The following is a 55,061-nucleotide window of genomic DNA, read 5'->3' as shown; positions in this document are numbered from 1 at the left end:
TTTACTGCTCTTCTTCCTCCTCCCATCCTTAATCCTTAGGTCAGTCTCAGTGTCTGTTGTTCCCCTGTTTGTGTCCATGTGCTCTCATCATTTAGCTCCCACTTACAGGCGAGAACATGCCGTATTTGCTTTTCCATTTCTGTGTTAGTTTGCTAAGGATAATGGCCTCTAGCTCCATTCATGTTCCTGCAAAGGACATAATCTCATTTTTCTTTATGGCTGCATAGTATTCCATGGTGTATATGTACCACATTTTCTTTATCCAGTCTGTCATTGATGGGCATTTAGGCTGATTTCATGTCTTTGCTATAGTAAATAGAGCTACAATGAAAATACGTGTGCATGGGTCTTTATGATGAACATGTTATATTTACTTTATGTTCCTTTTGGTATATACCCAGTAATGGGATTGCTGGGTTGAATGGTAATGATGATTTTAGCTTTGTAGTGAATCACCACACTGCTTTCCATAATGGTTGAACTAATTTATAGTCCCACCAACAGTGCATAAACATTCCCTTTTCTCTGCAACCTCATGAGAATCTGTTATTTTTTGACTTTTTAATAGTCATTCTGACTGGTGTGAGATGGTATCTCATTATGGTTTTGATTTGCATCTCTCTAATGATCAGTGGTATTGAGCTTTTTTTCAAATGCTTGTTGGCTGCATGTATGCCTTCTCTCTGTTCAGGTCCTCTGCCCACTTTTTAATGAGGTTGTTTGTTTTTTGCTTGTTGATTGAAATACCTTATAGATGCTGGATATTAGACCTTTGTCGAATGCATAGTTTGAAAATATTTTCTTCCATTCTGTGGGTCATCTGTTTACTCTGTTGATAGTTTCTTTTGCTGTGCAGAAGCTCTTAAGTTTAAATAGATCCCATCTGTCAATTTTTGGTTTTGTTGCAATTGCTGTTGGTGTGTTTGTCATGAAATCATTGCCAGTTCCTATGTCCAGAATGGTATTACCTAGGTTGTCTTCCAAGGTTTTTTATGGTTTCGGTTTTTACATTTAAGTCTTTATTCCATCTTGAGTTGATTTTTGTATATGGTGTAAGGAAGAGGTCCACTTTCAATCTTTTGCTTATGGCTAGTCAGTTATCTCAGCACCATTTATTGAGTAGAGTCCTTTCCCCATTGCTTGTTTTTGGCAGCTTTGTCAAAGATCAGATGGTTATAGATGAGCGGTCTTATTTCTGGGTTCTCTATTTTGTTCCATTGGTCTATGTGTCTGTTTTTATACCAGTACCATGCTGCTTTCATTACTGTAGTCTTGTGGTATAGTTTGAAGTCAGGTAGCATGATGTCTACTGTATTGTTCTTTTTTCTTAGGATTGCCTTGTGTATTTGGGTTCTGTTTTGGTTCCATATGAATTTCAAAATAGTTTTTTCTAGTTCAGTGAAGAATGTTATTGGTAATTTTATAGAAAGATCATTTAATCTATAAATTGCTTTGGGCAGTATAGTCATTATAATAATACTGATTATTATCCATGCTCTTATCCATGAGCATGGAATGTTTTTCCATTTGTTTGTGTCATCTCCATTTTCTTTGACTGGTATTTTGGAACTCTCATTGCAGAGATCTTTCACCTCCCTGGGTAGCTGCATTCCTAGGTATTTTATTCTTTTGTGGCAATTGTGAATGGGATCACATTTCTGATATGGCTCTTGGATTGGCTGTTGTTACTATATAGAAATACTAGTAATTTTCATATCCTGAAACTTTGCTGTTTATCAGTTGTTTGTCAGCTTAAGGGTCTTTTGGGCTGAGACTGGGGGGTTTTCTAAATATAGAATAATGTCATCTACAAATAGGGATAGATTAACTTCCTCTCTTCCTATTTAGATGTCTTTTTTTTTTTTTGAGATGGAGTCTCGCTCTGTTGCCCAGCCTGGAGTGCAGTGGCATGATCTCGGCTCACTGCAAGCTCTGCCTCCCGGGTTCACGCCATTCTCCTGCCTCAGCCTCCCAAGTAGCTGGGACTGCAGGCGCCTGCCACCGTGCCCAGCTAATTTTTTTTTTTGTATTTTTAGTAGAGACGGGGTTTCACCATGTTAGCCAGGATGGTCTCGATCTCCTGACCTCGTGATCTGCCCGCCTCGGCCTCCCAAAGTGCCGGGATTACAGGTGTGAGCCACTGCGCCCAGCCTATTTCTTTCTCTTGCCTGATTGCTTTGGCCAGGACTTCCAGTGTTATGTTGAATAGGAGTGGTAAGAGAGGGCATCCTTATTTTGTGCCGGTTTTCAAGGGAAATGCTACCAGCTTTTGCCCAGTTGGTATGATGTTGGCTGCGGGTTAGTCATAGATGACTCTTATTATTTTGAGTATGTTCCTTCAATACCTAATTTCTTCAGAGTTTTTAACATAAAGCAATGTTAAATTTTATCAAAAGCCTTTTCTGTATCTATTGAGATGATCATGTGGCTTTTGTAATTAGTTCTGCTTATGTAATGAATCGTGTTTATTGTTTACTGTATGTTGAACACACCTTGCATCCCAGGGATAAAGCCTACTTGATCATGGTGGATTAGCTTTTTATTGTGCTGCTGTATTTGGTATGCTAGTATTTTGTTGGAGATTTTTGCATTTATGTTCATCAAGGATATTGGCCTGAAGTTTTCTTTTTCTGTTTTTCCATTCTGTCTGCCAGATTTTGGCATCAGGATGATGCTGGCCTCATAGAATAAGCTAGAGAGGAGTCCCTCCTCCTCAATGTTTTAGAATAATTTCAGTAGGAATGGTACCAGCTCTGTTTTGTTACATGGGGTAGAATTTGGCTTTGAATTCATCCAGTCCAGGGCTTTTCCTGTTTTGTAGGCTACTTATTACTGATTTAATTTCAAAGCTTGTCATTGGTCCGTTTGGGAATTCCTTTTCTTCCTGGTTCAGTCTTGGGTGGGTGTATGTGTCCAGGAATTTATCCATTTCTTCTAGATTTTCTAGTTTGTGTGCGTAGAGGTGTGCATAGTCATCTCTGATGGTTATTTGTATTTCTATGGGGTCAGTGGTAATATTCCTTTTGTCCTTTTTGATTGCAATTTTTTGTGTCTCCAAGGCTATTTTCAGTTCAGCTCTGGTTTTGGTTATTTCTTGTCTTATGCTAGCTTTGGGGTTGGTTTGCTCCTGCTTCTCTAGTTCTTTTAGTTGTAATGCTCATTTTTAAAATTGAGATCTTTCTAACTTTGTGATGTGGGCATTTAGTGCTATAAATTTCCCTCTTAACTCTGCCTTAGCTGTGTCCCAGAGATTCTAGTATGTTGTAGTTTTGTTCTCATTAGTTTCAAAGAACATCCTGATTTCCACTGTAATTTCATTATTTACCCTAATGTCATTCAGGTGCAAGTTGTTTAATTTCCATGTAATTGTATGGTGGTGATTGATTTTCTTTGTCTTGAATTATATTTTTGTTGTGCTGTGGTCTGAGAGTGGTTGGTATGATTTTGGTTCTTTTGCATTTGCTGAGGAATGTCTTATATCCAATTGTGTGGTTGATTTTAGAGTATGTGCCAACTGGTGATGGGCAGAATATATATTCTGTTGTTTTTTGGGGAAGCATTCTGTAGATGTCTGTCAGGATCATTTGGTTCAATATTGAGTTCAGGTCCTGAATATCTTTGTTAATTTTCTGCCTTGAGGATCTGTCGATTACTGTCAGGGGGTATTGAAGTCTCCCACTACTATTATTTGGGAGTCTAAGTCTCTTTGAAGGTCTTTAAGAACTTGCTTTATGAATCTGGGTTCTCCTGTGTTAAGTGCATGTATATTTAATATAGTTAGGTTAGTTAAGTCTTCTTGTTGAATTGAACCCTTTACCATTATGTAATGCCCTTCTTTGCCTTTTTAAATCTTTGGTGGTTTAAAGTCTGTTTTGTCTGAAATTAAGATCACAACCCCTGCTTCTTTTCTGTTTTCTGTTTGCTTGGTAGATTTTCCTCCACTCCTTTATTTTGGGCCTATGGATGTCATTGCATGTGAGATGGATCTCTTGAAGACAGCACACCATTGGGTCTTACTTCTTTATCCAGGTTTCCACTCCATACCTTTTAATTAAGACATTTAACCCATTTACATTCAAGGTTAGTATTGCTATATGTGGCTTTAATGCTGTCATTGTGTTATTAGGTTGTTATTATGCTGGTTTGTTTGTGTGGTTGCTTTATAGTGTCACTGGTCTGTGTACTTAAGTGTGTTTTTGTAGTGGCTGATAACCAGTCTTTTCTTTCCATACGTAGTGTTTCTTTTAGGGGCTCTTGTAAGCCAGGTCTTGTGGTACCAGATTCTCTCTGTATTTACTTGTCTAAAAAGGATCTTATTTCTCCTTTGCTTATGAAGTTTAGTTTGGCTGGATATGAAATCATTGGTTGGAATTTCTAAGAATGTTGAATATAGACCCCCAATATTTTCTGGCTTGTAGGTTTTCTGCTGAGAGGCCTGCTGTTATTCTCATGGGCTTCCCTTTGTAGGTGACCAGTCCTTTCTCTCTAGCTGCCTTTAACATTTTTCTCTTTCATTTTGACCTTGGAGATTCTGATGATTTTGTGTCTTGAGGATGATCTTTATGTGAAGTGTTTTGTGGGGGTTCTCTGTATTCCTGAATTTGAATGTTGGTCTCTCTAGCTAGATTTGGTAAATTTTAATAGATGATATCCTGAAAAATGTTTTCCAAGTTGCTTCTATTCTCCCCATCTCTTTCAGGGATGTCAATGAGTTGTAGATTTGGCCTCTCTACATAATCCCATGTTTCTTGGAGGTTTGTTTGTTCCTTTTCATTTTCTCTATTTTTATTCTTGTCTGTCTTACTTTAAAAAGCCAGTCTTCAAGCTCTGAGTTTCTTTCCTCAGCTTTTTGTATTCTGCTCTTCATACTTATGAATGCATTATTAAATTATTTTAGTGTGGTTTCAGATCTATTAAGTTGGTTACATTCTTTTCTATACTGGCTATTTTGTCTGTCAGCTCCCGTACCATTTTATTGCGATCCTTAGTTTCCTTAGTTTGAGTTTCAACATTCTCCTGAATCTCAACAATCTTTGTTGTTATCCATATTCTGAATTCTTTTTCTGTCATTTGAGCCATCTCAGCTGAGTTAAGAACTCTTCTTGAAGAACTAGTGTGATCATATGGAGGAAAGAAGATGCTCTGGCTTTTGTAGTTGTCAGAGTTCTTGTGCTGCTTTTTTCTCATCTTTGTGGACCAATGTTCCTTCGATCTTTGAAGCTGCTGTCCTTTGGATGGGCTTTCTTTTTCTTTTACCCTATTTGATGATATTAGGGGTTTGTTTGTGGTATAAGGTGGCTTCATTTCTGGAATGTTTTAGAGGTCCAAGGCTCAGCTCAGGACCCCTGGACTTCATGCTCTAACTCTGGGGTTCTATTATTGGGTCCTGGTTTTGTTCTTTGGCTTCTTGAGGTTAGGAAGGAACCTGCTGCACTGGAGGGGCCATGGTGCTCCAAGCTGGTCACAACACTCTAATGGTTACAACACTCTAATGGGTGGTGCCAGGCAAACCACTCCATAGGGCAGTAGCAGTGGGATCCATCCTGGTTCACATGTACCAGCAACAGTGACAGTGGCAGCATGTCAGGGTGCACACTCATGGACTTTACCAGGGTGCTAGTTGGTGCCAGGCTGCCAGCCTCCATGTGGTTGTTTGCAGCAGTATGGTGGGATCATAGCTCAGGGGTGCAGGGCCCCTGCCAGTGTCTGTGCACTCATTTGTGCCATTCATGGTGTTAGCATGGGGACAGGTTACTGGCAGATGCAGAACTGTGTGTGCCCTCTGCAAGAGTTCACACTGGCAGCCTTGGCTGCTCAGGACAGGGGTGGTTCTGCTTTTCTCCCTCCATAGTTTCTCTCTGGTGGCAGTGTCAGAACAGGGTAGTTGCAGGTGGGGGCAGGTCTAGTGTGCTCCGTGCCTGCCAATGCTCCAATGACAATGGCTGTTCAGCAAAGGGTAGGAGCGGGGTGCACTCACATTTGCAGCAGTGACAGGGCAGGGTGCATGTGCACACACATGGTAGTGTGTAAGGGAAGGGAAGGTCCCCTGGTGCACACGTGCACCAGCAAAGTAATGTTGGTGGGGGAGGGCTGGCAGCAAAGTGACACAAGTGAGCCTATGGATGGGGGAGGGTGCAGGCGAGCTGGTGTGTGTCTGCAGGGTCTGCTCTGCTGGAGCACTCTGCCAGTCAGGCATGGTCCACCAGTGCAGAAGTTATGATCTGAGCCGCCAAGAGGTACCTGGTACTTGGAGCCCTGGGAGAGGCCAGTAGACTGAGGGGTGCTCAGGTCAAACCAGCCCCATCTCATGGGCAAGACCACCCTGCAGAGTTAAGGTCCAACAGTTACCCTAGGGACAAAGTCTCCTGTGGCAGCAAGTTGAGCCTAAGGGTATGGGTAACCCTGGCTGTGCTTCACTACAGATGCTCTAGAACCAAACTCTCTGGGCTTCACACCAGCAGGAGCTCTGCTTCTATCACTTCTCTAAGCAGGTCTTTCTATCAGTTCAAGTGTCCGTGGTGGTCCAGGGGTCTTCTCCTGCTGGGATTCCAGAGGCCCATGGTGAAACTGGGTTGCTCCTTGCCTGTTTAACCCATCATCACCTTGCAGGAGTCACTGGGGGCCAGGAATGAGTTCTAGTGTTCCATAGCTCCATGCAGCATTTCCATCTTCCTCCCCCTTCAGCCCAGCATCTGCTTCTTCCCTCCATCTGCTCTCAGTGCCTTCCCTCTGAAGAAGGGCTAGAAGTGTGCCAGCCTTTCCAATGCCCGGGTGTCTCAGTGGAAGATATTCCTCCTGGCTGTTTCTAGTTGGCCATCTTGGAAGAGAAATCCCTGATTGAAGATCTGTTTGCAGCACAACCTATTTCATAACTGAAAACCTTGGGCTGTTGGGAATTTTAAATTCAGCCACACTTAATTGAGGCTTTAATTATGCCATTCAGTTCTAGTGCTTTGATACATAACAGCAGTATCATGGATACTGACCTCACCTTTGCTAACTGTGCACCTCAAAGCTCCTTGACTTAAATGATATTTGCATATCAAGCCCCTAGGCCTAACATTGCCTTCATATTCCACATGTGGTTCAGCCTCGTTATAGTACCACAGAGCCACAAAAATAAGACCCACATCAACTCAAGTTTGTGATCATTTGAAAAGGATGTCCCACATCACAGTTCCAGTTTCAGTTTCACATTATAGATGATATTACTTCGGCCCAAGACTTTGACCTTGAAGATGAATTTGCCCTTTTCCCCAGAAACGACTTCACCCTGGACACTGAGACCACCACCCCAGCAACATCCATAGGCTGGCTTTCCTAAGGAGCTAAAAAATTGGACACAGGACATTTATCATTTTACTTCCTTTGATATAAGAAATTCTGTTTCGTTTCCTGAGTTCACCATTTGCTTAAACTCTTGTTCTTTGCCAAAGTGTACCCCTTTATACTTCCATGCCTAAAGGAAAATCTGGTAGAGTGTATTACTCTTTGAGCCATTCTAATAATTAATGAGATTATTGCTTTCCCCAGGAAGCAACTGCCTCATATGGGTTCACCACTTAACCCCCTGGAGAGAGGACCTCCCATTGCCCATTACCTCCTCTGACACTTTCCATTCCAGTTTGCCACCACAACATCCTGCCCTGCACCCATGACCCACAGCTGCTACCTCTTCCTCTAGGTTACAAACGTCATTAATCTTTACATATACCTTACTTAACTAACTTCATACTCTCCAAAAATATAATTGTTGGACCTGCCACCTTGAACCCTGGAATGTACCAAGAGATTACCGTCACGCACACAAAAATATAGCTCATGTTTTAACATACTTTAAGTCAATCAGGATATTGTTAGAGATCTTGGAAATCCCGGATCTGTTTTCTTGGCTAAGGCCATACAATGTGAAACTTGGTTATGAACCAGCCTACAAGGACTCTTTATACTCCTACTTGTTTTCCTCCTTTTTAAGGAGAAAATAATAAAATTTTTGTGTGTGTGTGCTATTTAGGGCAATGTATGCACTACTTACTAAAACTCTGCTCTACAACTTAGGCCACCCAAATAATTCAAGTAATCAAGCTTAACACTAATGTGGAGATCAAGAAGTCAATTTTAATATAGTTTTCATGTAAAAAAAAAATGCCTTCTAGTCCCAGTTTTGAGCCCCTAACAGTTAGCTCCCCTTCTTGAATATCTGATTTAAGTCCCCCCAGCCTCTTCCCTTATCTGGTTCTCACACTGTATGTCACTATATACCTGCCCTAATTGCCCAGGGCTAAGTACCAGACAACTACAAACAGCCCCATGGACAGCTATGTCCTAGAGCTTGTGAAGTTATTCAAATTAGCTAAGGCACAGGGTTCTCAGGAAACCTAATTCTACTCCAATTACCATATATAAGGTACTCTCTACAGCTCCAGTGTGTTGTTACCCTGTCCCTGTGTGCAACCACTGTGTGGCCCTACATGGAATTCTTCTCTTGTTTGGAGCTATAAGTAACAAAGAGGTTTGCCTTTCACCTATCCAAGAGTCTTCATGTTGTGTCCTGTCATCAAAAGAATCTTTAATCTTATAAAACAGAAGGGTAGAATCTTTGCTTCGGTCTTAGTTTCCAGTGGTTTCCTGGCAACCTTTGGTTTTCCTTGGCTTGTAGAAGAAACATCACTCAGATCTCTGCCTTTTATCTTCACATGGTGTTCCTGTGTATGCGCCCAGTTTTCCTCTTTTTATAAGGACACCATAAAAAGCTAAGAAGTGCAAAAGAAGAAAAAAAGAATAAACCAAAGACGCCAGTCATATTGGATTAGGGACCAATCTATTTCAGCATGGCCACATCTTAACTAATTATATCTCCAATGACCCTATTTCCAAATAAGGTCATCTTCTGAGGTACTGGGGATTAGAATTTCAACAAATAAATGTTGGGCGGGGGTTGCACTATTCAACCATGACTGAAAGTAGTTATTAAAGACACACATATGACTATCTTATAACCCAACAATTTAATTCCTAGGTGTATATCCAAGAAAATGAATGTACACATAGACCAAAAATTATGTACAAAACAAGAATGTTCTTAGAAGCTTTATGTTAGCCCCAAACTGGGATAATGTAAATCTACAGAGAAATTGATGAATAAATTGTGATATAGTTATTGAAAATTTACTATACAGCATTAAAAATTGAAATTTGCAAAGAATTTCATGCATGTGAAGTTCAAAAACTGTCAGAATGAATTAAAGCTATTAGAAGTCTGAGTAGTGTTTACTCAACTTCTCTGGAGGAGATGATATCAGCAGAGAAGGAACAAAGGACACTTTGGAACAAAGGACACTTTGAATAATAATTATCAACATCTTGGTTTTGGAAGTAATTAGATAAGCGCATATATAGGTAGAAATTCATCAAACCATACACTCAAGATTTGTTCATTTTACCATATGTAATTTATACTCTCAAAATGCTACTTTTTAAATGAGTTGTTATATAGTTTATCTTGCTACTTCAATGTTGTGGGAGAAGCAATGAGTAGTAAGCATTGGCTTTTTTGCTTTATTACACAGCAAAACTCACTGACATTTCCCATCAGTGGTTAATCAGTCAAAAACATATAGAATGACAGCAAAAATTAAAGATAAGCAAGATAATGAAGAAATATGTTTTGCAATCCTGTTGAAGACAGAATAAGCAAAAGTGACCAAGAGAAACAGATTCACCAAGTCTGTTGATTGATTTAAAGTGGATTTATGTTTAAGTAGAAAACCACTCCAAAAGCATACTTTAGGGAAGATGTCAGCTCCAAGATTACTGATTTCCATCATTATCATGGTGTCTGGTAAGTCTGATACTGTGACATTTTCAGCTGAAAATAAAGCTTTCTTTCAATGATTATGAGGATACTCTTGATCTACTTACTTATAAGGTGTTTCTTGACTTGTCCTAGCAGCAGTGATAAATGTGTACATTATCCAGCAAAACTCCTTCTGAGTTGCCTTATCCCAGTGGTGTACTGACTAGGTGACTGGCTGAATTCAGAGTAATTGGGGGCTGGGATTGAAGTGAAACTAAAATTTTGTGACCTAAAAGTGGTCCTGGGCTGCTTTTGTTGGTAGATTTTTAAAATTACTGATTCAATTTGAGAACTTGTTATTAGTTTGCTTAGGGTTTCAATTTCTCCTGATTCAATCTTGGGAGGTTGTGTATTTTCAGGAATTCATCAATCTCTTCTAGATTTTTCTAGTGTGTGTGCATAGAGGTGTTTATAATAGTCTCCGAGGACATTTTGTATTTCTGTGAGATCAATTGTAATGTCACCTGTGTAATATCTGATTGTAGTTATTTGAACCTCCTCTTTTTTTTTCTTTGTTAATCCAGCTAGTACTCTATTGACCTTGTTTGTCTTTTCAAGGAGTCACCTTTTGGTTTTGTTGATGCTTTGTATAGATTTTTGGATCTCAATTTCATTCAGTTCTGCTCTGATTTTAGTGATTTATTTTCTTCTGCTGGCTTTGGGGTTAGTTTATTCTTGTTTTTCTAGTTCTTCTTCAACTTCCTCTTCTTTTTATTTATTTATTTACTTATTTATTTTTGAGACGGATTTTAGCTCTTATTGCCCAGGCTGGAGTGCAGTGGTGCCATCTTGGCTCACTGCAACCTCTGCCTCCTGGGTTCAAGAGAGTCTCTTGCCTCAGCCTCCTGAGTAGCTGGGATTACAGGCACCCGCCACCACACCTGGCTAATTTTTGTATTATTAGTAGAGTCAGGGTTTTACCATACTGGCCAGGCTGGTCTTGAACTCCTGACCTTGTGATCCACCCCCCTCAGCTCCCAAAGTGCTGGGATTACAGGCGTGAGCCACCACGCGCGGCCTTTTCTAGTTCTTCTAAGTGTAATGTTAGATTGTTAATTTGAGATCTTTCTAACTTCTTGATGTAGGTGTTTAGCACTATAAACTTTTCTCTTAATACTGTTTTTGCTGGATCTCAGGGATTTTTATATGTCATGCCTCTGTTTTAATTAATTTTAAACAGTTTTTGATTTCTTCCTTAATTTTATTGTCTACCCAAAACTTATTGAGGATCAAGTTGTTTAATTTCCATGTAATTGTATAGTTTTCAGAGACATGCTTGATATTGATTTCTATTTTTATTCCACTGTGGTGTGAGAGTATGGTTGGTATGATTTTGACATTTTTTAATTTATTGATACTTGTTTTGTGGTTGAGCATGTGGCTGACCTCAGAGCACGTTCCATATGTAGATGAGAAAAATGGATATTCTGTGGTTGTTGAGTGGAGTTGTCTGTAGATGTCTGTTAGGCCCAATTGATCAAATATTACATTTAAGACCAGAATTCCTTTCTTAGTTTTCTGCCTTGATGATCTAACACTGTCTGTGGGATGTTGAAGTCTCCAACTATTATTAAGTGGCTAAGTCTTTCCACAGGATTAGAAATACTTTTTATTTTTATTCTGAGTGCTCCAATGTCAGGCATGTATATATTTAGGATAGTTAATTCTTTTTTTGATTTGAACCCTTTATCATTATGTAATGCTTTTCTTTGTCCCATTTTTATTGTTGTTCGTTTAAATTCTGTTTTGCCTGATATAAGAATAGTGACCCCTGCTCTTTTTTGTTTTCCGTTTGTGTGATAGATCTTTTTCCACCCCTTTACTTTCAGCCTGTGTGTGTTGTTAGGTCTGTGTGAGATAGGTCTCTGGAAGACAGCAGATGGTTAGGTCTTGTTCTTTTATCCAACTTGCCACTCTGTGCCTTTTAAGTGGCACATTTAGGTTAATTCCATATTAATATTGATATGTGAAGTCTTGACTCTGTTGTGATGTCATTAGCTGGTTGCTTTATAGTCTTGATTGTGTAGTTTCTTTATAGGGCTATGTCTTAAGTGTGTCTTTGTAGTAACAGACATTGTTCTTAAATTTCCGCATTTAGAACTCCCTTAAGGATCTCTGGTAAGATTGGCCTAGTGGCAATGAATTCTCTTAGTGTTTGCTTGCTTAGGAAAGATTGTATTTCTCTTTGCTTATGAAGCTTAGTTTGGAGAGTATGAAATCCTTGGTTGGAATTTCTTTTCTCTAAAGATACTGAAAATAGACCCCAATCTCTTCTGGCTTATAAGCATCCTGCTGAGATGTCTGCTCTTAATCTGATGGGGTTTCTTTGTAAGTGAGCTGGCCCTTTTCTCCAGCTGTTTTTAAGATTTTTTTATTTCACATCGACCTTGGAAAGTCTAATGACTATGTGTCTTGGAGATGGTCATCTTGTGTAGTATCTTGCAGTTGTCTGAATTTCTCAAATTTGCACGTTGACCTCTTTAGTGAGATTGGGTAAATTTTTGTTGACTATATCCTCAAATATGTTTTCTAAGTTGCTTACTCTCTCTTCCTGTCTAGGGCAAAGTTTAGGTTACCAGGAGGCCCACAACTCCTTGGAGACCCGCTGGTCCTCTGAGCTTGGCAGACTCAGAGCAGGTTTAACAAAGATCACATGCTTCTGAGGGAACAGGACAAAAGGCAAAAGCAGAACTACTGATAAGGGTCCAACAAAGATCACAAGGCAAAGGGCAAAAGCAGAACTATGGATAAGGGTCTATGTTCAGCGGTGCATGTATTGTCTTGATAAACATCTTAAACAACAGAAAACAGAGTTCGAGAGCAGAGAACCGGTCTGACCACAAATTTACCAGGGCGGAGTTTTTCCCCACCCTAGTAAGCCTGAGGGTACTGCAGAAGACCAGGCGCATCTCCCGCATAAGACAGACATTCCCGGAGCAGCCGTTTATAGACCTTCCCCCAGGAATGTATTCCTTTCCCAGGGTATTAATATTAATATTTCTTGCTAGGAAAAGAATTTAGTGATATCTCTCCTACTTTCACACCCATTTATAGGCTCTCTGCAGGAAGAAAAATATGGCTCTTTTTGCCCGACCCCGCAGGCAGTCAGACTTTACTTACGGTTGTCTTCCCTTGTTCCCTAAAAATTACTGTTATTCTGTTCTTTTTCAAGGTGCACTGATTTCATATTGTTCAAACACACATGTTTTACAGTCAATTTGTACAGTTAACACAATTATCACAGTGGTTCTGAGGTGATGTAAATCCTCAGCTTATGAAGATAATAGGATTAAGAAATTAAAGACAGGCATAAGAAATTATAAAAGTATTATTTGGGAACTGATAAATGTCCATGAAATCTTCACAGTTTATGTTCCTCTGCCACGGCTCCAGCTGGTCCCTCCATTCAGGGTCCCTGACTTCCCGCAACACTGCTGTGGTGCCTGTAGCCTGAGATTCTTTTCCCAGAACATGGTGGTGAAGACCACCCAGCTTGTGTGCTCTCCTGACCAGTTTTCCCTCTGATGTTGGTCCCAGGAGCAGGCCCAACCAGCTAGTTTTGTCCCAAGCCTTCTGTGTCTAGATCACTGAGGTGTTCCAGATGTTGTGGGCCGTGGAGATCCCTTGGGCAGAAGCTGAAGCTGGCCAACAGGCTAAACCCTTACTTGATCAGTCTCACAGATAAAGGGATGCCCAACTACTATGCCAAAACACAAACCTACTCCTTACTCTTCTCAGTGTTCTGAGAGTGGGGGCTCCTCTCTGGCTTGAACTTAGGCCACAGATCTCATCTTGATACCTCTGGGTGGTGTGCTTGAACCCTGGACTTTGGGATCGAGTGCATGGTTTTATCCTCTGACACCTCAGGATTGAGCACCAGGTGTTCCGGGGGGGCCAAACTGCTCCTGGACCACTGCAAAACACCCAGGTGGAGAAATGGAGGCTGTGCTGTGTGCACCCTATTTCAGGAGTGGCAAGGCATGGGCCTTGGGTGGGGCTGGTGGACAAGGGTAGATTAGATACACCCTAGTCCTGTGGGAAAGGCAGCCTTTCCTTCTGCCAGCCTGGCAGTCAGCAAGGGCTAGAATCACTCAGAAAAAGATGGCAAACCTTGGCGATGACTGCATATGGCTGTGTTTTGCTGCACCTGCCCCACATGAGAAATCTTCTAGGCTCCATACAGGTTTGAGCTGTGCCTCTGCCTATTCTTTGGGCATTAAGTAACCATGTATTAGTTCATTCTCACATTGCTATAAAGAACTACCCAAGAATGGGTAATTTATAAAGAAAAGAGGTTTAATTGGCTCACTGTTCCACAGGCTGTACAGGAAGCATGGCTGAGGAGGCCTCAAAAAACTTACAATCATGGTGGAAATGTGAAGGGGAAGCAAGCATGTCTTCAAATGGCCAGCAGAAGGTGAGGAGGTGCTACACACTTTTAAACAAGCAGATCTTGTGAGAACTCTATCATGAGACAGCACTAGGGGGAGGGTGCTAAACCATTAGAAACCACCCCATGATCCAGTCACCCCCGACCAGGCCCCACTCAGGATCACAATTTACAATGAGATTGGGTGGGGAGCCAAACCATATCAAACCATCAATATATTTTTCCTCTTTTCTCTTGCTATCACTAACATACATTCCGGATCCCTGATTGGGATTAAGGAGCAGATCTGTGGTTATGAAATAGCTCTGGACTGTGTGATGCTAATAGCTCCTAAGAATCAAAACAACCACAATTACTTTTAAATAATAATGACAATAATAAATATAAAATATGTATATAATTTATTTAATAATCACAGTCACAATCAGCATATTTTTTCCAGGAAGAAATGACATTGTTCATGTATTAACACCCAGCAAACAATTTCAGTTTTTCTAGCTAGAATTCTAGCAAGAAGTGGGGAGAGTTTATATGCAGATTCTGGTACTTTTTTCCTCTGGCACTCTCATTTTTCCATATACTGAAGCAGTTCTGATATTTTATTTTTATTTAGTGTAGACCACAATTTGGTCCATGTTTAAGGTCACTAAACAAATGAATAGTGATACAGTTTGGGTCTGTGTCCTCACTAAATCTCACGTCTAATTGTAATCCCCAGTATGGGAGGTGGGGTCTCGTGGGAGGTGATTGGATCATGGAGGTGACATTCTTATGAATGTGTTAGCACCATTACCTCAGTGCTGTTTGCATGATAGTGAGTGAGTAAGTTATGAGATCTGGTTGTTTAAAAGTGTGTAGCATCTCCCACCCACAACCCCTTCCTCCTGCTCTGGCCATGTGAACATGCCTGTTCTGGCTTTGCCTTCTGCCATGAGTAAAAGCTCCCTGAGGCCCTCCCAGAAGCAGATGCCACCATGCATCCCATACAGCCTGAAGAACCATGAGCCAACTAAACCTCTTTTCTTTATAAATTACCCAGTCTCAGGTATTTCTTGATAGCAGTGCAAGAACTGACCAACACACACAGAGCCCTTTCTAATGCCTGGAGCTACAGCACTGAATCTAGAATCTCTGCCTAAGTGGATTCATATCAATAATTTGGCCTCATTCAGCTTTGTCTTTTTCATTATTCCACATCCTTAATATTCATTCCTATACATATTGTCCAGATTTATAACTGTATATATTGGAAAAATCATATAGATATTTTGGTGTGTGGTGTAACTTCTTGTGGGTCACACTCTACCTCACTTTTTGGGCCCTGCAGGGACTCAAGTCTAGTTATAAGTCTGGAAGCAAAGAGGAGTGAGGGGGAAGATCCTGAGGAGAATAGAAAGTGTCTTTTAAGGCAACTAGTTGAAGAAAAATCATTACAGTTTCTTCAGGCAAAGCAGGGGATTAACCACTTCAAACAGGGGTGGGAGGGCTGCTTCTATGGGCAAAGACTTAGGAGACTTTAGAAATTTTATGTGCTCAGTTTCCTCAGCTTTTGCCTATATGTTCACATTCCAATTTTCAGGACCCCTTTCCTTTTCAATCAAGAACCTCACTCCAGCAGAGGATACTCTGACAGGTTAGGAATTCAATTTGTGTTGTCATTCAGCCTCTTACGGGATAAGTTTTGGTATCTGGAAACTTCAGCCTTGCTGAGAAGATAGGGGGTTCTTTCACGGCAGACATAGAAACTTCCAGTTCATTCACATAGTTTAAGTTGAGAATTTGAAGCCCTGAACTCATCTTTTTCTTTATCCATTTGGGCAGCAAATTAGGAGAAACGAGCCAATCTTGTTATATGTAAATGTTCTAAAGTATCAAATACATGATCACTCAGACCTTGCCTTTTATAAGTATTTGACTAGGATTATCCAGTTGTGACATTTTCGCATATCTCTATTGTTACTTCATGCCATGGACTATCAGTGTGCCCTCTAGCACTAGAAATATAGTCATTAGTGCTTTTAAATCTAACTAGATTAGATGACCAATTCCAGAAAACCCCGAAACAATTCTGAAAATTTATCCTTAAGCTTCTGTTTCTTGAGGACCACTTATGGTACCAAATCTGTATCAGTCAGGGTTCCACCAGAGAAACGTAATGAGTAGAAAGTATGGAAAGTATGTATATTTATGTGTGTATGTACGTGTGTGTGTGTATGTGTGTGTGTGTTATTTCAAGGAATTGATTATTGCAATTGTGGAAGCTGTTAAGTTTGAAATTTTTAGGGTGGACTTGTAGTCTGCAAACTCTTGGGCAGAAACTAATGCAACTAATGCTGCAGCCTTAAAGAGAATTTTTTTTCTTACTCCGGAAATCCTCACTTTTTCTCTTAAGGCCTTTCAGCCGATTGAGTGAGGCCCATCTTCTTTATTGAGAATAATCTCCTTTACTTAAAATCAACTGATTGTAGTTATTAATCACATACAAAATACCTTCACAGCAATGTTTAAATTAGTGTTTGATTGAATGATTGAATACTATACTCTAGCCAACTTGACACATAAAACTAGCTGTCACAGGAGGATACACATTTTTTTCAGGTGAACACAGAATATTTACCAAGGTAGACCATTAAATGAGCCGTAAAATAAATCACAATAAATTTAAATTTATCTAAGTAATTATTTTTAAAAGGCTTTCTGTTATTGAGACCAGCAAATGATCTCATGGTTTCCTGTTTCTTTGTCATTTTTTACCTTGAGAGGTTTCCCTTACCGTTTTTTTTTGTTTGTTTGTTTGTTTTTTTTGCAAATTCAGCCATGCATTTGAAACAGGCATTGTTCTAGTTCATCCAGTACTTCTAAGTTTTTTATTTGAAGTGGGGGAGGTTGTCTATCATTTCTATAATAGTTCTGGAGATGGAACTTTACTCCTGGGCCCTGCATTGAACTCTTCCACTGATTAGAAGTGGATGTGGCTGGCAAAAGACTGGTACAGACTGATCTGTTATAATAACATTGAATGAATCATTTATTCATAACTACAAAAGAAATGTCAAAATCCTGACATACGTGCATTTATCTAGTTATGGTCTCACTGCTGATTTCTTTTATGTAGAGGTTTTTTTGGTGTGATTATTAATTAATTTAAGGAATTGAAATGTTGTTTTCTGTGATTATCTTATATGAAATCAGTGGATTCTAGTCCATTTCAGTAAAGAAAAGTTCTTAATTTTCTCCATATTTCTTCTTTAAATATTTTCTAGCCTCAGATAATAATTCCTGTCTGATGACACAACTGGAAATACAAAGTTAGAGAATACGTCTTAATGAAGGTAAAATGCTCACTTACTTAATAACCAGTTTGATGGGAGGGTTGGATCATCAGCAGAAACATTTACATGATCATTTGTCCTGTGTGCAATTTTAACAGATACCTCTCTGCACACTATTGCTTGAAGACCAAGCAAGGACCGACTTATTCAATTTAATTCAACAACAAAAAGCAAACATGTAGATTTCTTAGTAGCACACAAAAATAGAAGCTAAAAAGAAGAAAACTTACAGCACCTTCAAGTAGTCTACATATTCTGGTCTTGGAATTAGACAAGGATACAGAATTATATTACAAGGTAGAATGAGAGGAGCACTACAATACAAAACCAGTGTATTACAGAGAGTGGCTTTTGCACAGGCTCTAGAAGGATTTCAGAAGGCATAAATTATTGGAAAAAAGAGGCCAGGGGATCATTGTGGACTAAAGTACAGGGTAGAAAGGCACATAAAATGTTCAGCCAATAGAAGCAGTCTGGGGTGGGAGGAGTTTAGTGTGCATGCTGGATTGCAGTGAGAGCAGAGCCTGGAAAGTCAAGTTGTACTCAAATGGCGGAAGGAAGTAGGAAAGGTAGTAATAAAGTCAAAAGAAGAACAGCATGAATTAAGAAGTGGAAAGCTAGAATTTATAAATGATTCCAAGAACTGATTTTTTTAATGGGATAAAGACTATTCTAAATGGGAAGTAAATTTAAAAAAATACACAAAATGTGGGGAGAAAATCAACAATTAACAACAAATATCAAGAAACCAAAGAAATATAAAAGAATATTTTGTACAATTTCTCCTATTAAATTAGAAAACTTCCATGAAATAAATGTTCTAGTGGAAAAGTAAATTAGCAACTGGCTCAAGATGAGATAGAAAACATGAATAGATAGAGAACCATAGAAGAAATTGAGAATTACTGCCAAAAAATGTGTGGCCTTAGATTGCTATGTAAGAGAAATAGTTTACATCACTTTAAGCCTTTAAGGAACAGATAATTTTTATGTCATTTAGTTTTCCCATAGAATAGAGAAAGGAGAAATGTTTTCTAAATTTTACAAGTATAACTCAGATATCAAATCCTGACAAAGTTAGTATACAAAAAACTTTCTAAGCTAATTTCACTTGTAAATGCAGAGGCAAAGATTCCACATATCAGCATATCAAATCAGTAGTGCACTAAAAGAATTAAACCAACAACAAGGTAACATTTTTAGGAATGTAAAATAGTTGATATTAAATAATCTACTAATATACTTTACCTAATTTTAGATTAAAGAGAAAAAAGAATCTCACAAACTGTTCAGTATATGTCAAAAAGGTGTTTGGCAAATTCGTCACTGTTGACTTACAAAACATCCTAGTGAAATTAGGATCAAGGATACATCCACAGCAAGACTGAGTCTTAAGCATAGACCCCTGAGTGGTCTGAGGCCTGGTTGCCAGGCCCTTAAAAGACCTTCCTGATTTATGCATATTTAATGATTTACAATTAAAGCTGGTTATGAGAGTACAAAAGGCATATTTCTCCCTACTCCCATTATATAAAAACAGTCCTATTGATGCAGTGGCGGGCTGTCTGGAGTGGCCACTGCCATCAGTAGGACTTCTGCCTATTGATGTCCTATTCTGCAGTCCTATTCTGCCTATTCTGCAGTGGCCTTCTGCCAGCTGCAGAAGGGAGGTGCAGGTGGTGGCAGCAGGAGTGGCTGTGAGAGCAGCAGTGGCGGTGATGGGACCTCTGTGCTCCGTGTCTGCGAGGCAGCTGACCGCACTACCCCCAGTCTCGCATGGCCAGGCAGGACCCACTACCAGGCACTGAGCCTTTACTATGGCCTCAACCTCACTCCCTGCTTCATCCTGGGAGCCCACAAGCACCTGGCTGAAGGCACAGTCAAGACACACTGCTGTCCCTGGTCGCATTGGGTTCATTTGTGCAGGGTTGGCTGGGGCCACCATGCCACCTGCTCTTTGCCTACTGCGGCTGTGGGGAAAACACAGAGAGGGGGTGCAGCCAGAGCTGTGCATTCCATGAAGCCAACAGGAGCTGGGAACAAGTGGGAGGCCTGCCGCTTCTAAGTTGGCAGGGAAGGAGCCGCCCAAGCTGCGGCTGCAACCTGGGCACCCCTGTGCTCTTGGGAGCTGGGAACAGGCAGAAGCCCTGCCACCTTGGCCCCCTCCAGACTTTGGGCACCAATAAGCATGGGAGAAAGGCCGAGGGGGGTTGCTGAGGGCAGCTTGATGTTGGCCTGCAGGTGCCCCTCGGCATGAACAGCATGGACACCATGAAGAGCAGCAGGAGGTAGAGAGGCTCCAGGGCAGAAAGGTGCAGGCCCCTGGTGAAGCCCCACCTTCAAGCTGGGAAGGCCTGAAGCCTTGGTGCTGGGCTACTGGTCCCGCAAACTGAAATTGGAACTTGTAGTGCTTTTTCTGAGCCCACCTATGGGCACCCATGGACCAACTGGCATGCACTTTCTCCCCTCTGGGGCCATAATGGGCCAACCAGCTGCAGAGAGGGGCTACCTTCTCTGCTGAGAGCTGAGTAGATAATGGGACAACCTGCCTGTAGAGAGCACCTGCCCACTATAGGGTTTCCTCTCTGCTAGGAACTGAACACTCAATGGGATGACCTGCCTGCAGAGAGGAGCTACCCACTCTAGGGTTTCTTCTCTACTAGGAACCAAACACTCATCAGGACACCCTGGCTGCAGAAAGGAGCTACCCACTCGGGTCTCCTCTGAGCTGTTCTATCACTCAATAAAGCTCCTCTTAACCTTGCTCGCCCTCCACTTGTCTGCATACCTCATTCTTCCTGGTCACAGGACAAAAACTCAGGACCTGCCAAATGATAGGGTTAAAAGAGCTGTAACACAAACAGGGCTGAAACACGCCCCTTGATTGCCACATTGTGGATGACAAGGAGAGAAGAGAGAAGGAGAGAAGAGCTGTGGCTCTTTGGGGAGCCCAGACCTAGGAGCTCCCTGAGCCAGGGCTGTGACACCCTTTTAGGGCTCTGCAGTTCCTGGTGTCTCCAAGCTTCTGGGCACCACCACATTCCCCAGAAGCTGTTTATGGTATGCCTGTCAAGCTGCAGCCTTGCAGGGAGCTGGCACCCATGCCAGCACTTGGAGCTGCCCACTCCTCTGCAGGTAGTGTGCCTGGCTGTGTGCAGTGGTTGGATCCCATGCTCACTCACACATCCCTCATTGGTCTGTGCCTGGCTCGTCCTTGGCAGATGTGGGATCCAGGCCAATAGCACCAGCCAAGTGCTGCCTGCCAGGCCAAATAGGCAGAATGAGCCCAGTGGATCACAGCAAAATTTGGGCAAAGGTGCCATTGGCCACAAAGGTTTCCAGCTGGCAAAGTGACATCCCAAAGATCCCATAGCACTATTGTCTCATGATGATCAGGCTTAAATTACCCCTGACAAAAGGCAACTCCATTTTGTGCCTACTGGTATACTAGGGGACAGCTATAGCTTAGCTATAGCTTAGAGGAATTCTTAGTGTGTCTCCTGGTAGAAGTATCTCCCCTATGAAACTCAAGATCCTAGACTCACAAATCTAAAATTACTGGGATTTGGAAGCACAAATTCTCTAAACGAGTCAATAAGAATGACAATGAAGGGAGGTGGAGGTTGCAGTGAGCCGAGGTCATGCCACTGAACTACAGCCTGGACAACAGAGTGAGACTCGGTCTCAAAAAAAAAAAAAAAAAAAAAGAATGATGGTGAGTGAGACTACCCCACTTCTACTCCTTGTCTCTCAGATCCAGTTTATTCTATGAACTGGGGAGCTAGGGACACAGCACCCTCCTAAAGGGTGGTGTCCCATCCTCATAAGATATCATTTCCAAACGTTAGTTGTGACTTCCAGAGGCTGTGCCAGTGCTCCATGAAGCTGGCAATTTCTGAATGCATCCACATGCCTCTACCCCACACCTTCTTGTCCTCTACCTTCCAATTTTGACTCTTCCAGGTCTCTGACCAAACAAGCCAAACCATTTGCCACTGCTTATGAGTTTATCTCTTTTATTACTGAGTATTACATTTCTTACTTGAGTGTTTTTCATCATCACTGTCTTTCAGGGCCAGACCAGAGTGGGGCTACAGTGCCACAACAGTCCACTTTTGGCTTATATCACAGACTGAGGCAACCCATCCATAACCCATCCAAAGCTAAGCTTTGGGTTTTGGTCCTAGGGAACACACAGGGAGGGCTTAGATGTGAACTGAGGGAGAGATGACAGTATAACAGTGGTATATGAAGTGGGGGCCTGGACCATTTGTTCACTAAAATGACTGGTGTTCTCTTGAGTCTGGAGCCTGAGCCCCATTGTAGCCATTTCTGTTTTACAATGGAGTGCTACTGGGTCCACTTTACTTTATGATTTGTTGGGTCTAATAGTATGCAGCTTATAATGGGTTGTTTTAGGAGCCTGATCATTTCATATCCCATGATTAGATGCTCAGTCTTCACCAGGGTCCCGTAGCATGCCATGAGCTATTTTTTAAAAGGCAACTAGTTATCTGCTTCAGATGACATAGATTTACCCCCAGAACCCTAGGCCTGCACTGTGACTGTCCTACTGGACTTGTCTGAGGCTCCACATTTCATCTTTATCACAGAATCTTCTTGTATCACAGATCTGCCTGATTTTATGAACTTATTGTCAGGGCTGGTATACTGTAGCATGGACCTGTTACAGATTCCTTTCTTGGTCTGGAGCACACTTGGACTAGCATCCTATTAGAGGGTCAGAGCAGTAATCGCAAATATGCAGCAGGCTGCCTCCAAAACCAAGTGTTGTGCTACTCAGTGGTAGGAAGTAAGGTTAAATAATTTGTCCTTTTTTCGAGAGGGGATATATGGTAGGGTCCAGACCACTGGCCTACTAGAAACTTCACTAATGTGTCAGGCCCTGAATCTTTGTAGAATTGACTTCTCACCTCTGGAATGCATGTGATTAACTAAGGTATTCATAATAACTCTCACTTTTTGCTCAGAAGATCTAATTGATATGATGTCATCAATATAGTAGACCAATATGATGGTCTTTGCAAAATGCCCAGATAGCCTAGATCTTTTTAGATTACATTGTACATGAAAGTAGAAATTAAGGCAAGACCATATTTATATACTCTCTACTGTCCTGTGGAATACAAACTTATTTTTGATGTTCCTTCCTGATGAATGTTGAAAATAATGCATTTACCAGATCAATAACCACATACTGCAACTGGAGTATCTCTAGTAAAGATAGCTTATCTGGCAGAGTAGCTGCCGTTGGGGCTGATACTTTGGTAATTTTGCATTGATCTACTATAATTCACCATCCAGTGTTTTGCAGGGATCTAACTGGTAAATTAAGTAAGAGACATGATGGGGACCACTATTTTAGTATACTTTAAGTCTCTGAGAGGAGACTCATACTTAGGTCTTCAGTATTAATATTTATTTACTATCTTCGCCAAGGGGGGTGGTTTGGGGGATTTATCTTGGTCTTTCCTATTATAATAGCACTTACTTTACAGATCAAGGAATCAACAAGATGGTCTGCAAGCTGCTAAGCATGTTCATTCTAATTAAATATTCAGCAACTGAAAAATCACCACTGTATAAGTCTGTGGACTTTGAAGGTCCACTGTGATATGAACCAGGCCCAGGATTTCTTTTATCATCTGACTCCGATATGTTTCTACTCTAACAGGAGGCCCTTAATGTTCTTTGTGTTCTTGGGTATCAGGATCAATTCAGATTAGTATTCAAATAACCTTCAAAAGATCCTTGTATTCCTTTTTCCCCAGTTATGGTTACCTAAACACATGGTCATAGGTTCTTTGGTGAAGGACTAGGGGAATAACTATTGCAACAGTTCTCAAAGTGTGGTTTTCAGATGGCTGGGATAACCAAGACCCTTTCAGTGGGTCACCTCGGTAAAAATGAGTTACAATAATAATAATAATGATAATACAGTGATGTTATTTGCCTTTCTACTGATATTTTCACTGATAGTGCAATTGAACTGTTGTTTAAAATTACTGGTGCCTTAGCATGAATGAAGTGCAGAGCACTGTATTAGTTTGCTAGGGCTGTTGTAACAAAGAACCATGGAGTGAGAAGTGGAGGCAATGGAAATCTATTGTGTTACAGTTCTAGAAACTAAAACTCCGAGATCAAGGTGTTGGCAGGGCAATTCTCCCTCTGAAGGCACTACGAAAGGATCTGTTTCAAGCCCTTCTCCCAGCTTCTGGTATTTCCTGGCTTGTGCAGCATACCTCCAATTTTTACATGGTGCTTTCCCTGTGTCCATATCTGTGTCCAATTTGCTCTTTTTATGAAAACACCAATTGTATTGCGTTAGGGGCTCATGCCGCTCAAGTATGACTTTACCTTAGCTAGTTATACTTGTAATGATTTTATTTTCAAATAAGATCACATCTCTGAGGGTTAGGACTTCAACATGTAAATTTTCAGATATACAATTCAACCTATAAGAGGCACCAAGCTGTACCAATAGTCATTGTATTCTTCACTCACTCATGCACACACGTACACATTGCCTAAGAATGTCTTTGATGATTCAGTAAAAATAATTAATGTATTAAATCTGAAGCCTTATATACAGTATCTTTTAAGTATTCTACATGATGGAATTGGAAATACATTTAACACATTTTTGTTGCATACCAAATCATGGTGATTATCCTGAGGAAATGCATTTATATCAAATGTTTGAGTTGCAAGCTGAAGACAATTAGTTAACCATAACTAAAATTATACAAAAATCATTGTAAAACAGAAATTAAACGTTATGCCATCATTAGAGGAAAAAACATGTTAACATCTTAAAAATTATACTTATAAGCAACTAATAGTGATTTCTCATTCATGAGATGCTTTGTTTAGTCAACTAGTTTGTATGAGGTAACCATGCCTCCCCCCTATTCCTCCTTCCCCAACCAAGGAGATGGGTCCGTGTGGATATCTCACATGAGCTGGTCCAATTATACTCCTTTCTCCAAATGCTGGAGACAGCAACTTTAAATGAAATTTCTCTGCACTTTTTTTTTTTTCCTTTTTAACCTAACTCCTCTAAAAGAGTGAAAGAAATGAACACAAAAATATCTCTCCTCTCTCCTCTCCAACCACTTTTTTACATCCAGGGTGGGTAAAATACTTATTAAGAAAAAGAAGGGTTTTATGGGACTTTAAATGAGACCCAATAGAAGAAATTGGCATGTAGAAATTTTTATCATTTTCGTTTTCTTGTTGTGTCCAGTTAGCACTTCACTGTCTTTACTAATGGATACAAAGGCTATGCTCTGTTGCCATCCCATCCTATTGACAAGTGTGATGGTAACAGCATGGGAAATACTCATCAGAAACAATTCTTCCTGCATCAAAGCCTACAGGAAAGAGAGAAATGAGACAATGCAAAAAAAAAAAAAAAAAAAACTGCAATGACAAGAGTATAACGTAGGCCTCCAGTCCTGACTGGAATCTTTCCCTTTGGGTTGATCCCATTGTCCTCACTCATTATGGGTATTACAGGTGAATAATGGTAACACCTGATGGGAATTTCCATCATGGATATCACCCATGATGATGTCCACTGAAAGGGTCTTGGCTATCCCTAGCCATCTGAAAACCACGCTTTGAGAATTACTGCAACATTCATTCCCCTAGGCCATCACTGAAGTACCTAATCCTAACCATACCAAGTGTTAGGAAAGGAACATCATATATTGTAGCATTGCACATCATCAGATTTGGACTGAAACAAATGTCTCTCTAAATTTCATATTCTTTATGTTAAGATTGAAGCACTTTTTCCTTACCTTTCTGCAGTTCCCCCGAAGTGACCCTGTTTCTAAGCAGGCATAGAGCTGTGGTGTGTAAGACAGTTGCAGCAAAGCCAGCTGCACAGATCTCCTGGACCCCGCAGGGGGATTGTGTCACCAACCAAGAATATTGGGGCAATGGCACAGTGACTGTTGGGAGTTCATGTCACTGGGAGGGCCACAATGTGTCTACCATGACCTTATGATAGGCACATTTGAGTAGCAACAAGAGTGTCTATAGAGCTACTTCCTGGTTAGTAATTATTCCAGTTTTGTGTTCATTTCTTTCACTCTTTTAGAGGAGCTAGGTTAAAAAGGAAAAAAAATGTGCAGAGAAATTTCATTTAAAGATGCTGTCTCCAGCATTTGGAGAAAGGAGTATAATTGGACCAGCTCATGTGAGATGCCCACATGGACCCATCTCCTTGGTTGGGGAAGGAGGAATAGGGGGAGGCATGGTTACCTCATACAAACTAGTTGACTAAACAAAGCATCTCATGAATGAGAAATCATTATCAATTGCTTATAAGTATAATTTTCAAGATGTTAACATGTTTTTTCCTCTAATGATGGCATAACTTCTAATTTCTGTTTTACAATGATTTTTGTATAATTTTAGTTATGGTTAACTAATTGTCTTCATGTTGAGTAAGACTGTGGGGAAACACTTGTTTCCATTCTGAGTACATAAAATTGATTTCGCTTATTCTTCTCTAAATGTTTTCTAGCTTCAAGTAGTTCATGCATGGGTGGAAAGCAGATGACACAGAACTATTCAACAATTTTTGCAGAAGGTAATATGCTCCCTTAGTAGTGGCCAGCACTGAGGGATGGAAAGTTGAACTTCAGTAGAATCATTAGCTGATGGCCTGGCTGGAGGCCAGCCTTGTGACTACTTGAAGAACATGTTGATCTGAGTGCTGTGGTACGAAGGACCCTGAATGTCCCAGTCTCTAGTTCTCCAAACAAGCCATACTCTTGCTTACCTCTGAACCTTTGCTAAGGTGGAGTGCTGGAAGGAGCGTGGATTTAATGACCTTTCAGGTCTGCGTTAAAGTCCTGCTTCTTTCTGCATCTGGTTATGTGATCATTATTTGACTGTCAAATATAAGGGTTAAAGTACCACATAAGAGACAGGTGACACCAAAACAGGAGAGGAGAGATATTAATTGCAGGGTGTAGCAAAAACAAACTTCATCCACATAAAGTTTTGCCCCTCTGCAACTGATTCTGCTTATGCTATAGTGATGAGATCTCTGACACTCACCTTTGTTACAGGTGAGTAGTGACAGATACTTCGGCAGAATAAGTACCTCTTAGTAAACCCTGATCAGTTGTGGAAACATTGTGTTGGCTTACGAGATGCATGAGAATCTATGTTGGCAGATGCTTGTAGGATGCAGGGCTTAATTTTTACTTTAAAAGATGGACAGAAAGGAGTCGACTTCTACATTTACACCTGAGAATTGGATTGAATATACAGAAATAAAATCTATGAGGAAAGTTTACCACTGAACTCTCTGGGGTTGTATGTGTGACTAAACAGGAAGGAAGGAAAATATCCAAAGGCTATATTTGACAATGTCACCAATTTGCAATAAAACTTTTTCATGATAAATGTCCAAAGGAAAATAAAGCTTTTTAAAAATTATATGCCACACTACTTTTTAAACTAGAAATGAATATTTCTAAACATCTTATCACTAGGCATTTTTTTTTACTTACATGGGATGGCTCAACTGGCAAAATTATAGATTTTTTAAAGATCTGTGGATCTCACTGACTGTAATTCTCTAAACAAAACATGTAATTATCTAAATAAAACATGTCCAGCTAGCTCCACTTGAATGCCGTATTAGTTACCTTTAATGAAAGAACCACAAACTTTCCACATTTATGGTTGTCTGAAATAACAACCTTAGAGACAGGTATTTAACTTTGATGTTACTGATTTTTCTTGTGCTCACCAAAACGAAGGAGGAGACAATCACATCACTAGTTATTCCATTTTCTTTTCCAAGGCACATGAATTGTATGATAAATACAGTAGTCTCTACCACCTAAAGATTAGATTTAGAACATTGCCTTTGTTGTTTAAATTATAATTCTGTTTTCTTTTCTGTTTCTAGATATTAAAACTCCTGAACTAAAATCAGAATACTTTATTGTATTTCAGAATACAATGTTATGTATATTGTTTTTCTAATAATACATAATACTGGAGAAAGTTTGTTAATCTTTAGATTGGGTTCAATATATTATTTATATTTTGTGAATGTTATTTTCTTACCTAAGTCTAATATTTCTGGAATAAGATCAGCAAATTTATGTTCTAATAAAACTTCATGTAATATACTGTGGATAAACATAACACATGAAGTTCCTTATCAAGGTTTTCTATATCATTATCCTTTGTGTGTGTGTCCAGGTAACATTTCACAGCCTGTACTGATGGATATAAATGCTGTGCTTTGTTGCCCTCCTATCGCATTAAGAAATTTGATCATAATAACATGGGAAATAATCCTGAGAGGCCAGCCTTCCTGCACAAAAGCCTACAAGAAAGAAACAAATGAGACCAAGGAAACCAACTGTACTGTTGAGAGAATAACCTGGGTCTCTAGACCTGATCAGAATTCGGACCTTCAGATTCGTCCGGTGGACACCACTCATGACGGGTATTACAGAGGCATAGTGGTAACACCTGATGGGAATTTCCATCGTGGATATCACCTCCAAGTGTTAGGTAAGGAGCATCACATACTGAGGTATTTCACATCACCAGATTTGTGACTGAAACAAATGTCTCTCTGAATTCCATATGCTTTATGTGAAAACTGAAGCATTTTTTTCCCTCTTTCCTCTCTGCAGTTACACCCGAAGTGAACCTATTTCAAAGCAGGAATATAACTGCAGTATGCAAGGCAGTTACAGGGAAGCCAGCTGCCCAGATCTCCTGGATCCCAGAGGGATCTATTCTTGCCACTAAGCAAGAATACTGGGGCAATGGCACAGTGACGGTTAAGAGTACATGCCCCTGGGAGGGCCACAAGTCTACTGTGACCTGCCATGTCTCCCATTTGACTGGCAACAAGAGTCTGTCCGTAAAGTTGAATTCAGGTAAGCGCCTGTTTCTTGTAGAAGAGTAAACTTGATGCTCAACTTTTTCTTCCATAGAAAATAACGAATAACCAAACAGCAGGTAAGAAAATTTGAGCTCCTAGCTTGAAAATATTCTCTCAAACTGAGAAATGCATTACAACGCTAGAATCTGTCTTTTAGTAGAACAGCCATAAAAATAGATTTTGTTAACTTAGTGATCTATAGGCCCTTACTTTGAGATTAATTCTTGATATGAAATATCAAGAGTTTTATGTAGTTTTAACAATCCTTGTTCAGTAGATAGCCCAGAATGACAGCTATTTTCTTCCTGATTTTATTTCTTGTAGTAGTTATTACTTTGTTACCTTGAGTAAGAGACAAGTAATTCTTCCCGTCTCATCATCCAAAAGCAATATATTAATTAATTCTCCAAATATTTATTGAATGCTATTTATAAGTTTGAAGCTGGTGATGCAAAGATGAAAAGCTAAGGTCCACATCTTTATATTGTTTTGGGCAGGATAATCTGGTGTTTAGGAGCAAAGCCTCTCACATAACATGGCTTTTTGTTCACCAGCTATATGAACTTGAACAGTATTTAATATCTCTGTCTCATGGTTTCTTTGTCTGTTAAATGAGGATAATAGGATCTACCTAATAGGATTATTGGGTTAATTAAATAAAATTACATATATATGAAAACATGTTGTACATATAATTGTATTAATATACCTACTACATAATTGACACTCAGCAAATGTTAGCCACTAGATTTCCTTATATTAATAAATGTTGGTTATTATATATATCGTATTAATAAAAATTAGCTATTGTGATAATTATTACAACTAATATTAAATATAATCATATTAATTATTCCTCATAATATCTTTCATGTTTGTTCTTTTCTTTTTTGCATCAGCTTTATTGACATCTAATTTATATACCATACATTTCACCCATTTAAAGCATGCAATTCAATGCTTGTGTGACCATTGCTACAATCAATTTTAGAGCATATTTATCACCCCCAAAAGGAAACCATGTATTCGTTAGCTGTGTTTTCCATGATCAATCTCCCATCAAGTCTAGCCTCTTACTTCATACGTCTTATCTATAGATCAGTCCATTTATCTTCAGTATTACCTGATCTTCCCTTCTGTAGTACCAACATTCAACCCAAATTCTAAATCTTTTTTCCCTTTTATCTCCTTAGGAGCTTTTCTTCATTCTCCTCTCTCTTTTGTTTAGTTTTTTTGTTCCTTAAATTATTTTCCTAAAGCTGCTCATAAAACACGCCTATTTTTCTTCTGTATCCAAAAACTTGGTGTTATGACTTCCTCAAACATTAACTCTTGGCTTCTACTCATATCCAAGAATTTTTTTAAAAGAGGAGCCTACACTTACTGTCTCTTCTATATCACCTCACATCTATTCCTTAACTCATTTGTGTCTCCCTGCGCAGAAAATGCTCTGACAAAAAGCATCTCCCAAGTGCCAAATAAAATATAAATGTTTCATTCTTTGTTCACTTAATTAGCTTCTTTGTAATATTTATTATAATTATTAATTTTAAATATCTAATAATATATAATTTTATATAATATTTACTAATTTTAAATATTTTATTAGCTTTTTAATAATACATTTTATGATCCTGTACCCCATGCATGTGGGCCTCTTTGGGCTCTTCAAAAGTGTTAAGTGCTTCTATTCCTCTGTTCCCTTTTACATGCAATTTCTTTTTTTTTTTTTTTTAATCTTTGTTTTTTGAGACAGAGTCTCGCTCTGTCGCCCAGGCTGGAGTGCAGTGGTGCAATCTCGGCTCACTGCAAGCTCCACCTCCCAGGTTCATGCCATCCTCCTGCCTCAGCCTCCCGAGTAGCTGGGACTACAGGCGCCCACCACCACGCCTGGCTAATTTTTTTGTATTTTTTTGTAGAGACGGGGTTTCACCGTGTTAGCCAGGATGGTCTCGATCTCCTAATCTGGTGATCCGCCCGCCTGGGCCTCCCAAAGTGCTGGAATTCCAGGCGTGAGCCACCGTGCCCGGCCTTACATGCAATTTCCACCTCTCCATAAGGCACTTCTTTCCCTATACTTTCTTCTTCCATTGCATTTGATCAATTCCTGTTGAAGTTTTAAAACTTAGTTTGACATTGATCCTCTGGGATGATATTCTCTTGCCTTGAATTTTGGTTAGCTATTCCTCCTCTGTGCTCACAGAATGCTTCATGCATGCCTCTGTCAGAGCACCTCCATAGCCCTGTAATTGACTGCTTGGCACTGTTTTCATTCACAATGCTTCTGACACAATGCTCCTTTCTGATGCGTTTTCCTCGTATTCTCACTTGGTTCTTTTCTTAACTTTCAGTCAACTTTTTCGTTTTCTTAAGTAGATTTATTTCTTCTATTCATCTCATGAATGGACACATTTCTATGTATTCCATCTTTGTCCATCTTCTTATTCTACCTTTGTACTTGAGTAACCTCATCCATACCTGTGGCTTCAACCACTGTCTAATTTTTGACTCTCGAGTCTATAGTTCTGCTCAGATTTCTCTCCTTGGCTACACAGTGACCAAAACCAACTTCCAACTGGACAGCTTCTCCTGCATGCATCAAGGGCACCTCTACTTACATATTTTTGAAACCATTCTGCTCTACTCCTTCATGAGCCCTATATCTGTATTTTATATCTTGATAAATGACTCAAGCTAGAAACTTTAGAATATTCTACAACATTTCTCTTTCTTATTCCCCATATTCAATGCCAGTCATGATGTTTTGTTGATTTTACCTTAATTTTTTTCTTACATCTGAGTCTTTTTCTTTCTCCCTACTGTCTTAGTTGGTCAAATAGTATCTCAGGATACTACTTGTATCTGATTTGTATCCAAATCAGTAATCAGGATTATTGCAATGTCCTTGTAACAACTCTTCCTGGACCCAGCTTAACTTCCTCCAATTTATCTCCTCTACTGTTTCTGGAGGGAACTTTCTAAAATGCCACTCTTCTACTTACATAACCCCAGTGGCCTCTCTTATAGTTCGTATTGAGCTAAACACTTTGACAAATCACAACCTGCCTTGCGCTTCACTATTCTCCATCCTGTACCCCATGCATGTGGGCCTCTTTGGGCTCTTCAAAAGTGTTAAGTGCTTGTATTCCTCTGTTCCCTTTTACATGCAATTTCTACCTCTCCATAAGGTACTTCTTTCCCTGCACTCTCTTCTTCCATTGCATTTGATCAGTTCCTGTTGAAGTTTTAAGACTTCGTTTGACATTGATCCTCTGGGATGATTTTCTCTTGCCATGAAGTTTGGTTAGCTATTCCTCCTCTGTGCTCACAGAATGCTTCATGCATGCCTCTGTCATAGCACCTCCACAGCCCTGTAATTGAGTGCTTGGCACTGTTTTCATTCACAATGCTTCTGACACCAAATGTGTGTGAGTTTTTTTCCCTACACCAACTAATTCTCCAACTCTCTGGACACCACCTAGGTGTCCTACAATTCAATTCAGACACTAACTACCTGGAGTTAGCACAGACCCCACAGGTTAAAGGCTTAGTCTCATAAGACCTTCCTCACTTCAGACACCAGTCACAAGTCCCAGATTGCCACCTGAACTTCTAATCAACTGGCTATAAATTCAGAGAGTTCCCATGATTCCCTTGTCAGGTTTAATAATTTGCTAGAATGGCTCACAGAACTCATGTCAACCTGAAATAATCAAAAGGATCAGAATCCAGTTTAAAAGAGTTTATTTAAGCAAAAGTCTGAGAACAGCCATTCGGGTAACACAGACTCCAAAGGAATGGGGTCAGTGCTTCAAACTTCAAACTTAAGGTCTTGCTTATATAGGCAGAAAACAAATTCAGTAGGATTATACCCTTTTTACATACAAAGCTGGTTTATGAGTTATAATGATTTAATTAAAGTTACAGTTTGTTTTCTTTTCTGTACAGTTTGTTTTCATTTCCTTTCCAATTTTAAGAGTACAGTTAACATTTCATGTTAGGCAATGTGGTAGTCATTGTATGAGAGAAGAAAGAAGGAAGTTAATCAATAATGAAGATCAACAGTTTAGAGGGAATACGTCTTCCCTGGCACCCTTTAATCATTTACAGCAGTTTACAAAACAATGTAGGCAAGGAAAAAGGCTAATGTACAATCAGGTAAACAAAAATTTTGGCTGCCTAGGTCATAGCTGCTTGTTTACATAACTCAGGTCTCATAATCACATTCCGTTAAGGCTCAACATATTTTAAAATTCCAACAGCTTAGATTTTTAAATTTGACACTCAGGAATGCACTTATTTACTATTACTAATTTATTGTAAAGTGTCCAACTCAGGAACAGACAAAAAAAGATAAAAAGAGATGCATAGGGCAAGGTATGGGGGAAGGAGCTTCCGTGATGTCTCTGGGAGTGCCAACCTCCCAGCCCCTCAGTGTGTTCACCAGCTCAGAAAATCTCCCAACCCAGAAGCTCTCCAGACTCTGTCATGTAGAGTTTTTGTGGAGGCTCTATTACATAGGTATGATTGATTAAATTGTTGGGCATTGGTTTTTAGCTTAATCTCTAGCCCCTCTCCCCTCCCAGGAGGTCAATGGAAGGGGAGAGTGGTGGTGTGGGGCTGAAAGTTTCAACCCTCTAACCATGTCTTGGTCTTTCTAATTACCAGCCCCATCCTGAAGCTGTCTTCAGGCTCCCAGCCACCACTCATCTCATTAGCATACAAAAGATGGATCACTGTGGAACTTCCAAGAAGTTTAGGAAAAATCCTTGGAAGTGTGCCAGGAACTGGGGGACAAAGACCAAATACATACATATTGCTTATCATATTACAACCACTTACTTCTGTGACTCTCAGCACAGTGTAAGGTCCTTGAGAGTTGGAACCACTACTTTTATTTTTGTATTCCTAAAGTCTGGCACAGTTGCTGACACATACAAGTCACTGCAGAATTAGGTTCAAATCATTGCAGACTCATCTCTACATATTCCATTCTATGCTCCAAATATGACTTAGGTAAACTCATCTTTAAAACTTTTCTCAAATTAGTTCTTTATCTTGAAAAGTCTTTCTTTTAACCTATTCAATCCCGCAGACCAGCAAGGTCCATTTCAAGTCCTGCTTCTCCCTGACCTCTGTGTTAGAGTTGATTAAACGTTCTGAATTCCTTAGATGATTTATAATCTGTAATGTTCATCCAGCACTGTTTTCTCTCTTGTACATTTAACTAAAAAGTATTGGAGACAGGTCTCAATTAATTTAGAAGTTCATTTTGCCAAGGTTTAGGACAATTTGCACAGATCAAAACAGAACAAAACAAAACAAAACAAAAAAAACACCACAGAATCTCAGAAACAGTCGGTGATCTGTGCCTTTCTCCAAAGATGACTTTGAGGGCTTCAATATTTAAAGGGTAAAAGTGCGCTGGAGGGGAAAGAGGAAGGGTGTGGTAATTCACAAGTTGCAAGAGAAAAGGAGCAATTAGAGGAATAGTCAATTATGATAAGGTGAACACAGAGTAGCTACCTGTGGAGAAATTTATGTTTTATCTGTAGCTATCTGCTTAGGAATAAAAGGAAAGGTAGTTGCTTGCATGACTCAGCTTTCAGCTTAATTTTTCCCATTTGGCATAGTGAATTGGGGTCTTGAGCTTTTATTTTTCTTTCATATAAGTTGTCTTCTCATTTGTATGAGTCTGACTTCTCCAGTTGGATTATAAGATATTTTGAGGACTGTAACCATATCATTTTCTTATTTCCTCACAATGCCTAGGATTGTCTGACATTTTTCTAGTTTAGTGTTTGAGCAGGTTATTTAATGGGATAGAATGACCTCTTGGAGCCAGGAGTCAGACTTGTATTTAGAGTTCACACATTCTTTAGGTGGCCAATTTCTTTTTCTCTTTTTTACTTTACTTTTTTTTTTTTTTTTGAGACAGAGTCTCAATCTGTCACCCAGGCTGGAGTGCAGTGGTGCAATCTCAGCTCACTGCAACCTCTGCCTCCTGGGTTCAAGAGATTTTCCTGCCTCCGCCTCCCGAGTAGCTGAGATTATAGGCCCATGCCACCACGCTCGGCTAATTTTTGTATTTTAGTAGAAACATGGTTTCACCATGTTGGTCAGGCTGGTCTCGAATTCCTGACCTCAGGTGATCCACCCACCTTGGCCTCCCAAAGTGCTGGGATTACAGGTGTGAGCCACCACACCCTGCCTAGGTGGTCAATTTCATAGGATAAGAGACTTCAGATTATGCTTCTGGCTGGGCATGGTGGCTCATGCCGGTAATCCCAGCACTTTGGGAGGCTGAGGCGGGCGGATCACCTGAGGTCAGGAGTTTGAGACCAGCCTGGCCAACATGACGAAACCCCATCTCTCCTAAAAATACAAAAATTAGCCAGGCGTGGTGGTGCATGCCTGTAATCCTAGCTACTCTGGAGGCTGAGGTAGGAGAATCACTTGAACCCAGGAGGTGGAGGTTGCAGTCAGCCGAGATTGCGCCGCTGCACTAGAGCCTGAGAGACAATGCAAGACTCCCTCTCAAAAAATAAAAATAAAAAAAGAATGATGTTCCTAATTAGTTTGATTTATCTTTTCAATAATTCCTAGGGCCATTTCACAGGTAAATAAAAATGAAAGTAGGAAGATATAAAACACCTTGCTAAAGAGGTTACATCAACTTAGTAAGAAAATCACTTCATTGTGTGGAAAGTGTTATCAGCTCAAACCCCAAATATTAAGAGTAATGTTCTTTCAAACGCTAATATTTGCATGGGAAGTTGGAATATACAGGGGAAAGCTTGACATATTGCTTTTCTTATAAAATTGGAAAGTATTAGCAATGCGTAGTGTGCATTTATTTGTTCAGAAAATTTGTCAGAAACCTACGATGTACAAAACACAAACATGGTTCCTAAACTCTGTCATGAAAGAATGGTATATTAGTAACATTTGAGTCATAATTTAGAAGGTTTTATGATTATGACAGTCCATGAACTCTTAAGAATATTTTAAAATGTTCTTTAAAATGATTGACTCTAATTTGTAACTAGAAGAATGCTTGAAATGATTTTTCACCCCTGTCTGTATTTAAAGGTCTCAGAACCTCAGGATCTCCAGCGTTGTCCTTACTGATCATTCTTTATGTGAAACTCTCTCTTTTTGTGGTCATTCTGGTCACCACAGGATTTGTTTTCTTCCAGAGGATAAATCATGTCAGGTAGGAACTGAAGACTGAAAAGCATAAGACACAGTAGAAAAAAAAAAGTATCATTGTAACATTTTGAGTTTACAATGTACTGGGAAAAGCTTGACACTTTTTTGGTATGTTGTATTCTCCCTCCAGCCCCTTCTTTAATGTGAAGGCATCATTAACAACTGAGAGCCCAGGCAGATGTGCCTGCAGCACTGGGGCAAGAACTTCATTGTGAAAGTGCTTCATTGTGGTTTTAGTCTAGGAGAGAAGTGGCCTAGTCCACATCTTCAGAATTTGGTGGGAGAAAGTTTCTGGGGCTTCTCAAGTGTTTACTTTCAAATTTCTTTGTAAAGGGCTTGTGTTCATTCCTGCTTAATTATATATTTTATGGGCTTTTTTCCTAAAGAATGAAAATCGAAAGAGCTGGATGTCAATTTATATTTGATGAGACATCACAAAAAAAGCAGCCATTTGCAATAAGCCTTTGGGTTCAAAGTCTAGCTTAACTTCTTTTGCGACTTGATGTGATAGTTACTAACATGGTTTGGTGCTGTGTCCCCACCCAAATTTCATCTCAAATTGTAATCCCCACGTGTTGAGGGAGGGACTTGGTGTAGGTGATTGGATCATGGGAGTGGTTTCCCCCATGATGTTCTTGTGATAGTTAGGGAGTTCTCACAATAGCTGATGGTTTTATAAGTGGCAGTTTCCCCTGCTCACTCTCCAGTCTGCTGCCATGTAAGACATGCCTTGCTTCCCCTTCGCCTTCTGCCATGATTGTAAGTTTCTTGAGGCCTCCTAAGCCATGTGGAACTGTGAGTCAGTTAAAAGTCTTTTCTTCGTAAATTACCCGGTCTCAGTCTCTGGGAATTCTTTACAGCAGTGTGAAGACAGACTAATACAGTTACCAAGATCTGTTTCAGACTCTTAGCATACAGTGTAAGTACACATGCAAAAGCTTCGTGCCTGCCATCATAAATGCCTAGGATACTTTATCTACTTTCCCATTTTCCTTGGTAAATTTTTATTTGCAAATGTGAAACAACTGCTTTTCAAAATAAAGAGGAAGATAGCTCAGCAAAAGGCAAATAATGATGCTGGGCAGTTTTTATACACCCTTTGGGTGCTTTAAATGGTGCTTTCCTCACAGCTTCCTGGCTCCTCTACACACCCAAATTGCTAATCAATGCTGCAATGGCAGGAGCCACTGGAAGCACTGTCTGCAAGTCAGCTAGTAGCTGACCTTCCATCCATTACTTGCTTGCTAGCAATTAGTGGAGCAGTAGTATTGCATGTTTGGACTGATTATTGAGTAAATGGCTGAGTCATTTTTAGCAGTATTTGCATTTTAGCAGAAATTGTAAGTTGATCTCAACTAAGGAAATGTCAGTGTCATTGAAGATGACTCTGAAGTTCCCCTTACTTTTTAGAGTTCTAATGTCTCAATTCCCTTTCTTGTTTACACTTTAGGTTGTAGCCGTTGGATGGATTAATGATGCTAAGAGTAAGACACTGGTGAAATCCTTGTATCTTCTAGGGCCACTGTAAACTGAGATCCTATATTCACTTGATACAGATGGTAATCCTATAGTAAAAAGTGATTTTTTATTTAAAAGAAGACTTTTCTTATTTAAAGTAGCAAGTTGATATGTTTTGGCTGTGTCCCCACAAAAATCTCAACTTGAATTGTATCTCCCAGAATTCTCACGTGTTGTGGGAGGGACCCAGAGGGAAGTAATTGAATCATGAGGGCTGGTCTTTCCCGTGCTATTCTCATGATAGTGATAGGTTTATCTCAAGATCTGATAGGTTTATCAAGGGTTTCTGCTTTTGCTCTTCCTCATTTTCTCTTGCTGCCACCATGTAAAAAGTGACTTTCACCTACCCCCATGATTCTGGGGCCTCCCCAGCCATGTGGAACTGTAAGTCCAATTAAACCTCTTTTTGTTCCAAGTTTTCGGTATGTCTTTATCAGCAGCATGAAAACAAACTGGTGATTTGGCCTATTACTTTTATTTTTAGCAAAGCCCTAAGGGAAAAAATGAATGCATAAATTGGATGATATTATATGCATATGGTTATTTAATTGCTGAAACAAACAGGCCCTACATCTCAGTGTATTCACACCACAAAAATTTAATTCTTGCTCACATCACACTCTAGTGCAGTTGGTGGGGCTGAGGCAGGGCAGAGAAGAGAGGTGTTGCTTTAAGCTGTCACTTTATCTTATGGCTCTGCCCTTCTCAGAATATTTTCTAGTTCAGCTGGTGAATAGGAAACAGGGAGACAGAATAGAGGATGTTATGTGGGAGGTGTTTATGGGCCAGGCCTGGAGTAGTAATCACTTCTGCTCACATTCCATTGGTTAGTTCTTAGTAGCATAGCTATATTAACATCCACAGAGGTTGGAAAATGTAGTCTAGCTGCCTTGGAAGAAAAGGAATCAGGTTCACTGCAACATCTAGCCCAGTCTCTGCCCATAATAAAGAATAGAACAAATACTAAGATTAACACTTACCTTTTTGTAATTGAACATAAGTAAAAAATAACTAAATTAGTAAATTATATATATACTATATATAATATGATGTAAGCTGTTGTGTGCCTTTCTTTTTTATTATAATTCCCTTATGTTTAAGACAGGGCATAGAATGGGAATCAGTCCATTAATACAATTTTATAACAGACTAAAAAAATACTACACTGCGGCAGAGATTGCTTGTTACCTGGTTGTATTAGTCTGTTCTCATGCTGCTAATAAAGTCATATCCAAGACTGGGTAATTTATAAAGGAAAAGGTTTAATTGACTCACAGTTCCACATGGCTGGGGAGGCCTCATAATCATGGTGTAAGGCAAGGAGGAGTAAAGCTACGTCTTACATGGTGACAGGCAAAGAGAGAGTGTGTGCAAGGGAACTCCTGCTTATAAAACCATCAGAACTCATGACACTTATTCACTACCATGAGAACAGCATGGGAAAGACCTGCTCCCATGATTCAATTACCGCTCACCAGGTCCCTCCCATATGGGAGCTACAATTGGAATTGATTTCCATTGATTATGGAATTGATTATGGGAGCTACAATATGGAATTGATTTCCATAACACATGGGAATTATGGGAGCTACAATTCAAGATGAAATTTGGGTGAGGACACAGCCAAGCCATATCACTGGTCCAATGCTCATCCTCCCCTTTCTCCTTGTGGCAGATGAGTATATCCATGACTCTAAATCTTCACCTCTCCGTCTATCCATGTAATTTTTCAGTTGACTTTAGAGTTCTTTCCATACAGAGAGTACATATTTATCCATCCTATGCAGTTTGCTTTGGCCAACAAAATGAGGTGGAAGTGTTAATGTATCTGTTTTGAGCACAGGTCTCAAGAAGTTCTGTTCTACTCGTTACTCCATGAGAACATGCCTGGCCTATCCAGATGGAGGATGAGAACCATGTAGATCAGAGCTGTGTCCCCTCAGTCCCATCCCTACCTCTCTGTTGAGGCCAACCTAGAAGATGCAATAGTCAGCCATCCCCTAAACATATGAGTAAGCTCAGTCAAGATGAGAAGACCTGACCTCCACTTGATCCCAGGCATATAAGCAATTGTTGCCACAGAGGTTTTATGGTTGTTTGTTATACAGCATTCCTGGTGTCTTAGGTAATTGACACATTGATTAATAGCATAACTCCAATTTAATTTATTATTGGAATGTACTTAGCTAAAAGGCATTTCTCAGTTTCCTTTGCTGAGTATGCCCACTTGCATAAGCTCTGGAAAATGAGATATAAATACAAATCTTGTGTAATACTTTCAGAAAAGTTCTTTAAAGAAGAAGGAAGGGTCTTCTTTTGCTTCTCCTCCTTGTCTCTGGACTGCAACATTGGTGAGATGAGTGATGGTCCAGCAGTGAACTTGGGCCATGGATGATGTTAAGGATAGAAGCCACTCAGTAGGATAGAAGAAAAGAAAGATGGAAGAAGGATCCTGGGCTTGATGACCATGAAGTTTCCCTATAAACCCTCAACCACCTATTCATTGACTTCTTTTGTGTTAGAGTGAATAAAATTTTGTTCATGCCAGTGTTATTTTTGGTTTTACTCTACACGCAGCTAAACTTAATACTAATTGATACAAATACCTAGTTTGTTAATCTGAAGGTTTGTGTCAATCTTGCTACAAATTATTTTCTACTCATATCCATTTTCATGTCCAATTTTTGTTCTTCCCCTAGTGACAATGAAACAGATGTTCCTACTCATGTGCAATTGTTATGGTCTATTTTCATTCTGCCCATAGAGGTAATGAAAAGATGTAACTTCAGAAGATAGGAATCATAGATATGAATGTTATCTCTATGACAGTTCAAGAAAAATTGTTGGTTATATAAATGCAAGGGATGCTCTGGGCTTGTTGTGGGAAGGGGCTTGAGAACTTGGAGATACATAAAAATGATCTAATAGCCAATCCCTAGATGTGTGAGAACATGTCTACATTATGGGATTCAGAAGGAAGATAAAGATACCGTTATGGGCTTTTAGAGAGAATGTGAGTAGGAGAAACAGGAGAACTGAAATCTATGAAATTTTATTTGTATTAAATTTGTATTAATTCTTTTTTCCACTGGATGAACTTTATTGTTTCTAGAAGAGATTTATGTGAATTCACGTAATTTCTTTATCCCATTCTCACTGCCATGATTAGATTGAAAGAGTAAAAAGCTACAGCTACTACCCCCATCCTCCCACTGCTATATAAAGATAAAAAAAACTCCACTTTTTTTTTCTGAACCCTCTCATGTGTTCATATAGAGCTGACCTTTGAACAACATGGGGGTTAAGGGTGCTAACTCCCCATGCAGTGGAAAACTTGCATATAACTTTTGACTCCCCCAAAACGTTAACTACTAATAGCCTACTGTTGACCAGAAGCCTTACTGATAACATAAACAGTGATTTATATATAGTTTGTACGTTATATGTATTGTTTACTGTATTCTTACAATAAAGAAAGCTAGAGAAAAGAAAATATTAAGAAAATCATTAGGAAGAGAAAATGTATGTACTATTTATTAAGCGGAAGTAAATCATCATAAAGGTCTTCATCCTTGTTGTCTTCACATTGAGTAGACTGAAGAGGAGGAGGAAGTAGAGAGGTTGGTTTTGCTGTCTCAGGGGACGCAGAAGTGGAAGAAATCCACATATAAGTAGATCTGTGCACTTTCAACTTGCTGTTCCAGGGTCAATGATATACATGCCCAACAAATTAACTGTGGTCCTAAATACAGGGAGACTGGGAGCAATTTTTAGCAGAACACAATTGAGAGCCACTAGATGGTGCTTCAACTTAAGTCTCTTAACATTTCGAAGCAAGCTAAGACCTACTAACCTTAAGCAATGTAATCCTGCATTAAAAAAAATTTTTTTCCATACTTCTCCATTTACAAATTCTTTAGGTCTTCTTGGGTGGTTTTGGAACAATTACAGAAGGAGAATAAAATGGTTTAACTTGAAATTAAGGGGAAAAAAATCTTTTTGGTTCCTAAACTTGAATTGTACTACCCTTTTCATTTAATGTTAGTAAAAAACATTTTGTTTACCAAACAAGATAAAGGGATATTAATAGATTCACTTCGGGGAATGGGGAAATGTGAGGATATTTTAGTGGTTAAACCAAGATTAGTACTTGTTTCTTAAACTAGAGAGTTGAGATCACCCAGTCATAAAATGCAAATAGCTGCTTGCTCATGTTAATAGCAGCAGATGGTTAGAGCTACAGATGAAATTAAGTGGCCTTCTTCACTTCCTAGATCCTCCTCCATATCTCCTCCCCCATCATCTTTTAGAGGCATGTGTGGTATTCTAAAGTTAAAAGGAAGCTACGGATAATTGAGGTCAACTTCCTCATTTTGAAAAAGAGGAAACTGAGACTCTCAGAGTTAAGTGAACATGGAGTGTTACTAAGAAGCCAGCTGGCCTACTTGGCTTGTTGCTGAGAGGAAGGCAGCCACCCTAAGGCCACAGTCAGACATGGCACAACTAGGGGAAGAGGGCTGACCATCTCTTTCTTGGTCCCCATCTTACTAATGAGGACTGAGAGCCCTTCACAAGCTTTCCCTCCTGTCTGATTGGCCAAGACTGTATGACAATTCTTTAGCCAATCCCTGGCAAAGGGACTGAGATTTTGCTTATGTTGATTAGTCCTTTCATGCAGATGGGACTAAGATCAACACCTTTCTTCAGACACACATCTTGTGGGAGAGGAGTGAGTGGGACTTGAACAAAATTGGGGCTTTGTTAAGAAGGAGAAATGAAGTATGTGTGTGAAGCCTTGATGAGGGGGATGATAGTAGTCAAACTTAATTTTAGAAGGCACATAAGAACATTGAAGGTGGACGCAGGCAGGGAAGAAAGGCATGCTGGGAAGAGAGGACAGCATGGATGAAGGCAAAGTAGTGTAACAGGGTGTGTCTCTTTCAGGGCAATGGGGAAATTGTCCATATCATCTCCTCACACAAACTCTACATTTCATGAGGTCATCTGAGGACAGAAGACTGCTATTAAGAATGCCAGGAGAGTTTTGCAGGACAAGCAAATCTTGATCAATTTACAATGTTTTCTGAACAGAATGTCCAAATATTCTGACTGATTCACCCAACATTGATTTTAAGATTAAATAAGGAGCCAAGAACATTGGTTTATACAAAGTAGAGAACCAAAGAGAGGCTGGGGAGAGGCAGTGAGTCTGACAGACGATGTCTCTAATCTCAGAAGGGTGGGACTTGGTTTCTGAGCTGGGTAAAGCTGGCAGAGTAGAGACAATTCTCCTTATTCTGGTTTTTCTTGATAAAACATGAAAATTATTCTTGCTCTTAACCCAGTTGAAGAGAGGGCTTGGGGAATAATCTTTATACATTTCTAAATGTCCTTGTGAAAAGTGTCATAGAAACCCAAAGTCTTATTATCCATCCTACCTGTTTCCAAATGCTCCTCATGCACACATTGGTGTGTTCCTCCCTAGAATGTCTCTTCTCCTTAAGACATGGGGGGCCAACACACAGATAAAACATTTTTAGTTGTGACTTCTTCAGTTTGAAGCTCCCACATGTTGAGGAGGGAGCTCTTCAGAGTATAATAGTCACCAGGGAGGAAAGAAATAAGCATCTCTGCACAGGGGAAGGAGGTCATGGGGCTAATCAAGAGAATTTGTAAATATGACAGGAGGGTGACAAAAAACATTCACAGGCTCACATTCAGAAAAAGTAAATTTAACAAGATAACACTAAAACAAGAGGAATCGTGAAGTTCAACCAAATGTTATGACTTTTAAGGGAAAACAATATGAATATCTTTCCAAATCACTGTCATGATTTGCCTGTTCCTAAGCATGCCATCCTCCTGGGAAACAGGTTGTATGTGATTATGAGACTAATCGTTTACTCTTGTTTCTTAACATAATAAAAATGCCTGACTACATCAAAACTTTTCAGTTTCTCCTTAATGTTATCTTTCTGAAAACAGACAGCAAGAGACCTGCTGAGGAGGGCAGTCTGTGGCTAAGATGAGAGTTTACTATACTTCTGAAGGACATTTTATCTACCATGCTGCTTCCTGGGTGCTGTGAGGCCACAGAACCTGGAGAGGAAGCAGGTCTCCTCTGTCGTGGGCACTGCGTGGTCAGGTCATGCTGTTGAGAAGATTAATCTCAGATGTTACTGCCGAGCCTTGGAATGGACATAAACACTTCCGCGGACCTGAGTGAAGCCGTGTGGGAGACAGGAGCCAGACCAGGTCTTTTGTGTGTGTGTCTCACTGCAGAGCTTACAGTTTATTTGCAATTCCTGCACTCCCAACTTTAAGGCTTTTTGCTGAGGACACCATCTGCGACATAACACCTTCAAAAAAACTCTCCCACAAACTTTCCCATATTCCATGTAATGGAAAATTGCAACACAATTTACAAGACATTGAAAACCAAGGAGTGGCCCAAGATGTCAGCTCCAAGAAGCTACAGTAAATGTCTTGGGACCAGAAAGAATGATTAAGCAACTGGCATTCCAGCAAGAAGCATCTGTCTTTTGTCACTCTCCCCAAAGCAACATATAAATGTGCAGAGGAAGGCTGCTATTTCAGTAGGGGCAAAGGAGGTCAGCTGTTTGTAACATTTTCCATCATTCTCTCACAACTAAAACCCAAATCCCATTACTTTCCAACTGCCTATCAGGAGAGGGTGTTTGCTGATGCAGCCCAAGGGTGCCTAATCGCTATCCCCAGTAACCCATGGCAGCCCTTGCATCCTGGAGGATGATTAAATGGCAGATCCTAGGGAGGAGTTGGATGTGAAACCTTAGCCCTATGCCAAACTGGGCTTAGGTTTTTACTTTTTTTTTTTTTTTTTTTTTTTTTGCTTTTTTTTAAGATTTCTATCCAAAACATGCTTTCCTTGGCAGCCTCCCCAGAGGACTGTGAAGTCATAGGGCATAAATTATCCAACTCTTACCTCTGCAGGATGGTAAAACAGATTTAAGAAGACTTGCAAATTGCAGCTGTTCTTGGGCAAGGGCTCTGGCCAGGTCGAAACCAGCAGATCCACCGGTAGTGCACACACATACACACAGGCTGTGTGACAATCCATCTTCAGCTGCCATCGAACACTAGAGCAAGGCTATCTGTGTTCACCCAATCACTCCAGCTTTGTGCTTAACTTCTCACAGTTAATTGTTCTTTTCTTTAATGACTACTTTTCAAAAAGACTAGGAAGTGTGGAATTTATCAGTATTTCTTATTAATGGGTAAAAGATTAAATAGTTGCATCCTACCTTTTCAGTCTATTCTCTGCCACACTCCTTTTATTCCTAACCACACACCCACTGTCCAGCTTTCTTAGAAATTTCTCTCTATCCTTTCCTTACTGCATATTCTGCCTTGGCTTGTGCTGTTTCTTCTAAGATGAAGGTCTTTACCCTCACCCGTATCTTACAAAAGGCTGTTTTCTCTTCAGAGCTACTGCATCTGTGAAAAATTCCTCGGTGCCTGGTTCTGACTTAGGCATTGCTCTACCATAGCAATTCTTTTTATGGTATTTTCTGGATGATCAAGGCCCTAGGCTTTACAGGTATTTGTTTTCATGTGTCTCCACCACTAAGTTGTGAGATTCATGAGGGCAGACAACATATCTCATTTACTTTGCTGTCTTTCAAACTGCCTAGCACGATGTCTTATATATAGGGAATACTTAACAAACATACACTGAATTTGAATTTAAAAACTCAAGAACTGAGAAATATATGACCACTAAAGGGATACATGGATACATTCAGCACATGAATAAATAAAGTTCTATATGACAAAGAATTAGATACAATATTTGCAACATATGTAAGACAAATTGAATACGTGAATGCCAACAAATCCAAAGAAAAAGACAGAAAATCCCATAAACACATGGGCAAAGGAAATAAAATGTCATTTTACAAGATAGGAAAAATGAATGTTTAATAAACGTATGAAGTGATATTCAAACTAAAGAGTAATAAGAGAAGTGCTAATTAAAAATAGCTGAGATATCATTTTTTCATATATCACATTGGTAAAATTAATAATTTTGATAGTATTAACTATTAAAAGAGGTGTAGGGAACATGCAGTTTCTGATGGGAGTGCAAGTTAACACATCCATTTCAGAGAGCAGTTTGCCAATATGACCTAGTAATTCCACTTTTCAGTGTCTACTCAAAGTACTACTATTTGTGTGCACGAGGAGGTAAATATTACAACATGACTTGTAATAGCCAAAAAAAATGGGAAATAAACCTTACTATCCTTTTTTAGGGAAATGTGATGCTATGAAACAGTGAAAAGCAATGATTTTGCCTCAGCAGAGTGGCCTTCTCTGACTGAAATGCCACTCCTGCCTATATCCTTTCACCCACTTTCTTTGTCTTCATAGCACATATCACTTCATGTTATTATATTAGTTATGCACATGCTTATTTGGCTATTATCTTTCTCCCTCTCTAAAACGTAAGACTGATGAGAATAGAGATGTAGCCCGTTTCTCCAGTGGCATATAGGGAGCCCCCAGTAGATATTGCCTGGTGTACTATAGGGACTCAATAAATTGTTATTGAATGAATAATGTTGAACTACATATAACAACATAGAAAACTCACCAAGGCATATTGATAAGAAGAAAAAGAAGTTTACAGAATAATTCATATAGGATGATATAATTCATGTAGAATAAGTACAAAATGATTTCTTTTTGTAATATTATCCTAATAATTTCACTGTCTCCTCGTTCCCTCCTGTTTCTAACGTGGCTATTCTAGACGCATTACCTCAGCAGAAAGATGTAAGTGGACAAAAGGTGGAAATATCACCTACATGTCTCTTCCTACCTCTGCTTTTTAAAAGCATCCAAGCTTTAGGGGAACAGAGGGATTTCTGAGTCTTCTCTCCCATCCTACCCCCGAGCCTAAAAAGCAAAACAAAACAAAAATTCTTTGAACTGAGAGGACAGGACAAATGGAGCAAGCAATGGGACTGTGGATTCCTTTGAGTGAAGCTATCTCTCCCAGGCAGTACCCAGAAGGTGAAAGACCCCAAAGGGAGTTTTAGCAGCTAAGAACCTGGATGGCACTGCAGGAATTCTCTTGCTATAATAGCACTACAGATAGAAGACTGATTTTTAATCTTCCAGCCTTAATGTGGCAAAGGTAGTCTCCAGTTCTAAACAGCTGAAAAGATGGGAACAAGAGTTTTCTTCCTAAATGCCTATGGCGCAGATGATTTAGAGGACCAGATACTTTTCTAACCATTACCAAGTTTAGATGCAACCATGATGGAAGGGAGAATAGAAGGGGTTGATGGACTAGGAGTAATTTTTTCATGAAGCTAGAATACATCCTCTAAATATTAATAATTTTTCTTACAAATCAGAGTTGAGGCCAGGCTTTTACACCTGTATGTATGTAGTTTAATATGAACCTGGAAAAATGTCTGGAAGGTTGCAAGCATTGACAGTGGGTGGTGGTGAAGAGGGGCTTGCTCTGTAATGTTTGAATTTTGTACCAAGAATGTATTCATGCATTCTGTGTTATTAAGAATAAATATTTCCAAAAAATGAAAAGTAAAACAATCCAACATACTTTCTTGCCAAAAGGTAGAGTAACAGTTGCAGGGGTTGCTAAGGCCATGGAGAGGGACTGAGGTTAGAGCTGACAGGCTATTAAGAGTAGATCCAAATGAGGCTGGGATGCAGCTGGCCAAATACTGTTTGCAAAAAGCTGTGATTCTGCCCTTTTGTTTCTTCTTCCTGTAGTATTTCTCTGGCCTGCCTACAGATCTGTTTAGCAGCCTAAATATCAAAATTTATGAGAATTTTGTAACTCAAAAATTAATCAAAGGCATATGAGGAGAAAGATGAAACATTAAATTCAAGTTCTGTCATGGCTATGCCTTCTTAATTATTTGGGAAAACGATATAAAAATCTGATATTTATGACCATCTCAGACTTTTATAGCTGGTTTCAATTCCAAGCGTGTTAAATTGTGTGCAAGTTAAATTTTATTTCCTAAGTGTCATTGCTCTAACTAGTATTCACTTAAAATTAATTTGTTTTTCATATCTTGTTGCCTGCTGTTCTTGAAGCTCATAAAAGGTTTGAAATTATTTTTGGTAAGTTAATACAAATTTAAATGTAAAGCTACTGAAGGAAAATAACTTGGACTTTGTAAAACATTTCATTCTTAAATCACCAGTGCATGAGGATCTCAGACTCTAGGTGTACTGATGCTTATCTCTAATGGTTTCTCTTAGAGATGGTGCCTTTTAACCTTTATTTTTCCATATTGCGATTCAGCTTCTTCCTGTCAATTAACTTGTGCTTTTGAAGACAGATTCAATTGGCCAGAATGAGGTCATCCTCTCTCTTAGGTAGTTACTGTTGACAACAGTCGTTTGATGTGTTTGATTCTTCTATTGTGACTTCGATTGCACCCATCATGATGTAGTATGCACACAGAAGATGCTGATTTAAGCACAAAACACATTTATTAAGGAATATAAGGTAGCTCATGGAATCTCCGTGGTTGTAGCTTACTCTACTGTCACTATGGCCACTGGGCATTGGACACTGCTCCACCTCTCATTGTCCACCTGTTTGCATCACTAGCTCTTGCTTGATTCAAGATCCTAGGCTGGCAAGTGCACATCTTGCCTTTTCTGGGTCCAGGATGAAAGAAAATGCTCAGCCTCTCACCAAGACCCAGAAGGTAGAGAATTCATAAACAGTGAAGGGGAGTTCAAAGGCCAAGAGGGTCTTAAAAACTCACTATTGTCTATCACAATGATTAAAGTGGAATCTTTTTGCACCTACAGACCCTGAGAGGCTTATAAAACACTGGCTCGCTTAATATTGGGTTTTAAATTTCTACCTAAATGTATTAGTTTTATATTGCTGCATAACAAATTAACTAAAAATTTAGCAGCTTAAAATAAAAGTACGCATTATTTCACACAGGTTCTATGGGTCAGGAATTCAGTGACAGCTTAGCTGTTTGGTTCTGGTTCGAGCTCTCATGACACGGCAGTCAAAATGTCAGCTGGGGCTGCAGTCATCTGAAAGCTCGATTTGGGTTTCAGGATTCACTTCAAAGACGGCTTATTCATGTGCTGACTGTAGATGACTAGGGTTGGCAGAAACTTCTGTTCCTTGCCACATAGACCTCTCCATAGGGCTGTTTGAATGCTCTCATGGGGCTCTCATGATGTGGAAGCTGTCAGTGATCCAAGAGAGAGGAAAGTAGAAGCTGCAATGTTTTTTTAAATGACATTTCAACCAGGTGCAGTGGCTTATGCCTATAATCCCAGCACTTTGGGAGGCTGAGCCAGGAGGATTGCTTGAGCCCAAGAGTTTGAAACCAGCCTGGGCAATATAGTGAGACCTCATCTCTATAAAAATTAAAAAAGAAAAATTATCCGGGCATGGTGGTGCATGCCTATAGGCCTGGCTACTCAGGAGGCTGAGGTGGGAAGATCGCTTGAGCCCAGGAGGCAGAGGCTGCAGTGAGCCGAGATTGTGCCACTGCACTCCAGCCTGGGTGACAAAGTGAGACACTATCTCAAAAAAAACAACAACAACAACAACAACAACAACAAAAAACACGCCATTTCTATTTCTGTACAGTATTCTACTGGTAACACAAGTCATTCCTAATCAGTGTAGAAAAGAATTACATTGGGGCATGAACACCAGGAGGAGAGGATCACTGGAAGCTGGCAGACTTAAGCCAAAGCAAAAGAGAAATTTGTGAATTATCTAGTTCATTTCACAAAGGTAGTGGATTCAAATGGATCCACTACCCATGTGACTCTGGGATATATAGACACAAAGGAGGTTATCATAATCACTTGATTTGAAGCCCAAAAGCTTTGTTGAATCCATTAAATTATAATGATTAAACAAAACCCAGAAATTCAAATGTGTCACAAAAAGAGTCAAGAATTTTTTTTAACTAAGGCCAATTTGGAATTTCTTTATTGAAAGATACTTTCTGATCCTCTTCCAAAAATTGTCAGAATAAAATGAGAAATTAGAAAATTAAGAAGATTTGCTCTTTTTGAGCATCATTTGGCTGCTCGGAAAGTTTTTAAAGTATTTTAAAGTATTAGATTCTTTTCATCTAGAATTGTGTTTCATCATGCAGTTTTAGACAATGATGCTTAAAAGATAAAGATCATTGTTTTGCATGCTTTAGGACAAGTCTTAGTCTTTTTCTTGTTTAATCTCATGAGTTTAACTCAGTTTCTTCTCATTCTGCTGCTGCTCTCACAAGATCAACTGAGAAATGGAGAGAAATTTGACAGGGTTCTCTTTCTTGGCTGTAAGTAAAATTATTTGTATATATGCCTGTCTTAGTCTGTTTGGGCTGCTATAACTGCTATAACAGAATACCATAAACTGTGTGGCTATAAACAACAGAAACTTATTTCTCACAGTTCTGAGGGCTGGGAAGCCCAAGAGCAAGAATCCAGCAGGTTCAGTGTCTGAGGGCTTGCTTCCTGGTTCATGAGCAGCCATCTTCTTGCTGTGTCCTCTCCAGGAGAAGGGGCAATGGGGCTCTACAGAGTCTCTTTTATAAGAGACTCTGCTTTCATAACCTAGTCACCTCCCAAAGGCACTACCTCCTAATACTATCACAATGGAGGTTAGGATTTCAACACATGAATTTTAGGGGGACACAAAGAGCCTACAGCATGTGTCTCTTTGGGTTTAAATAAATAACATCACATTTAAGATGAAAAGAAGAAAAGAAAGAAAATCCGTTCCAATAACTAAATTCTTCGGGGCAGAGACAATGGTTTACCGTCTGATGTGAGAGGCGTTCTAGTCCAGGAAAAGCTGAGGAATTTGCTGAGTTCAATCGTATATCAATCATTTCAGCACTGCAAATGGGCTACAAACTAAGGGTGGAGGCAAGACATAGTAGAAGGTCCTGTGAAATTTGATAGTTACAGAGTTATAAGGAGATCCCTTTGAACCAAGAGGAACATTTAGCTGGAACCTCTGCCAGCTGTATGCTGGAGCTAGCTCTTGATAGGTTGAAAGATTTATTATTAAATATTCAGGATATTTGTAAGCTGATCATTAAACCATTGGTAGCTGGAAGTAGGACATAGTAAGAATACTTACACCACACTGCAAATCAGGGTTCCCTTTTTACCCATCACAATAAAGAAGCAACTAATCAACATATCACAGGACCTGTAGGAGGTATATGATGGGGATGTCTTAGAAGATGGTCCTATGATCTACAGTTTACAACAACCTAGTGGTGCGAGTAGTGGTGGAGAAAGCTGAACATCACTGGAGACAAAGCTGGCTCGGCCAACTGAAGGCAATGCTCACAGGACAGAGAAAATTAGTCCAGGGAGAAATTCAGGGATTAAAGCCAAGAACACTTTTTTTAAAAGTAAGAAAGATGACCACAGACCGGAGTTGGATGGTATATAGCATAAAAAGCAATTTGGGATTTAAAAAGGAGACTGGAGCCAATACTTATAGAGGCATCTGCTTCACATACCTTAATCATTTTATCAATCTGCTGAGGCAGGTAGGTGTTAACGTTTAATCTATTTTACAGTCAAGAACATTGAAACTCCAATATTAAGTGGTGGAGACAAGATCCTAACTCAGATTGTTCCACAACATCATTATCTCTTACATCTTATTTTTGTAGAAAGTAGAAAAGGGGAAGAAAGAACAAGAGGAAGAAAAGAAGAAGAAGAAGAAGAAGAAGGAGAAGGAGAAGGAGAAGGAGAAGGAGAAGGAGAAGGAGAAGGAGAAGAAGAAGAAGAAGAAGAAGAAGAAGAAAGAAGAAAGAAGAAGAAGAAGAAGAAGAAGAAGAAGAGGAAGGAGACATAGTAGTGGAGTTGTTCTAGGACCAGAAATCTCCAGAAGGAGCAGGAAAGTGTCTGCAAAATTAGTGAAGAATGACATAAAATTCACTGGAGGAATATCTGAGAAGAAGGAAACTTCTTCACCCAAAGAGGAAGACAGGGTGACCTAAGAAATGGGTCTCGTAACTAAGTTTCTGCTGCAGAGTCAGGAAAGTGTGTGTGCAGATAGGAGAACTGCAGTCTCAGAGGGAACAAAGGAACATTTTTATAAATTAGACCAAAGCTATCATGTATAGTTGAGAGGTCCATACAGCTATTCTACATTCCTGCTGAAGGGCCTGAAGAAAATTGGTAGGGATTTTTCACTGGCTTGAGACTGACTGAAGGGAAAGTGTGCTCCCCTTCAACTTCACCTTACTCCTATTACCTTTTTTGGGACCTCCAGTTCTTCAATCTGGTACTCTTTGAGCATGAAGAACGAGCATTGAGGAATGATATTATGTACTCCTGGAGGGCAGGAGGTTGGCCTTCTTATCTGGTATGTTTCTTAACAGCATGACATATTGGATGAACAAAAATTACGTTTAAAATAAATATGTTGAACAGACAACTAAAGTCTCTTCTAAAAATAAAATTGGCTTCAGGTTCTATAGTTCTACCTCTGTGGTCTCATTGCACAAACATATGTTTTAGATCTTAGGCTATTAAAGACATCTGTCCTGACCTATTATTTATAACCAATGGAAATGAAAAATGCAACCCAAAAGCTTAAAGAATTTGCCTGAGGACTATAAATGGAGCACATGCAAGCTGTTAGATGGCCAAGTTGAGGACCCAGAAATAAGCACCAATTATTCAATCAGACGATGTGGTTCATGACCCCATAGGGGACTCTTTCCTTCCTGCTGTGTAACTCAAAGGATCTGAGACTGTGGGCCCAGACTAAGTCAGAACTTCAAGTGTTGTTTTCTTCTTGTTTTCATTCTGGCTCAAAATCCAGAGGATGTTGAAGCATGGGCAGCCTCCTATCTCTCTCTTTCCAGGAGTAGCTACAACTCTTTTGAAGTTTGTGATGCAGGTTAAACTGTTCTGTTCCTTTGCCTAGGCAAAGAAAAGTACTATCAGGTGAAATGAGATAGCTGTTGAAATTCAGTATTCACATGTTTCCTAGCTCAGAATGCTGAAAAATAAAGTATGAAAGATTCCAATCAAAGGAAGAGATTGAATCACCTTCTGTTCCAGATGGGGCCTCACAATAGTTACAACTGCTTGTTCTGGACACATTTGTCCATCCTCGCTTACAGATGCAGCACCATCCATGAAATGCTTGAGACATCCAGGAGGTGGGCAGTGGATAAACAGAATATATTCATTATTGTAACTGAGAATGCTTTTATTCCCCCTGTCTCTCCCACAGAGTTGGTATAAACATATAAAAGACTCTTGAGTTTGAACTCGTATGTGCCCAGTCTCAACTTTAACAATTTATTTCCCTTTATTTCATAATTAAAAAACTGAAAAAAACTAAAGGTCTGACAATGGTTCTAAATTTTTTTCCTCTTTCAGGACAGTGATAGGGAAAAAAACCCACTAGAATTTGTTAATGAAATACTGCCATTATAGAAACCTAACTGACCAAAAACCAGAAGATCTGTGTTCTAATGCTAGGTTTTAGGTACTTAGCTTTCCCACACCTTAATTTACTCATCTGTAAAAGGAGGAGTTTAGATTAGATAATCTTACCTAAGTTACTTCTCCTCTAAGATCCTATGTTTCTGTGGCATCTGGGTATAACTGCAGAACTTTAGAAGAAAAGTCTGGACCCAAAGGTAGGGGTTTTAGATCTGACTTTGTACATTTTGTGGTTTTATTTCCTCATTTCTAAGAAATGGAGATTAGTGTCTATCATTTGGTGACAAGTGTAATGTGAGATTAGATATTTCCTTGTGTAAGTAATTTGCAAGTAAAATGGTCTATACAGATGGAAAAAAGTCCCCTTCCCAAGATATTAAAGCATATTAAAAAGCTAGAGTAATTAAGCAAATGTGGCATCTATGCAGGAAAATGCAAATAGATTCAAAGAATAAAGTCTAGAGAAGACTTATGTATATATTGACAGGTAGTTTATTGAAGAAAAATACACATAAGCAATACACTCATGAAAAGGTAATATATATTTCTACTAATCTAATAAATACAAATAAAAGCCACAATAAGATAACATTTTGTTCTCATTAAGCAAAAATGAAATATTTGCTATCAAATCTTGGTGAAAGTACAGGGAAATGGGTTCCATGATGCACTGCTGATGAGGGAATAAACTGGGACAGGCATGTGGAAAGGTAATTTGTTAGGGTTATAGCTTTTAATGTGTATATCCTAAGATCAGTAATTACTTTTTTCATATCTACACATGTACCTAAGAAGGTATGAACAAATATATTCATTGCAACAGTATCTATAAGAGCAAAATATTTGAAATGACTCACTTGTAACTCAGTAGGAAGGTGGTTAAACAAAAGGTAGCACATTCCAGCCTGACCAACATGATGAAACCCATCTCTACTAAAAATACAAAAATTAGCCAGGCTGTGGTGGCATGGTGTCTATAATCCTAGCTACTGGGGAGGCTAAAGCAGAAGAACTGCTTGAACTCAGGAGGCGGAGGTTGCAGTGAGCCTAGGTCGCGCCACTGCACTCCAGCCTGGGTGACAGAGGGAGACCTTGTCTTAAAAAAAAAAAAAAAAAAAAGTAGCACATTCATGCTACAGAGTGGTATACAACAGTTACAAAGAATGAGGTGGCTATCTGCAAACTGGCATGGAATTCCCCCTTAATACACACTGTAGAGTAAAAAGCTAGTCATAGAATAATTTGTATTATTTATGTACAAATACACACTTGTGAAACTATATAGCTCTATAGCACACATATGTGCTAAGAAATTCAGAGAAAAGAGTTCTGGAAGGATGCACAGTGAACTGGTAATAGTAGTCACCTTTAAGAAGGGGAGTAGTGATTAAGGAGACATAAACTTTATCCATAGAACTTATTTTTTTAGTGAGATTGTATTCATGTATAACATAAACATTAAAGAAATTTTTTTTGTTTGTTTTTTAAAGGGAGATAAGACAATAAAGTTGGCTATTTCCCATTCAGCCAAACTAAAATCTAACAAGAATTATTTTCCTCCAAGCCACATTATGTAAATTTCCATGCATACCCCATGTGCTAGAATACCACGCAACTCACTGAGTGTGAACCCTTCAAGAACTCAGGCTATTACAGGCCTTATCTTTTGATTTACCCAACAATGCAGCCAAGTGGCTATAACATTTGATTTCTAGAGTATTCAGAAACTGTTACTCAGATTCTGAGTAAAGGTAGTTCTGGGATTTAAACTATTATGGAATTGTTTCATCTGATTGAACTTGCAAGCATAAAGTCACAGAAGACAGTGGTGTTTCTCCAGAGAAATAATTATCCTAATCATTACTGTTACTAGTGTACTGTTGTGGAGTTGCTGTTTGCCTTTACATATAAAGTGCTCTCTTAGAGAAGACTAGAATTCCAAAGCCCAGCTAGAATTCTTCCACTGAATTTTTAAAAGACTATCTATTCCATCAGAAGTTAGTAATTTGAGAAAACACAAATACATGCTTAACAATGGTAATTACTTTTAGAGACAGAAAGCATGCAGAATGTGAAGGTTGGGGATACACAAAGATGAAATTTGTTAGCCTTCAACAATCCTAGAAAGTAGAGAGAGAAGATACTATGATGCCCCATTTTGTACATTAGGAAAATAAGACTCATTATGTCACATTGCAAGAATTCTATCAAAACATCTCATGTATCTCATAAATATATACAGCTACTATGTACCTACAAAAAAAATAAATAAATAAGACTCAGAAAAGGTGAGAAATTTGT

The 55,061-nt window shown here is 39.4% G+C and overlaps 1 protein-coding gene and 1 long non-coding RNA gene across 5 annotated transcripts, besides 3 other annotated features; one reads left to right on the top strand and one right to left on the bottom strand.

Moving 5' to 3' along the window:
- Positions 4,625-4,794: an enhancer, noted in NCBI's record as "experimental_64395 CRE fragment used in MPRA reporter constructs". NCBI's record gives its function as "activates a minimal promoter by MPRAs in K562 erythroleukemia cells, with activity observed for the introgressed 3:112569658 variant allele {active_cell/tissue: K562}" and the evidence as "EXISTENCE:reporter gene assay evidence [ECO:0000049][PMID:34662402]".
- Positions 8,656-39,809, top strand: CD200R1L (CD200 receptor 1 like). Of its 3 annotated transcripts, NM_001370552.3 has the most exons (9): positions 8,656-8,895; positions 9,570-9,841; positions 14,176-14,273; positions 17,510-17,578; positions 26,136-26,201; positions 27,836-28,153; positions 28,279-28,527; positions 35,625-35,748; positions 39,545-39,809. In NM_001370552.3, the coding sequence occupies exons 5-9, from the start codon at positions 26,153-26,155 to the stop codon at positions 39,555-39,557; spliced, it is 753 nt and encodes a 250-aa protein (NP_001357481.1). In that variant the 5' UTR covers positions 8,656-8,895; positions 9,570-9,841; positions 14,176-14,273; positions 17,510-17,578; positions 26,136-26,152; the 3' UTR covers positions 39,558-39,809. The 3 variants fall into 3 exon arrangements, with proteins under 3 accessions (NP_001357481.1, NP_001186144.1, NP_001008784.2); NM_001199215.3 differs by lacking the exon at positions 14,176-14,273; NM_001008784.4 differs by lacking the exons at positions 14,176-14,273; positions 17,510-17,578.
- Positions 10,562-10,721: a silencer, noted in NCBI's record as "fragment chr3:112563646-112563805 (GRCh37/hg19 assembly coordinates)". NCBI's record gives its function as "represses an EF-1alpha promoter that drives an FKBP-Casp9 reporter gene in an ReSE screen in K562 erythroleukemia cells {active_cell/tissue: K562}" and the evidence as "EXISTENCE:reporter gene assay evidence [ECO:0000049][PMID:32094911]".
- Positions 30,481-30,981: an enhancer, noted in NCBI's record as "H3K4me1 hESC enhancer chr3:112543386-112543886 (GRCh37/hg19 assembly coordinates)". NCBI's record gives its function as "activates a minimal SCP1, AML or CMV promoter by ChIP-STARR-seq in naive H9 embryonic stem cells {active_cell/tissue: H9 hESC(naive)}" and the evidence as "EXISTENCE:reporter gene assay evidence [ECO:0000049][PMID:30033119]".
- On the bottom strand, positions 35,304-53,042 carry CD200R1L-AS1 (CD200R1L antisense RNA 1). 2 transcript variants are annotated; one of them, NR_149026.1, is made up of 5 exons: positions 52,872-53,042; positions 52,359-52,454; positions 42,701-42,760; positions 40,793-40,857; positions 35,304-35,762 (listed from the first exon to the last, which is right to left on the bottom strand). It is a non-coding gene; the product is annotated as a CD200R1L antisense RNA 1 (long non-coding RNA). The 2 variants fall into 2 exon arrangements; NR_149027.1 differs by lacking the exons at positions 42,701-42,760; positions 52,359-52,454.
- Between the last annotated feature and the right edge of the window lie 2,019 nt (positions 53,043-55,061).

The sequence above is a fragment of the Homo sapiens genome, chromosome 3 (genome assembly GCF_000001405.40).
Source record: "Homo sapiens chromosome 3, GRCh38.p14 Primary Assembly".
NCBI lineage: Eukaryota > Metazoa > Chordata > Mammalia > Primates > Hominidae > Homo > Homo sapiens.
This window is presented reverse-complemented; position numbering and strand designations above follow the sequence as displayed.

Bases quoted from the DNA above. Each gene is read 5' to 3' on its own strand.
- CD200R1L (NM_001008784.4), top strand. From the start codon at position 9,796: ATGTCAGCTCCAAGATTACTGATTTCCATCATTATCATGGTGTCTG. The intron at 9,842-26,135 runs GTAAGTCTGATA...AATGTTTTCTAG, and splicing joins CATCATTATCATGGTGTCTG to CTTCAAGTAGTTCATGCATG. The intron at 26,202-27,835 runs GTAATATGCTCC...GTGTGTGTCCAG, and splicing joins TTCAACAATTTTTGCAGAAG to GTAACATTTCACAGCCTGTA.